The sequence below is a fragment of the Lactuca sativa genome, chromosome 4 (genome assembly GCF_002870075.4).
Source record: "Lactuca sativa cultivar Salinas chromosome 4, Lsat_Salinas_v11, whole genome shotgun sequence".
Lineage (NCBI taxonomy): Eukaryota > Viridiplantae > Streptophyta > Magnoliopsida > Asterales > Asteraceae > Lactuca > Lactuca sativa.
Genome location: NC_056626.2, coordinates 206303166 through 206375254, shown reverse-complemented (window position 1 = coordinate 206375254; position 72089 = coordinate 206303166).

The window sequence follows — 72089 nt, the reverse complement described above, 5'->3', positions numbered from 1 at the left end:
GTCAATTCATCACAAGAATCGTTCATAAATATGAAAAGGAATCATTTTCCTAGTCGGGTGTTGTTTGCTTATTTAGTTATATATTCATACATTATATTTATATTTTATGCTACATTATGTGTTAATTCTAGAAAAAAAAGACATGCTCAAGACAAAAAGGAAGCATACGAGGAGCTGGAAGCAGGAAAACAGGAGATAAAGCAAAAAGAAGACAAAGAAGGATGTTGTTGGGCAACTTGACCCCTCGTCTGTGTTTTGCCCATATCTCATGACTCGTAACTTCGATTGACGAGATTCAAAATGTTCTCATAACTAGAAATAATTTTGTACGAATTTTCTGTTTTGAGAAATGTTGATTCTCAAAAACACGTAGTTGAGAATGGAATCTTCACAATTCTTGACGTTGACTTGGAGAATACAGTTTAATGAAGAACACGGCATGTTGGCTATCAAGCACGCCGTGTTGACGCTGAAACCTATAAAATAGAGCCGAAAAGTAGCCCTAATGTATAATCTTAAACCCTAGATCAACTCTTGCGATTATAAACCCACAAGAAGTCGTTTTGAGGGTCTAGAAGGTGGCCAGAAGGACATTAAGCTGATAGGAGCTAAAATCTAAAGGATTGGAGAGCATATTCGTGCCAATAATCATGTGGTTCGTTGTTCCGACCAAGAATTGCGTTTCAATATGATTCTATATGTATTTACCTTCTGATTTGGGTATTAAAACCTTTTACTTTGTGTTTATGATTGGATGAATCTTTGAATTTGTGGATTAATTTTTATTTGGATTGTTTATTCATGTTTAATTTATTTTGTCAAGTTTGATTGAAGATCCATATATGTTAAATATTGTTACTTTGTTCTATATTGCTGAATTAATAAGAGTTTAGATGACCATCTAGCTGTGTTAATTTGAATCATAGTTGTCCACTTACTATTTGTGATTATAATTGGAGTTTTGACCAAAATCTAAGGGTTAGGGAATAAAGTAATGAACTTTAATGTGTGTGCATGAGTAGAATGACCATTCTCTGCATGATTTAACTACTATGACCATTAGGGTTAAATAAGATCAAATCTTGCTTAATACAAACTAAATATTGATTTGGATGATTGTTTGTTTACCTGATCAATGAATTAAGAGTTGTATTGAAATCAAAGGATTAGTAGTCATGACCATGACACTAGTCATAATTGGAATCTATGAATAATGAATAAATATCCGTTGTATTAATAGTTAGCCATTAATTTGAGATGTAATTTATCTATACCAAAGTACGTAAAGAAAAATTTTCTTCCAATCAGTTTATCGATATTTGATGTTAAGTGGTATTTAAAGTATTTAATAAAACTCTTCTTATTACTTCTATGTTTTGTATAACCTATAGTCAAACATTCTAAATTAATTCACCACCGTTCCCCTTGTTTTCGACACATGTTCTAACAACAAGTATACTATTATACAATTAGGTTCACTGTCTACTGTGTGTGTTAGTTCGGTTGCGATAAATTCAGTTTTATAAATTTTAAAATTGAGAAATATATATATATATATATATATATATATATATATATATATATATATATATATATATATATATATATATATATATATAAATCACACATCAAGTTTTTGGCGTCGTTGCCGGGGAATGGTTTTCAATTAATTTGGTTTCCTTGATTATTTTTTTATTATTTTTAGTTATTTTATTTTATTTTCTTTCCGGGGAACGGTTTTCAATTAATTTAGTTTGTTTGATTATTCGTTATTTGTTTTTGAATTTTTATTTTATTTCATTTTAATTTTAATTTCGTTGATATCATGTCACTTGTTGGGAAAGTTTTTGTTGTTATTTGCATAAATTTGTGATTATACACATTGCTTGGTTTTACTTTTTGCATGGTTTTGAGATTGCAAAAGATTAAAGAATTGTTGACTTGTTTAGTCTACTACTTTGGTGATTTGTCCAACTCAATCCATGAGGTGTAGTATAGCAAGACATATTGTGGTGGTTAACTTGAAGACCAAACTCTTGCTATTCTTGACTAGTTGGGTCAACTCTTGTTCTAATTATTAGTTAATGGTGCAAAGAAAACAAAGGAAATAGCCTAGTGGGTCCCGAAAGTTTTTGTTTTCATAAACCACCTGTTGCATGCAAGGGATTTAATCAACAATTGTAGCTTGATTTCGACGAAGACGAGTGACCGTGATATCATTGTTTTAGTCATTTTGGTTTGATATTTTTATTTATTTATTTTAGTGAGTATTTATATTTATTTTTAGTTTGTTTAAATTTTGTTTTCCATGTTGATGCTCTTTATTTTTTAGATCTTTGCAGAATTTTTTGTCCTTCGGATCCTTTCAGAAATTTCAACAATTGGGGTCTAATGCTGATTTGTCACGAGAAGAAGCTGAGAGATTTTTGATGATTACAATTGAAGACTATGTTTTTGGATAAGTGTGGGTAGGAGATGGGAAGCATTTTATAGAAGATTTAGAAAGGTGTACTGCACTGGTACCCTTTTTATTCAACGAATCGATGGTTGGGCAGAAACACCTCAGTGACGAAATCACCGTCAAACACGTGGTAGTAATAAATAAACATGGTGTGGTGAGGTCAAAATACACGATCCTTCGTTTGGTCAATATAAATACACGGAGTGTTGTCATATAAACACGAAGTGGTGAAGGCTCATGCAACATTTTCAAGTCATTGCTTCATACCTACTCAAGGCAGACGTTTTTCTAGAATTCTTGAGTCCATTCCATGAACATTACAGAAGGACTATTTCCAGTTGTGTTACGAGATGTCAACCACACGAGACGAATGACAACCAAGGTGTGGATGAGCTGTTCCCACGTCATAGTCAGCTGAAGAGGGAAAAAAGAAGAAAGATCAACCTCGCCACTTTTATCTAACGGGAGTTTGTTCCTTTTTCTTCCTTTTTTACTTATTGTTAATTATTTTGCATAACATGCAATAGGGACATTGCATGAGTGCGGGGTACGGGGTTGGTTACATTATTATAATCGAAGTATAATTTTTTTTGAAAAATTGCATCATCGTGAAAAAAATTGCTACGTTAATTCATGAAATTAAGGTAAAACCAAAAGCAATTTTCATTATTAGGATTCAATGCTAGTATTGTGTGGGATAATTCAATGCGAACCTATACGTTTAGTTGAGCCAACTTATGTTATAATGTATTTGTGGCCTCCTTATCTTAGTAAAATCATGGAATAAAAACACAACCCTGCTTAGTTTGAGGGTCGTAATATATTTAGCATCGTGTACCAGAAATGGATCTAGGAGAGCTTATGTAGTCATTGCACATGAGACTATTGCATCTAGTCAATAAAGGTTGAAGGTAAATGCCCTTTCTTAAGCATATGTTCTTTTAGGATTTTATAGTTTTGAGTGAAAAAGTGATAAAAAAATTTGAAAAGAAAAAAACTTGCAAAGTTTGAAAGAATCTACAAAGCTATGAAGACGAAGAAAAGCTCTAAATCAGCAAAGATTCAAAGGTAAAAGTTGTTAAGTTATTTTTATTAATTTGTAATTTTATCTTCTAGGTTATTTTTTCATATATATGCTTGGGGGTTTAACCAAATATACCTTGAGGGTAAGAAAGATATCTAGAGATGGATTCGGAGGGATCAATAAAATTTAGAAAGGTGTACTGCACTGGTACCCTTTTTATTCAAAGAATCGGTGGTTGGGCAGAAACACCTCAGTGACGAAATCACCGTCAAACACGTGGTAGTAATAAATAAACATGGTGTGGTGAGGTCAAAATACACGATCCTTCATTTGGTCAATATAAATACACGGAGTGTTGTCATATAAACATGAAGTGGTGAAGGCTCATGCAACATTTTCAAGTCATTGCTTCATACCTACTCAAGGCAGACGTTTTTCTAGAATTCTTGAGTCCATTCCATGAACATTACAGAAGGACTATTTCCAGTTGTGTTACGAGATGTCAACCACACGAGACGAATGACAACCAAAGTGTGGATGAGCTGTTCCCACGTCATAGTCAGCTGAAGAGGGAAAAAAGAAGAAAGATCAACCTCGCCACTTTTATCTAAGGGGAGTTTGTTCCTTTTTCTTCCTTTTTTTACTTATTGTTAATTATTTTTCATAACATGCAATAGGGACATTGCATGAGTGCGGGGTACGGGGTTGGTTACATTATTATAATCGAAGTATAATTATTTTTGAAAAATTGCATCATCGTGAAAAAAATTGCTACGTTAATTCATGAAATTAAGGTAAAACCAAAAGCAATTTTCATTATTAGGATTCAATGCTAGTATTGTGTGGGATGATTCAATGCGAACCTATACGTTTAGTTGAGCCAACTTATGTTATAATGTATTTGTGGCCTCCTTATCTTAGTAAAATCATGGAATAAAAACACAACCCTGCTTAGTTTGAGGGTCGTAATATATTTAGCATCGTGTACCAGAAATGTATCTAGGAGAGCTTATGTAGTCATTGCACATGAGACTATTGCATCTAGTCAATAAAGGTTGAAGGTAAATCCCCTTTCTTAAGCATATGTTCTTTTAGGATTTTATAGTTTTGAGTGAAAAAGTGAGAAAAAAATTTGAAAAGAAAAAAAGTTGCAAAGTTTGAAAGAATCTACAAAGCTATGAAGACGTAGAAATGCTCTAAATTAGCAAAGATTCAAAGGCAAAAGTTGTTAAGTTATTTTTATTAATTTGTAATTTTATTTTCTAGGTTATTTTTTAATATATATGCTTGGGGGTTTAACCAAATATACCTTGAGGTTAAGAAAGATATCTAGAGATGGATTCGGAGGGATCAACAAAATTAGTGTTGTTCAAAAGAAGTGGGTAAGTGTTTATGAAGATTGTGAGTATTTACGATTAGGGAGGTTCTTAGGAAAATTTAGACACAAATACATGAATTGCTGTCTTGGCATAATGGTTGGGTGCAATTTGGATTGTTTTGTGCGGTATTGGTATGTTAAACTTCAGTTTTGCTTGGGGGAAAGCAATAGTCAAGTGTTGGGTATTTTGATGTGTGCTTATTTAGTTATATATTTCATACATTATCTTTATATTTTATGCTACATTATTAGTTAATTCTAGAAAAACGTACTTTTCATGTTTGAAATATTTCTTTTACAGCGAATACATACTCGGGACAAAAAGGAAGCATACGAGGAGCTGGAAGCAGGAAAACGGGAGATAAAGCAAAAAGAAGACAAAGAAGGATGTTGTTGGACAGCATGACCCCTTGTCAGTGTTTTGGTCATATCTCATGACTCATAAATCTAATTGAGGAGATTCAAAATGTTATGAAAACTAGAAATAATTTCAGACGAATTACGTGTTTTGAGAAAATGTTGATTCCCAACGAACACTACGTGGTGAGCACAAACACGCCATGGTGAATGGAATCTTCACGATTCTTGACGCTGAGTTGGAGAATATAGGATTTTAATGAAGAACACGATGTGTTGGCAATCAAACACACCGTGTTGACACTGAAACCTATAAATAGAGCCTAAAATTATCCCTAATGATATATCTTAAAGCCTAGATCGATTCCTGTGATTATATGTCACACCCCGAAACCGAAGGCGGAAACGTTCCGGGGCGGAGGACTTCATGAATATCACAACCAATGTACATAGTAAGCATAGTAAACACAAAACTTTACATTATATATATTCATTTACATTGTCTGAAAACAAGAGTTGCATGTTTTATACATATACATATCATGTGAACAAAATACAAACGTGTCTTCTACGTACTCCGTCTTCACCAAAAGGATTGTTGGGTACCTGTCTAATGTGGACCTGAGAATACAAGCAGTTTGAAAATCAACATAAAGCTGGTGAGTTAATAAGAGGTTTGTTTTCTGAAAATGTACAAGTTTCCTTTGGTTTTTCCGAAAAGTTTGTTATCCAAGAAAATCCCATATTTTCTTATAAGTATCGTTTAGTTATCTGATTATTATATGATCCGGTTATGTACAGTTTGTTATCCCAGGAAAAACCCTTATTTTCCTAAAAGTAAAGTTTAGTTAAATACCACACTGTATAGTTTAATACATAAAACTATATATTGAAAAACCACTGGGAATTACCATCCAATATAACAATAGATACTTTTAATACATAAAAATATTGATTGAAAACCATGGGAATACTATCCCGTACTAGATATAAATTCAAAACCATGGGATTAAGATCCCGCACTAGATATAGATTTCAAAACCATGGGATTAATATCCCGCACTAGATATAAATTCAAAACCATGGGATTAACATCCCGCACTAGATATAACATTGTTTTAATACACAAAAACTATAGATTAAAAGACATGGGACTACCATCCTGTACTAGATATAGATTGAAAACCATGGGATTAATATCCCGCACTAGATATAGATACTATAGTTTGAAAATAGATATAAAATCAAATCCGTGAATAAACTTATATTAATACGTATTGTGAGTCGGGTAACCATGCTGATGCGACACCGAGACCTCCTTGACGTTCGTCTAACATCGGACGATATCCATAATTTGTCACCCCAGGCGTGCCCGCCTAACTGTAGCTAGCAGTTTAGGCGTGGGATTGTCAGTCCCGAATAGATCTATTCACAAATTCCACGTTCTCCCTCCAGGAGACTCTGGTTACACTTCTGGGAAGGATTTACTGATAACCCAAAGGCTAATGACGAATCTCAAAAGCTAGTATTAAATTATTCACAGTGTTTTCTGACGTTATCAAACATGCTAATCGTTCGGAAAAGTTCACGGCCGTGAACTCATGGATGAAGGGTTTTATGGTGCCAAATGGTCAAATAACACTTCGGAAAAGTTGTTATGATTTAATCTAAAGCTTAGGAATGGATCTAATCATCAAGAACATTACCAAATGGAGTTTATGGCTGTAAACTAGGAGTTTACGGCTGTAAGCTCCTATCTGACCATTCCTTAGATGATTTTGTGGCTCTAGATTAATCATATGTGATTCAAACCAATTTCACAAGCCTTAGAATGAATTTAGGGCATCATTTGGCTAAGATATAGGAGTTTACGGCCCAGTAACCTATCCTTGGGGGGGGTTTACGGCCGTAAGCTCCTATAGGAGTGGTTTTAATCAATTTTATGGCCCCTAAATCGATTGTGGTTGGTTCTAGAATTTAATCCAAGGCTATTGGTGTGTTTAAGTGGCAATTTAACACTCAAATTTGAGTTTACTCCCCATAAGTATGAGTTTACGGCCCAAACATGTTCTTGGGTAGTAAACTCATGTTTACTCCTCAAAATTTGGATTCAAGGTGTTCTAAGTCCGTTCCCTTAAGTCATTTAGCCGTATCTAAGCTTCAAAGGTGGATTGGTAGGGTTGTAAGGCTCAAAAACCCCCTTTAAGTGTGTTCATGGCCCAAGAGTGTTCCAGGGCCGTAAACACAAGAATATGGTCTTTTTTCAAAGATTAAGCACGAATTTTAAGGCTAAGGATGCTAATCTATGAGTTAGGGGAGTTACCTTGATTAATTGGAGCCTTAATTTGATGATTTTGGACCTTAAGCTTGGATTGAGGAGAGACATTAGAGAGAGAGAGTACTGAGAGAGTGTAAAACTTCAAAAAGAAGTCTTTTGGGCATTAAATATGTTCTAAGTTTTGGACACGCTGGAATTCTACCCGATACTGACGCTATACAATGCTTTTGGTTGCACCCGATAAAGTTGTTGTAACTCGGCGGGATCGAACCTATTAATATTCAAATTAATAAATTGGGCCACTTTCATGAGTTCCTAAGGGTTTTGGACACTCATGAGATTATAATAAACATATAAATTTAAATAACTTAGCCCAAAAACGAGATTGGATCGATTCGCAAAAGACGGGTTTTACGGGCGGAACGGGTTACGGCGATAAAATAACTTCGGGTTGTCACATTATCCCCCCATTAGAGGGAATTTCGTCCCGAAATTCAAAAATTAGATATGAATCAAGGATTTGGAAAGAGATACGGATACTTTTGTTTCATCGTATCTTCACGCTCTCGAGTGAATTTAGATCCTTCACTTATCGGGATACGGCTTTGTTTCGTATGTTTGATCTCTCGATCCATGGTCTCAATTTGTTCATCCATGGGGGTTCAGACTTTCGTTGATTTTGGAATTACTAGGATTTCGTTGGGCAGACACTTCTAAAGATTCGAGACGAGGAAGACAAGATGGATTCTACTAAGTCCTTGAGATAGCCGAAGTTTGTAGTTCACGGTTCGGATTCTGGCGGGGATTTCGAATAGTCCGATGTATCACGGATGAAGTTTTCCACGCTTCCCAAAGCATATCATGCCTTTCCGGGATAAGACCTTCAATAGGTCATAAGCTCTAACAAGAGAGTACATCTTCATGTGACAGGATAGTTAAGAGTTTGATGATTCTGAAAGAAATTTCTGGGTGGTTCTGCGATAATAGCCGGTGGGAGCCAAGAATCGACGGGTTTCTATGGGTATCTTCGGTACCGACTAAGTCTCTATCGCTTTGATTTTTGGAAAGGTTCGCAGGTATGACTGCTTTGCTTACTACATGACTAGGGAAAGTGGTTTGACCGAAGGGCAACACTACTAAGTCGTAGTGACCATATCGAGTCTTGATCGCTGTCTTGGACACATCACCCTCACGAAGGTTTGGCTACGAGGTAGTTCCAGGGATTAGGTCGATACGAGACTTGACTAGACATTCGGAAGGAATTATCAGGATATCATCGAGAAGGACATCATGGAAAGAGTTGCAGACTTCCCGTTTCCTGATGATCACATGGACGAGGAATGCATGGCACTACTTTCGGGGAAACTTTTTAAGTATTGACGTACGAAGTGATGCGAAGGTTGGATTTAGGTTTGTTGTTGAAGATCATGAGAATTTGGTCAGAGGAAAGATTTAGACGGACGACCTTTTCGAAACCAAGAATAATAGCATGAATGAGACCCAGTCATTACATGCCAATGGTAGCATCAAAGCATTTCATGAAAAGTTTGCCATTTGATCGAATGGAAAAGAATAATCGTCCGGATTAAGGATACAACCTATGGGTATGTCGTTAGCGTTCTCTTTCTCACTGGTTAGCCAACTTGACGGTACATGTTTCGGTTACTAACGAAGGATTAAGTTTAGAACGGTGTCTGAATGGATAGTTAGCAAATTTTCTTTCAGTACAAGAATCGAAAAGGATTACAGGCATAAGATTTATCGAGGAGGAATATACCTGTGGCGACGGTGGGGTCGGTGGCTGCCTGATTTTGTCCTATAGCTAGGACTCGCCTGGTGTTGCCAGATGTTGCTTCCTTAGGGCAGTTTCGCTTGAAGTGTCCAAATTCACCACAATTATAGCAGGCCTGACCGACACCCGCTCCGGAAGATTGATTTGTTGATTGGGCTGGTTTTCTGCAGTTTCGAGCTAGGTGGCCCTTCTTGCCACAGGGTTTGCGCTAGACATTTAGCGCTGTCATAGGTGTTTGGCTTTGCAGCCAAGACATTTCTTTTGGTTGGCTGGGTCAACCCCCATATGAACCTCTCAATCTTTTTACTCTCCGGGGTAACCATTCTCGGACAGGTGGCGCCAAGTCAGCGAATCTAGAGGTATAGGCGACGATATCGGAACCCTGCATCTTTAGATTCCATAATTCATGTTCTAATTTATGCATCTCGCCCCGAGAGCAGTATTCTGCAAGCAGAAGTTCTTTCATGGCCTCCCAACCCATGGCATTGGCTACGTGTAGGGTTAGGGATTTGACTCGGCCGTTCCACCAAGTCAAGGCTTTATCGATGAAGGTACAAGTGGCGAACTTCACTTTATCAGATTCCGAATAGGCATAAATTTCAAAGATTGATTCGATTTTCTCGAACCATCGGGTGAGGGAAAGGACACCTCTAGTGCCATCAAAGGATGTGGGTTTCGCGTTCATAAAATCTTTATAGGTACACTCTTTTCGGTGTCCTTGTCTATCATCTTGGTTTTAGGGATGGGGACCACCTCCTGAACCACCGGGGTTCATTTGAGACATGGCGGTTGCCACTGCGGCAGTAACAACTGCCTGGAACATCACAGGATCAACTTGGGGAGGAGGTGGTGGCGGAGGGTTGTTGTTGTTCTTGGAGCTGGGTCTCTTTCTTGGAGGCATCTTGATCTAAAAAGATCAGGAAAGAGAGCATCATAAGTCCTCTGAATTGAATCAAGAGATATGGAACAAGGATATCTCATTAAGCCAGATATAGCATTCTATTAAGCGATAAAACAGGAAAGATTTATCAAAGCAGATAAACTATCGCTAAAGGAATGATTGAGGAGCAACGGTGGAATGAGGATTTCTATAACGGATTTTGCTCGAGAAATACTCCCATAGTATTTCATGATTTGCTGTAGCGACGGCTCGTTGTTTGGGTATTGGGTAAGTTTTAGGCATGCTGCATACCACAGTCACTCCCAAACACATGTTGGTCGTGTCTCGAATGAATATAGTTGGCAAGGCTATATTGATCCTAGACACGACTACATAACTGCCCAGGTTTAACCGCGGCGTAGAACACCCATTTACTTATGTTTTGATGTACTTGTAGCTATGGATTTCGACGGTTAGGTATACTTGTATACTTTTGAAAATACTTATATTTTAAAGTATACTTTTAGTTCAGAGCACTTAGGCCCCTTAGTGTTTATAGTCTTATACCATGTAAGGTTTGGTATACTAGTTCACTATAAACAAGGGCTCTGATACCAATCTGTCACACCCCGAAACCGAAGGCGGAAACGTTCCGGGGTGGAGGACTTCATGATATCACAACCAATGTACATAGTAAGCATAGTAAACACAAAACTTTACATTACATAGATTCATTTACATTGTCTGAAAACAAGAGTTACATGTTTTATACATATACATATCATGTGAACAAAATACAAACGTGTCTTCTACATACTCTGTCTTCGCCAAAAGGATCATTGGGTACCTGTCTAATGTGGACCTGAGAATACAAGCAGTTTGAAACTCAGCATAAAGTTAGTGAGTTCATAAGAGGTTTGTTTTCTGAAAATGTACAAGTTTCCTTTGGTTTTTCCGAAAAGTTTGTTATCCAAGAAAATCCCATATTTTCTTATAAGTATAGTTTAGTTATCTGATTATTGTACGATCCGGTTATGTACAGTTTGTTATCCCAGGAAAAACCCTTATTTTCCTAAAAGTAAAGTTTAGTTAAGTACCATACTATATAGTTTAGTACATAAAACTATATATTGAAAACCCACTGGGAATTACCATCCAGTATAACAGTAGATATTTTTAATACATAAAAATATTGATTGAAAACCATGGGAATACTATCCCGTACTAGATGTAAATTCAAAACCATGGGATTAAGATCCCGCACTAGATATAGATTTCAAAACCATGGGATTAATATCCCGCACTAGATATAGATTGAAAACCATGGGATTAATATCCCGCACTAGATATAAATTCAAAACCATGAGATTAACATCCCGCACTAGATATAACATAGTTTTAATACACAAAAACTATAGATTAAAAGACATGGGACTACCATCCCGTACTAGATATGAATTGAAAACCATGAGATTAACATCCCGCACTAGATATAGATACTATAGTTTGAAAATAGATAGAAAATCAAATCCGTGAATAAACTTATATTAATACGTATTGTGAGTCGGGTAACCATGCTGATGCGACACCGAGACCTCCTTGACGTTCGTCAGACGTCGGATGATAACCAAAATTTGTCACCCCAAGCGTGCCTGCCTAATTGTAGCTAGCAGTTTAGGCGTGGGATTGTTAGTCTCGAATAGATCTATTCACAAATTCCAAGTTCTCCCTCCAGGAGACTCTGGTTACACTTCCAGGGAGGATTTACTGATAACCCAAAGTGTAATGATGAATCTCAAAAGCTAGTATTAAATTATTCACGGTGTTTTCTGATGTTATCAAACATGCTAATCGTTTTGAAACATAATACAGTGAAAATAGTTAAATACAATGGAATTATCTCGCAATGTAGTCTAAATTAAACAAAGATAAGCTGAATCAGACATAGTTTATCTAATAGCTTTACATAAATCTGTACTCGTTAAACAAGAACTAAAGATCCCAAACTATTCCCATAATAATTTGATTGATTTGATTGTTTCCTTTACTGAAAACCATGTAATTATAATTGATAAAATATCCCTTATGCTCAGCATAATACATATGGGGTACATATATCTAAAGGTTAGCCAGATATTTATATAAATATATCAGTTTTAGGTCGTGAAAACATTTATAGTTTGCTTGTATTCCCCCCTGAAAACATTGAAAAACACGGAAAAAGGGTAGGGGTATGAACTCACCAGTCGAGGAACGTATCGTCTAGGATGCTAAGTGTCAACTCGGGGCTTGATAACGCACGAGGTTCCTATGTAATATGAAATGATATACAAATGTATCTAATTAGACTTTGAATCACTAATTAGATATGATTATACACTCCAAGACGCGAAAACACTTCAAATCAAGTGTTTGGATTGACCCGGGTGGCATCTACGGACGTATAGGGCTCGGATAATGTGTTTGCTCTTCAAGAGTAATCTCCTTAGGGATTTTACGGCCCTAAGACCAACTCCACATGAGTTCACGGCCATGAACTCATGGATGAAGGGTTTTATGGTGCCAAATGGTGAAATAACACTTGGGAAAAGTTGCTATGATTTAATCTAAAGCTTAGGAATGGATCTAATCATCAAGAACATTATCAAATGGAGTTTACGGCTGTAAACTAGGAGTTTACGGCTGCAAGCTCCTATCTAACCATTCCTTACATGATTTTGTGGCTCTAGATTAATCATATGTGATTCAAACCAATTTTACAAGCCTTAGAATGAATTTAGGGCATCATTTGGCTAAGATATAGGAGTTTACGGCCCAGGAACCTATCCATGGGGGAGTTTACGGCCATAAGCTCCTATAAGAGTGGTTTTTATCAAGTTTATGGCCCCTAAATTGATTGTGGTTTGTTCTAGAATTTAATCCAAGGCTATTGGTGTGTTTAAGTGGCAATTTAACACTCAAATTTGAGTTTACTCCCCATCAATATGAGTTTACGGCCCAAGCATGTTCTTGGGCAGTAAACTCATGTTTACTCCTCAAAAGATGGATTCAAGGTGTTCTAAGTCCGTTCCCTTAAGTCATTTAGTCATATCTAAGCTCCAAAGGTGGATTGGAAGGGTATTAAGGCTCAAAAACCCCCCTTTAAGTGTGTTCACGGACCAAGAGTGTTCTAGGGCCGTAAACACATGAATATGGTCCTTTTTCAATGATTAAGCACGAATTTGAAGGCTAAGGATGGTAATCTATGAGTTAGGGGAGTTACCTTGATGAATTGGAGCCTTAATTTGATGATTTTGGACCTTAAGTTTGGATTGAGGAGAGAGGTTAGAGAGAGAGAGAGTAGTGAGAGAGTGTAAAACTTCAAAATGAAGTCTTTTGGGCTTTAAATATGTTCTAAGTTTTGGACACGGTGGAATTCTACCCGATACTGACGCTATACGATTCTTTTGGTCGCACCCGATAAAGTTGTTGTAACTCGGCAGGATTAAACCTATTAATATTCAAATTAATAGATTGGGCCACTTTCATGAGTTCCTAAGGGGTTTGGACACTCATGAGATTATAATAAACATATAAATTTAAATAACTTAGCCCAAAAACGAGATTAGATCGATTCGCAAAAGACGGGTTTTACGGGCGGAACGGGTTACGGCGATGGAATAACTTCGGGTTGTCACATTATCCCCCCGTTAGAGGGAATTTCGTCCCGAAATTCAAACTTTAGATACGACTCAAGGATTTGGAAAGAGATACGGATACTTCTGTTTCATCGGATCTTCACGCTCTCGAGTGAATTTAGGTCTTTCACTTATCGAGATACAACTTTGTTTCGTATGTTTGATCTCTCGATCCATGGTCTCAATTTGTTCTTCCATGGGGGTTCAGACTTTCGTTGATTTTGGAATTACTAGGATATCGTTGGGCAGACACTTCTAAAGATTTGAGACGAGGAAGACAGGATGGATTCTACTAAGTCCTTGAGATAGCCGAAGTTTGTAGTTCACGGTTCCGATTCTGGCGGGGAATCCGAATAGTCCGATGTATCACGGGTGAAGTTTTCAAAGCATATCATGCCTTTCCGGGATAAGACCGTCAACAAGTCGTAAGCTCCAACAAGAGGGTACATCTTCATGTGGCGGGATAGTTAATGGTTTGATGATTCTGAAAGAAATTTCTGGGTGGGTCTGCGATAATAGCCGGCGGGACCCAAGAATTGACGGGTTTCTATGGGTATCTTCGGTGCCGACTAAGTCTCTATCGCTTTGATTTTTGGAAAGGTCCGCGGGTATGACTGCTTTGCTTACTACATGACTAGGGAAAGTGGTTTGACCGAAGGGCACCACTACTATGTCGTAGTGACCATATCGAGTCCGGACCGCTGTCTTGGACACATCACCCTCACGGAGGTTTGGCTACGTGGTAGTTCCAAGGATTAGGTCGATACGAGACTTGACTAGACGTTCGGAAGGAATTATCGGGATATCATTGGGAAGGACATCAGGGAAAGAGTTGCAGACTTACCGTTTCCTGATGATCACATGGACGAGGAATGGATGGCACTACTTTCGGGGAAACTTTTTAGGTATTGACGTACGAAGTGATGCGAAGGTTGGATTTAGGTTTGTTGCTGAAGATCATGAGAATTGGGTCAGAGGAATGATTTAGACGGACGACCTTTTCGAAACCAAGAATAATAGCATGAATGAGACCCAGTCATTACATGCCAATGATAGCATCAAAGCATTTCATGAAAAGTTTGCCATTTGATCGAATGGAAAAGAATAATCGTCCGAATTAAGGATACAACCTATGGGTATGTCGTTAGCGTTCTCTTTCTCACTGGTTAGCCAACTTGACGGTACACGTTTCAGTTACTAACGAAGGATTAAGTTTAGAACGGTGTCTGAATGGATAGTTAGCAAATTTTCTTTCAGTACAAGAATCGAAAAGGATTATAGGTATAAGATTTATCGAGGAGGAATATACCTGTGGCAACGGTGGGGTCGGTGGCTGCCTCATTTTGTCCTATAGCTAGGACTCGCCCGGTGTTGCCAGATGTTGCTTCCTTAGGGCAGTTTCGCTTGAAGTGTCCAGATTCACCACAATTATAGCAGGCCTGACCGACACCCGCTCCGGAAGATTGATTTGTTGATTGGGCTGCTTTTCTGCAGTTTCGAGCTAGGTGGCCCTTCTTGCCACAGTTGTTGTAGAGACGTTCACGACATGGCCCGGGAGTACGATGATGATAGCTGCACTTGTTGCACCAAGGAAGGGTACCGGTATATCCACTGGTAGGAGTCTGAGAAGTGGATCCAACAGTAGAGACAACAGTAGGGGCAGTAGCAGCGTGGACTGCTACCGTTTGCTGTTTCTTAGAGGATGCTTGTGTACTTTGGGCCTTCCGCTTTCTCCAGAATTCCTTTTTACTTCCACCAGTACTCTTAACCATCTCATGAGTGGTGGTCTCCTCATCAGGGTTATCTTCGTGATCGATCAGGGTTTGCGCTAGACATTTAGCGCTGTCATAGGTGTCCGACTTTGCAGCCAAGACATTTCCTTTGGTTGGCTGGGTCAACCCCCAGATGAACCTCTCAATCGTTTTACTCTCCGGGGTAACCATTCCCGGACAGGTAGCGCCAAGTCAGCGAATCTAGAGGTATAGGCGACGATATCGGAACCCTGCATCTTTAGATTCCATAATTCATGTTCTAATTTCTGCATCTCGCCCCGAGAGCAGTACTCTGCAAGCAGAAGTTCTTTCATGGCCTCCCAACCCATGGCATTGGCTACGGGTAGGGTTAGGGATTTGACTCGGCCGTTCCACCAAGTCAAGGATTTATCGATGAAGGTACAAGCGGCGAACTTCACTTTATCAGATTCCGAATAGGCATAAATTTCAAAGATTGATTCGATTTTCTCGAACCATCGGGTGAGGGAAATGACACCTCCAGTGCCATCAAAGGATGTGGGTTTCGCGTTCATAAAATCTTTATAGGTACACTCTTTTCGGTGTCCTTGTCTATCATCTTGGTTTTGGGGATGGGGACCACCTCCTGAACCACCGGGGTTCATTTGAGACATGGCAGCTGCCACTGCGGCAGTAACAACTGCTTGGAACATCACAGGATCAATTTGGGGAGGAGGTGGTGGCGGAGGGTTGTTGTTGTTCTTTGAGCTGGGTCTCTTTCTTGGAGGCATCTTGATCTAAAAAATCAGGAAAGAGAGCATCATAAGTCCTCTGAATTGAATCAAGAGATATGGAACAAGGATATCTCATTAAGCCAGATATAGCATTCTATTAAGCGATAAAACATGAAAGAGTTATCAAAGCAGATAAACTATCGCTAAAGGAATGATTGAGGAGCAATGTTGGAATGAGGATTTCTATAACAGATTTGGCTCGAGAAATACTCCCATAGTATTTCATGATTTGCTGCAGTGACGGCTCGTTGTTTGGCTATTGGGTAAGTTTTAGGCATGCTGCATACCACAGTCACTCCCAAGCACATGTTGGCCGTGTCAGGAATGAATATAGTTGGCTAGGCTATATTGATCCTAGACACGACTACATAACTGCCTAGGGTTAACCGCGGCGTAGAACACCCATTTACTTATGTTTTGTTCTACTTGTAGTTAGGGATTTCGACGGTTAGGTATACTTGTATACTTTTGAAAATACTTATATTTTAAAGTATACTTTTAGTTCAGAGCACTTAGGCCCCTTAGTGTTTGTAGTCTTATACCATGTAAGGTTTGGTATACTAGTTCACTATAAACAAGGGCTCTGATACCAATCTATCACACCCCGAAATCGAAGGCGGAAACGTTCCGGGGTGGAGGACTTCATGATATCACAACCAATGTACATAGTAAGCATAGTAAACACAAAACTTTACATTACATAGATTCATTTACATTGTCTGAAAACAAGAGTTACATGTTTTATACATATACATATCATGTGAACAAAATACAAACGTGTCTTCTACATACTCTGTCTTCGCCAAAAGGATCATTGGGTACCTGTCTAATGTGGACCTGAGAATACAAGCAGTTTGAAACTCAGCATAAAGTTAGTGAGTTCATAAGAGGTTTGTTTTCTGAAAATGTACAAGTTTCCTTTGGTTTTTCCGAAAAGTTTGTTATCCAAGAAAATCCCATATTTTCTTATAAGTATAGTTTAGTTATCTGATTATTGTACGATCTGGTTATGTACAGTTTGTTATCCCAAGAAAATCCCTTATTTTCCTAAAAGTAAAGTTTAGTTAAGTACCATACTATATAGTTTAGTACATAAAACTATATATTGAAAACCCACTGGGAATTACCATCCAGTATAACAGTAGATATTTTTAATACATGAAAATATTGATTGAAAACCATGGGAATACTATCCCGTACTAGATACAAATTCAAAACCATGGGATTAAGATCCCGCACTAGATATAGATTTCAAAACCATGGGATTAATATCCCGCACTAGATATAGATTCAAAACCATGGGATTAATATCCCGCACTAGATATAAATTCAAAACCATGGGATTTACATCCCGCACTAGATATAACATAGTTTTAATACACAAAAACTATAGATTAAAAGACATGGGACTACCATCCTGTACTAGATATAGATTGAAAACCATGGGATTAATATCCCGCACTAGATATAGATACTATAGTTTGAAAATAGATATAAAATCAAATCCGTGAATAAACTTATATTAATACGTATTGTGAGTCTGGTTACCATGCTGATGCGACACCGAGACCTCCTTGACGTTCGTCTAACATCGGACGATATCCATAATTAGTCACCCCAGGCGTGCCCGCCTAACTGTAGCTAGCAGTTTAGTTGTGGGATTGTCAGTCCCGAATAGATCTATTCACAAATTCCAAGCTCTCCCTCCAGGAGACTCTGGTTACACTTCCGGGGAGGATTTACTAATAACCCAAAGGGTAATGACGAATCTCAAAAGCTAGTATTAAATTATTCACAGTGTTTTCTGATGTTATCAACCATGCTAATCGTTTTGAAACATAACACAGTGAAAACAGTTAAATATAATGGAATTAACATTGCAATATACTCTAAATTAAACAGAGATAAACTGAATCAGACATAGTTTATCTAATAGCTTTACATAAATCTGTACTCGTTAAACAAGAACTAAAGATCCCAAATTATTCCCATAATAATTTGATTGATTTGATTGTTTCCTTTACTGAAAACCATGTAATTATAATTGTTAAAACATCCCTTCTGCTCAGCATAATACATATGCGGTAAAGATATCTAAAGGTTAGCCAGATATTTATAGAAATATATCAGTTTTAGGTTGTGAAAAGATTTATAGTTTGCTTGTATCCCCCCTTGAAAACATTGAAAAACACGGAAAAAGGGTAGGGGTATGAACTCACCGGTCGAGGAACGTGTCGTCTAGGATGCTAAGTGTCAGCTCGGGGCTTGATAAAGCACGAGGTTCCTATGTAATATGAAATGATATACAAATGTATCTAATTAGACTTTGAATCACTAAATAGATATGATTATACACTCCAAGACGCGAAAACACTTCAAATCAAGTGTTTGGAGTGACCCGGGTGGCATCTACGGACGTATAGGGCTCGGATAATGTATTTGCTCTTCAAGAGTAAACTCCTTAGGGAGTTTACGTCCCTAAGACCAACTCCACATGAGTTCACGGCCGTGAACTCATGGATGAAGGGTTTTATGGTGCCAAATGGTCAAATAACACATGGGAAAAGTTGCTATGATTTAATCTAAAGCTTAGGAATGGATCTAATCATCAAGAACATTACCAAATGGAGTTTACGGTTGTAAACTAGGAGTTTACGGCCGCAAGCTCCTATCTGACCATTCGTTACATGATTTTGTGGCTCTAGATTAATCATATGTGATTCAAACCAATTTTACAAGCCTTAGAATGAATTTAGGGCATCATTTGGCTAAGATATAGGAGTTTATGGCCGTAAGCTCCTATAGGAGTGGTTTTAATCATGTTTATGGCCCCTAAATCGATTGTGGTTGGTTCTAGAATTTAATCCAAGGCTATTGGTGTGTTTAAGTGGCAATTTAGCACTCAAATTTGAGTTTACTCCCCATGAGTATGAGTTTACGGCCCAAGCATGTACTTGATGGGTTTTAGCCATAAGAACATCCTATGTGCTCATACAAACCCTAATGCTTGGATCTAGGTTTCTCTATTGTACATGCAATTCATCTAAGACTTTAAACCTTAGATCTAGCATATGATAATCAATATTAATATGTGAAAGGGTTTTAGATCTTACCTTGATTGTTATGTAGCAATAACAATCACAAATCCTCCTTATAATGACTTTAGAAAGCTTAGAGTCACAAATGTCACTCCTCTAATGGCTCACAAACACCAAGATCAAGAGGATGAAGAAGAGAAGAGAAGGAGGCTGCCCAAAACGTGTGGAAACCCTAGAGAACAAGTTCACCACGTTTTTGGGGCTTAAGGGTCGTTTAGATAGTGAGGCTATTAGGGTTATCTAACAAGGAAACCCTAATTTGGATGCTTAGGCCCTAAGCAACCCATGGACTCCTTCCTTAAAGGCCTAGGACGATTTCTAATGGGTTTCCCCATAGAATTCGTCCACCCCTTTAATATGGAGTCCATTAGCTCAATATTCAACTATCATACAATTGACAGTTCTAGTCCCTTAAGTTTAATTAATGTCTTTTAGCCACAAACTTAATTCTTATTAATTCTTGACTGATATTAATTAAACAATATGATTTCTCCTTTAATATATTATTCTCATAATATATTAATAATTAATATATAATCCTTTCTCTCCATAATTCATCCTATCAAGTTGCTTTGGTGAAGGCAACCCAAAAGGACCTTGCACCATCGGGTCAAGTACATACCAAAATAGTTATGGACTTACACACTAATCCAACAGTCTCCCACTTGGATAAGTCTAACAACTATTCTGCATATGACTTCAGATCCTGATCTGAAATCATAGCTTTCTAAAGCCGCTGTCAACTCTGATCTTATCAGATACGCGTGTCCTTTAGATAAGGGATCATATATTCCTCCATTCTAGATATCGTATAGATATGAGACACGAACTTAGTCATTCTCTCTATACTGTTTCCCGATTCCCGATTTATGATGACTGGCAACAGACTATAACTGAACACATCAATTTAGTCCCGGCTTGGCCAAGCGCTTAGGTGCCATCACTAAATCATCGAGTGACCCAACGATATCGCTTTTATCCTACTTTGGATAAAAGGAACGGATAAACTTTGATTCAATTCTTGCTTGCACTCACTTACCGAATTACACACAACAATATGTTTTATAACATCAAGTTACTGGTGCGTTTACATATTATCGATGTGCAACCGATTCGCAAGATACAACTCACACATCTCGGTTTCAAGAATATAAGATGTCATCATCTCACCAATCATTCGTGATACAATTCATGAAGTGATCCAAGTGAGCGTGGGTTTAATCCAATGCTCAAATCATATTCATAAGCACTTATGAACATTGCAACAAACATTTGCTTATGTCCAACACTCTTTAGACAATCCACACACCAATTCATGACAGTCTTTATTTATATCTACTTTCGACACATGTACGACTGTGGTCCGTTCGAATAATTTGACTGTTCTAAACCAATTAAATTATTCAGGAAGTCAAAACATGGAAAGTAAAACACAAGAATAATACTAATCCCATATGGCCTCAAACCTTTAAGTATAAATAAAACACCTTTTATTTATCACCATATCGATTACTCATTATTTGTTGTTTTGGGCAATCAACTTCTTACTTGAATTATTACAATACTCGTCCCATGCTCTTAGCATGCACACAATGTTTACCTATGGTTCTTACTTTGTGAAATAGATCAAATGAACACATTTCCAATCATACGCATTTCACAACTCCTAATCCTTTTCACAAGTGAAAGAATATCAATTTCTTGCCACTTACAGAATATGCTAGAATTTAACATTTTATGCAATGATGCTTTCGTAACGTCATAGCACAAAAGTCACAATGACTTTTGTCAATGAAATTACAAAGTCCTTTATCGGAGATTGTTACAAGACAATTGCATAGTTTTGATGTCTCTCACTCAAAGTACATTCCTTTGAACATCCTTTTGCATAAAAGTTTCTAATATAGACATAGATTCTCAATATCCAACTCCTAATATGGAAACATTTCCATATTTTCCATATGACAACTCATTCCTAATAGAATCTTATCTATTCATAATAATGTCGATATGCTCCATCCAATATGCTCCATCCAATATCATGCGTCCAACTACTCATAAGCAACCAATCCTTAGCAAGCTTTGGATCGTCCTTTGATAGTTGTTTAATTATCTTAGTCAAAACCGATTCTATTCCTTTTTCCCTCTAAATGTGCTAGACATTTGGAAAATTTTAGAATGGTCAAATATTATAGCATTTGCAATCAATCCTATACCCGAAGCGTATGAGACACGATGCATAATGTCTTACATAAAGATTTGATACTTTATCAATCTTCTGCCATAATATCTTATGTGTCGCGTTCTTATGATTCGAATTATGAAGAGGAATGCCGTAATCATAATCGAAATTTAAGAACTCACTATGTATCCTTGACTAATTTTATTAACATTCCATAACCTAAGCCTTTAGTTTTGAAATGAAGCATAATATTCTCTCCCTTAATTATAGCAAAACAACTATTCGATCCTTACGACTTTGAAAGTATAAATCTTGTTTTCTATAATTAATATTGCTAACTTGCAATATGTAACAACCCGAAGTTGTTCATCGCCGAAAACCCATTCTACTAGTAATAACTCGTCATAAATCGAAATGTCCCAATATCGTTTTTGGGTTTAGTTAACTAAAATTATATGTTTATTATCATTCAATGAGGGTCCAAGTCATTTAGGAACTCATGAATTTAGCCCAAAACATTTATTTCATAAGTTTTAGAAATATCCTCGTCGGGTGACGGAAACTCAATCGGGTGCGACATAAAGCTTCGTTTAAGGCCGGTATCGGGTAGAATTCCACCGTGTCCAAGTTTTAGGAACTATATAAACGCGTTTAACCTATCATTTGAAGCTTTTTCCTTCTCTCTCTACTCTCTCTCTAACCACTCTCATAAATCCAAAGTTTAAGGGTCCAAAACTAAATTTTAAGGCCTCAAATCCTTAAGGTACCTTCCTAGCCTTAATCTATAGCATGTTTGGCTTCCAAATTCGACATTTAATCATGAAATGGGACAACATATATGAGTTTACGGCCCAGGAGGCTGCCTAGGCCGTAAACACAAATTTGAAGAGTTTTTAGCCCTTAAACTCCTTCCTAAGCTCATTTGGACTTTAGATATGGCTAAGGGACTTCAAGATATGGACTTAGAACATTTAAAACATGAATTTTGAAGGCTTTGAAGGAGTTTATGGCTAAGGCACAAGCTTGGGCCGTAAACTCATATTTAAGGGGTTTCATGACCTTAAACTCTTCCAAATCACTAGTATGGCTTAGATATGAATTATAGAACATTGGTTTTAGCATTTGGACACTTGAAACATGATTTTTGGGGGACTTATGTGAGTTTACGGCCAAAGCATGTGATTGGGCCGTAAACTCCTCAAAACATGGCATAAATTCAATTCTAAGGTGTTAGAAAGCTATCCAACACCACCACAAGCCTTGGAATAAATCATAGGACCAACCAACAATAGTTTAAGGACCTTAAACACATTATTTGAGGGATTTCTAAGAGTTTACGGCCAAGGCTTGTGCTTGGGCCATAAACTCCTTGATTCATGGTGTTAGAATGCAAATTAAACACCCCTAAGTAACTAAGATTGGGAATTTTGTAAAAACATTTAGTTACTTTTGTACTTCATTATACTTATAATGAAAGGTTTCTGTCCTATCCTACCTGTTCAGCTAACGACCCTTCACTAGTCAAGTGTGCGGTGGGTAAGAGTGGATACCCATTCAATCACCATTTTATAGGCAATTTCCTTAAACACCCCTTATAGACCAGCTTCGTGAATGAGGCTTACTAACGGTAAGACTGACTTTTACTCATACATATATAATATTAGACTTTTAATGATATATATAGTATAGGGTGTATTTGACACTTTTAATTCAATTGTAAACCAAAAACTATATGGATTTATTAAATCTCATTTAATTATCCAACTTAATTAATTAAATAAACCATAAGGGTGTGATTTGAACTTTTCAAAACAATACTAGAGTTTTAGAATTTAACATTCCTAAATTAAACTTTAATCAACTTTTAAATTCCAAAACTTGAGGGCAAGTTTTTAAACATTTCAAAACATTAGGGTTTAGAATTTAAATATTTCAAAATCAAACCTTTTAATCAAAATTTAAATTCCAAAACTTGAGGGCAAGTTTTGAAACTATTCAAAACACAAGGATCAAATAGCAAATAACTTAAATTAAACAATTAATCTAATTATTATCTAATTTGACCTAAAATTAATTTCTTGCAAGATAAGTTACCCAATTAATACAAATAATCAAACTTTAATCAAATAAGAAAGTTATTATCTAATCAATTGGTAATTATCTTTTGTTTAATCAAGGATACACTCAAAATATGATTAAAATTCGAATCTTAATGACCCATAACAGTTAAGGCAAGTATCTTTGAGTAAAACAACATGAAATCCCGAAACTGCCTCCTTCTAACGCTCGAACTCGCCGAGTTCCTCTATGGACTCGCCGAGTAGGAGCCAACTCACCGAGTTTAGCAGTCAGAAAGCCAAAATTTCGATTTTGCAACAAGAATGAACATGCAAGGCATCAATACAATAGAAACCAATCAAATCTCTGATACCACTGATGGGTTTTAGCCATAAGAACATCCTATGTGCTCATACAAACCCTAATGCTTGGATCTAGGTTTCTCTATTGTACATGAAATTCATCCAATACTTTAAACCCTAGATCTAGCATATGATAATCAATATTAATATGTGAAAGGGGTTTAGATCTTACCTTGATTGTTATGTAGCAATAACAATCACAAATCCTCCTCGTAATGAATTTAGAAAGCTTAGAGTCACAAATGTCACTCCTCTAATGGCTCACAAACACCAAGAGCAAGAGGATGAAGAAGAGAAGAGAAGGAGGCTGCCCAAAACGTGTGGAAACCCTAGAGAATAAGTTCACCACGTTTTTGGGGCTTAAGGGTCCTTTAAATAGTGAGGCTATTAGGGTTATCTAACAAGGAAACCCTAATTTGGATGCTTAGGCCCTAAGCAACCCATGGACTCCTTCCTTAAAGGACTAGGACGATTTATAATGGGTTTCCCCATAGAATTCGTCCACCCCTTTAATATGGAGTCCATTAGCTCAATATTCAACTATCATACAATTGATAGTTCTAGTCCCTTAAATTTAGTTAATGTCTTTTAGCCACAAACTTAATTCTTATTAATTCTTGACTAATATTAATTAAACAATATGATTTCTCCTTTAATATATTATTCTCATAATATATTAATAAATCATAATTAATATTTTCTCTCCATAATTCATCCTATCAAGTTGCTTTGGTGAAGGCAACCCAAAAGGACCTTGCACCATCGGGTCAAGTACATACCAAAATAGTTATGGACTTAGACACTAATCCAACAGTTCTTGGGCTGTAAACTCATGTTTACTCCTCAAAAGCTGGATTCAAGGTGTTCTAAGTCCGTTCCCTTAAGTCATTTAGCCATATCTAAGCTCCAAAGGTGGATTGGAAGGGTTTTAAGGCTCAAACCCCCCCCCCCCTTAAGTGTGTTCCAGGGCCGTAAACACATGAATATGGTCCTTTTTCAAAGATTAAGCACAAATTTGAAGGCTAAGGATGCTAATCTATGAGTTAGGGGAGTTACCTTGATGAATTGGAGCCTTAATTTGATGATTTTGGACCTTAAGTTTGGATTGAGGAGAGAGGTTAGAGAGAGAGTAGTGAGAGAGTGTAAAAATTCAAAATGAAGTCTTTTGGGCTTTAAATATGTTGTAAGTTTTGGACACGGTGAAATTCTACCCGATACTGACGCTATACGATACTTTTGGTCGCACCCGATAAAGTTGTTGTAACTAGGCGGGATCGAACCTATTAATATTTAAATTAATAAATTCGGTCACTTTCATGAGTTCCTAAGGGGTTTGGACACTCATGAGATTATAATAAACCTATAAATTTAAATAACTTAGCCCAAAAACGAGATTGGATCGATTCGCAAAAGACGGGTTTTACGGGCGGAACGGGTTACGGCGATGGAATAACTTCGGGTTGTCACATTATAAACCCCCAAGAAGCCATTTTTAGGGTCTAGAAGGCGACTGAAAGACTGTTAAGCTGACCGAAGCGAAGATCTGAAGGATTGGAGAGCAGATTCATGTCGGTAATCATGTGGTACATTGTTCTGACCAAGAATTTCATTTCAATATGATTCTATATGTATTTAGTTTCTGAGATGGGTATTAAAACCTTTTACTTTGTGTTTATAATTGGATGAATCCTTGAATTTGTTGATTAATTGCTTTTCAGAATTTTTATTCATGTTTAATTTATTTTGTCAAGTTTGATTGAATATCCATATGTGTTAAAGATTGTTACTTTGTTCTCTATTGCTAAATTAATAAGTTTAGATGACCATCTAACTTTGTTAATTTGAAGCATAGTTATCCAGTGACCATTGGTGATTATGGCTGGAGTTTTGACCAAAACCTATGGTTAGGGAATAAAGTAATGAACTTTAATGTGTGTGCATGAGTAGAATGACCATTCTCTACATGATTTAACTCTTATGACCATTAGGGTTAAATAAGATCAAATCTTGCTTAATACAAAATGAATACTGATTTGCATGATTGTTTGTTCACCTGACCAATGAATTAATAGTTGTGTTGAAATCAAAAGATTAGTAGTCTTGACCATGACACTAGTCATATTTGGAATTGGTGAAAATGAATAAATATCCATTGTATCAGCAGTTAGCCATTAGTTTTAGATGTAATTTATCCAGAGAAAAGTACCAAAAGAAAATTTTCTTCCAATCAGTTTATTGATATTTGATGTTAAGTGGTATTTAAAGTATTTAATAAAACTCTTCTTATTACTTACGTGTTCTGTGTAACCTATAATCAAACATTCAAAATTAATCCACCACCGTTCCCCTTGTGTTTGACTCCTATCCTTACCATAACTATACTATTACACTATTAGGTTCACTTCCTAGTGTATTTGTTAGTCCGGTTGCGAGAAATTCAGTTTTATAAATTTAAAACTTGAACAATTTATATATATATATATATATATATATATATATATATATATATATATATATATATATATATATATATATATATAAATCACACATCATTGGGATACATTAGAGACAACAAACGTTGTGGCTCCTGATTCGCCTGAAACCATCAGCTAGCACTTAACCTACCTATATCCCAAGAAGCAGACCTTTGGTCTCATCACGAGGCATCCATACCACAACAATGCTCCTCTGCATTCCCATGCTGTCATATTGTCGCCAAACACCGCAACCAACTAGCCCCATGTTGGGTTAACATCCCAACTCTGAAAGTCACATGCCAGCTCACTCCTTCTTCGAACTCAGATATCTGGAAGGTCATAACCCTTTCCGTAAATAGTGACATTCCAATCCATCTGCTAATCACTTATCCTCTAACCGAAATTCTCAATCCGCTCACCATAACCGCTTCCTTCTTGTGTCCCGCGGCACAACTGTCACTACATGAGCACGACTCCCGAGACCTCAAAATCAACTAACTCACCTAGGTCTGCACAATTCAAACAAAAACTAACATGGCCACTAAAGCCCTAACAATTAGCAGATTCATCCCCAGCCTGAACAGCCATAACAAAAAGATTGATAGCTACAAAAACATTACCACGAGTCATGGTTATCCAACCATGCTATCTACCCTCAACCAACTCTTTAGAATCCTCGTGACGTACTTGATTAGTGTTTTGATAATGTGCTTCCAGTAGTACGGACACAATACTACCTTCCATACATATCCCTACTTTCCTTAAGAATCATCATAAGTCCTCTAAGTTACCTACTAATAATAGTACTTCCAACACCCGATAAACAACGTAACAACCACAATAAAGCAATTCCTAGGCTCTCCTCGGATTCCCACTTCCCCTGCTATCAGTTGTTGAAGAACCCCTATTAATGTCAGCTAACCACTTCATGAATACAATTACATGCAACAAAACTTAAATAATCTTTACACTAAAATACTCAACCCTAAAACTGTTAGACTCAGACAAGAGCTGCGCAAGAGGACCAAATCCCTCACTTTAAGATTATTTAACCTTCGTAGCATTTATTTAATGTATTTATTTGATAGTTAACCCACATCAATATGAGTCCTATAAAGCACAAAGCAAGAATCATTTGAGAAGTGAAGTCGACTGGCACTAAGACACAATAAAAATCAGGAAGATCCTTATATGAAATTCCTAACCTTTAGGTCCAAGCATCTAGGATACATATTTATCCTTTCCTCACTCTCTCAAGAGTTGCTAATCATTACTCATGCTAACCTGCTATGAACTACACCCACTCATGAAACTTCCACCAACCTTATAGCCACTCGTGCATACTAATCATACATAATGTTGGATCCCATACACAATCGAATACTTGACCCTTTTCTAAGCCCTTAATAAGAGAAAAACATGACATAAAGCTAAATGAAACACTCTCAGCCTATAGAATCTTTGTTATGTACAACTACGTTGCACACACTAAGCAACTATAGTAATGATTTCAATTTCATCTAGCATACAAGAAATTCTCCTAGGCTACCGGGCATCATACATCAGGTAATTCTAGCATGCAATTCCTGAAGATCCCAATCCTACTAGTAGCATGCAGTTCTATCACAATCATCATAAGCAAATAACAGTGTGGGTATTTTGGGGAACACTTTCTTGCTTCGGCTGATGGTACACATCTCATCCTTCTTTGGTTACCTTTGAAAACACTTTGGAAAAGAATTCTAAAAACAAACTGGAACAATTTTGAAAACTTTTATAGATCCTTAGCTTTTGATTGGATTCACACGAGTGCTCATCCAATTCACTCAAACCAAGACTCTAATACCAAATTGTAACATCCCAAAAATCAGATTAAAATTTTCATTTTTCCAAAACAACACCAAGACAATAATTGTTTACAAAAACGTTGTTTCAAAAGTAAAATTCATAAATCAAAGTATCCCGAAATCCAATAACATAAAATTTAAAGGAAATGCACGATCATGCCTTCGCCGTGCCACAATCATCTAAAGTACCTAAAACAATAAACTAAAACTGTAAGCACGAAGCTTAATGAGTTCCCCCAAAATACCACCACACAAACATATACCAGCATGCATACAGGGTCCACAGCTAATAAACTGGATTACCCCTAAGCCCACAACATGGCTCTGGCTTTCCTTCTAGCTCACAACCCATGTCTAGCTTGCTCATGAGCCCACAACATAAGTCTCGGTTTCCTTACTGGCGCATAACTTATGTTTGGCTTTCTCCCGAGCCCACAACATAAGTTGGGCTTGCCTTACATGCCCACAACTTATGTCTAGCTTGCTCCCAGGTTTGTTGATATCCATACAGAGCAGGATTTCCTAAACCTAACCATACCATGTCAACATATACATAATAGATAACATGTATCTAAAAAACTAATAATCATATAACCACTCAGACAAACATGCATATATACATATCACTACTGTATAGCAACATCCTAGACACTAGGACACAAATCTAACTTATCACTATAACAAATAAACATCTTGTATACTAGGATACATAAACTAGTGGGATGGCATTGGTGCTTTCGATCCACGAGTAGTGTGAGGATAACTCACCTCTCAGTCTGAACAGATAGCTGGATAGGACATTGCTCTGAATATCAACTCCACCAGTCACCTAAACAACAATAATGAAAAATCTCAACTGTAACTCAAAATACCCAAAATACACTTAGGTCTAACTTGGTCAAATCCTGGTCAAAGTCAAAAGTCAACCCAACTAGTGACCACTTCGTGGCCATCCTTGGCCACGCCATGCTCAATATATGACAAAACAAGCATGCCCAGCACAACCGCGACGCCGTGGCAACCATATGCCATGCCGTGGAGATCTGTTAGAATGACTTAATTCCTTAAGTTGATTTCCCATCCATTCTAGCTCCGAAGCTCAAACTAGGTCCAAACTATAACCTAGATGGACAAATATTCCAACTTTATCCTTTAGGACTTGCTAAAAGTAAAGATCTAAAGCCCTTAGTCCTTAATAGAAGCTTAAAGCACATACTATTCACTAAGCACTTAATACTTAGATTTACTTCTCCAAAGTTTCCACAAGAGTACCCTACACCTTCTGGACCATAAAAATCATAACATTAGGGACATGACTTTCCAATGGATTTCATTTCCATTTTTAGGAAAAAACAAGGGAAAAAAGGCCAGGATTTCATGCATGGCCTCAAAACTTAATTCTACTTCAGATCTATGGAGTAAAATGATCCAAATGGCTCAGAGATTCATAAAGTTCCAACCTTTATGGGATCTCAACCTCCAAAACCCACAAACCATGGAAAGGGGGGAAAAATCCAAGATCTAGAAGAGAAGTTAGAAGATGAATAAGCTGCTTACAAGACGGTATTCCTCACCAAATACTTCCTTCTCCTTCAAGAATACCAACAGAGTGTGAAGAATGAAAATTTAAGAGTAATGAAGGCTAGGGTTAGGGTTTTATTGTTTGAGAGGGTGATGGAGGCTGAATGATCTTGAAACCGTCGCCATGTCATTTATATAGGGACCAAAGCCCAAGGGATTAGGGTTTCCTTAAAAACAGTTGCCATGCCATGAGACCTTATCGCCGCATCGTGGCGACTCACTTAAATCAACAGTCATACGAATTCTGCCACGTCGTGGTCAACCATAGTAGAACTTAACATTTAAAATGACTCATTCTTGGAACGGGTATTACATCAAGATGGAAGGTTTTTACTCACAATGGTTCAAAAATGAAGTCATTTTTCTAGATCTACACTTGAGCTCTTTACCAAAACACTTTTCAAGAAACTTAGTTATCAAGCTTTACACCAAAATATGAGAAATAAGCCTTCCAATGGCCAAGAACACCAAGAACAATCAAAGGGGATAGTTTTTTTCAAAACGGAGAGGTTGGAGGCTGAAAAGGATGTCGTAAGTTGAAGTTAACATGCGTAAATATGGAAAAAAACACTAAAAAATAATGGTCTTCTGTTGCAGCGGCAGCAACATCGTGGCTATCCTTGTGCGACATCGTGGAGCCCGCCAAAGATACATGTTCTTCATTTTGCATTCCACATCTTGAAAATGCATCCGTGACGTCGTAGCATATGATTATTGTCACACCCCGAAACCGATGGCGGAAACGTTCTGGGGCAGAGGACGTCATGTAGTATCGCAACCAATGTACATAGTAAGCGTAGTAAACACAACCATTTCATTTCATAGAAATATTTACATTGTCTGAAAACAAAGTGTTACAAGTGCTATACATATATATCATATGAAAAAAAGCTAAGACAAGTCTTCTATATGCTCCGTCTTCTCCAAAAGATCGCAGGGTACCTGTCTAATGCGGACCTGAGAATACAAGTAGTTTGAAAATCAACATAAAGCTAGTGAGTTCATAAGCGGTTTATTTTATGAAAATGAACAAGTTTCCTTTGGATTTTCTGAAAAAGTCGTTATCCAAGAAAATCCCATATTTTCTTATAAGTAAAGTTTCGTTATCCATTCGTTACACAGTTTGGTTAAGAGCAGTTATATTATCCCAGGAAAAACCCTTATTTTCCTAAATGTCGTCGTTAGTTCTTGGCTCGGAATGCAATGTACTAGTATCTACCATACTTGTAGTATTAGATAAGTATTTTGAAAACCTGGTTATCCTATACACAAAGGTCTAATATCTACTATACTTATCCGTAATTTCGAATCTTTGGAGAGACTCAGAGACGTACACTAGCTGTATTTTCGAAATTCTGATGACATCCAAAGGCGTACTTTAGATGTATTTCCGAAGCTCTGTCGATATCCAAAGGAGTATATTTTCGAAACTCTGTCGATATCCAAAGGCGTACTTTCGAATTACTTCTGAAACCCTGGTGCACACAAGGCATACACTAACTGTATTTTCGAAGTTTTGGTGCCATCCAAAAGCGTGCACTAGCCGTATTTTCGAAGTTCCAGTACTATCCGAAGGCGTATTTTATTAGTAATAATCCTAATTCAGGATTAGCATGAATCCTTCATAAATTATAAAATGTAACATAGATTATAACATTTTATAAAGGGATCTACAATTAATCTAAAAGCTAACTTTGCAAGTTAAACGATTGGTCAATACGGTTTCAGTGTTAAAAGCATACGGAATATGAAACATTTCTAAAGAAATATGAAGTTTGAGTACAATATTTCCTTGTACTTTTGCTTGTATTCCCCCTGAAAACATTGAAAAGCACGGAAAAAGGTGGAAGGGTATGAACTCACCGGTCGAGAAATGTGTCGGCTGGATGCTAAGTGTCAGATCGGGGCATGAACACGTGCAAGGTTTCTATGTAATATGAAGAGATACATAATTATATCTAATTAGACTTTGAACTACTATTTAGAATAGAATATACACTCCGAGGCTCAAAAACACTTCATTTCAGGTGTTAGGAGTGATCCGGGTTGCATCTAAGGGTGTGTAGGACCTAGATAAGGAGTTTACTCTTCAAGAGTAAGCCCTTAGGGGAGTTTACGGTCCAATGACCATATCCCCATGATCTTACGGGTGTAGACTCATGGGTGGTGTGTTCTTGGATGCTAAATGGTCTTATAATGCACAAGGGAAGGTTCTAGGGTTGATTCCCTGGCTTAGGAAGTGATCGGGACTTGAATTGACCTTGGAAAGGAGTTTACAGTTTATGAAGACGTTCTTGGTGAGTTTACTACCTTAAACACATGAGTTTAAGGCAGTAAACTCATGTTTTTCCATGAATCATCTGTTTTTGGTGTTCAAATCTCGTACATGCTAGTCCTTAAGCCATATCTAAGCACTAGAAGGGACTTGGAAGGGTTTTGGGGCTTCAAAACCCCTTTAAGGGAGTTTACGGTTTTGGGAGATGTTCCCAAACCGTAAAAACAAGTTTTGATGGTTTTGGTAGTTGAAACATAGATTTGCATGCTAAAAAAGCTTAGAAACATGCTAGGATAGATTACTTACCAATTTGAAGCTTGAAAGTGGTGTTTTTGGCTCAAAATCGAGTTTTAGAGAGAGAATAGAGAGAGAAAGTTGTTAGGTGGTGGTAAAAAGCTAAATTGAAGTTCACTCATCCTTTATATAAAGCTTGAGTTTGTGGCCCGGTGGAATTCTACTCGATACTGACGTTAAACGAGGCTTTTGGTCGTACCCGATTTAATTGTTTGTAACCCGACAGAACATAACTAAAATTTTTCCAAATAATAATTTGGGGCATTTTCACGTTTTTCTAACGGGTTTGGATACTCACGAGGTCATAATAAAAGTCTTAAATTAATTGACCTAATCCAAAATGTTAACGGAAAAATTGCAAAACAAACGGTTTTACTGATGAGAACGGGATACCATGACGGAAAATTTTTTGGATTTTCACAGTATCCACCCGTTAGAGGGAATTTCGTCCTGAAATTCAAACTTTAGACACAAATCATGGATTTGGAAAGAGATAGGGATATTTTTTCTTCATCGAATCTTCTTGCTCCCAAGTGAACTTGGGTCCTCGCATGGCATTCCAGCGAACCTTCACTTATCGGGATACGGCTTTGTTTCGTACGTTTAATCTCTCGATTTATGATCTCGATTGGTTCTTCCTTGAGGTTCAGACTTTCGTTGATTTTGATCTCACCAAGAGTGATTACTAGGGTTTCATCGGATAGGCACTTCTTAAGAATAGAGACGTGGAAGACAGGATGGATGTTGCTAAGTTCTGAAGGTAGTCGGAGTTTGTAGGCTACTGGATCGATCCTAACGAGGATTTCGGAAGTTCCTATGTAACTCGGGTTAAGTTTTACGTGCTTTCCAAAGTGTATCATGCCTTCCTCGCTTACCACGTGACCAAGGAAAGTGGTTAGACTGAAGGGCATCACTACGAACTCGTAGTGACCATATCGAGTCCTGAATGCTATCTTGGAAACATCATTCTCGTGAACTCGAAGCTGATTGGGTAACTCCTGCATTTCTGCTGGAGCCTATTGATACAAAGATTTGGCTACAGGATTTGCTCCGGGAATTGGGTCGATGCAAAACTCTACTTGGCGTTCGGGAATAATTCCCGGGAGCTCTTCGGAAAAGACATCAGGAAAATTGCAGACTTCGGGGATGCTCTCGAAGTCTTCAACTTCCTGTTTCTCGTTGGTCACATAGGCTAGGAATTTATGGCACTCCTTTAGGGGAAGCCTTTTGAGCTTTGATGCACGAACTGATGCGAAGGCTGAAACTAAGTTTATCGTCGTAGATTATGAGGGTTTGACCAGAGGGAAGGTTGAGATGAATAAATTTCTCGTAACAAAGGGTATCAGCATGATTGAGGCTCAACGAATCCATGCCTATGATAATATCAAAGCTCTTATGGAAACTGGCATTAGGTCGATGGGAAAGGAATGATCGCTGAGAGTAAGGGTACAACGTATGAATATATCGCTAATGTTCTCTTTCTCACCGTTAGCTATCTCGACGTTAAATGCTTTGGTTACTAATTGAGGACTATGATTAAAAGTTGTTTGAATGAATGGCTACAGATTTTCTTTCAGCACTAGAATCGAAAAGGATTGCAAGCATAAGAACTGTCAAGGAGGAATATACCTGTGGCAATGGTGGGATCGGCGGCTGCGTCATCTTGTCACATAGCTAGCACTCTTCCAGAATTGCCAGCTGTTGCTATATTGGGGTAGTTTCGCTTAAAATGCCTAATTTCGCCGCAACTGTAGCAGGCATGGCTGATACCCGCCTCGGAAGCTTGATTGGTTGGTGTTCTGCAGCTTCGCGCAAGGTGACCCTCCTAGCCATAGTTTTTGCAAAACATCTCAGGACATGGGCCAGGGATACGATGGTGGTAACTACACCTGTTGCACCACGGGAGAATACCAGCATATCTAGCGGTAGGTGCTTGAGTTGAGGAACCGACGACAGAAAAAGCAGTAGGGATAGTAGCAGCGTGGACTGCCACTGTTTGCTGTTTCTTTGAGGACTCCTGTGAAGACTGACTCTTCTTCTTCTTCCAAAATTTTCTTTTCTCACCACTGCTCTCTGACGGCTCAGGAGTGGTGGCTGCTTCCTCTAGGTCATCACTATGGTCGATCAGGGTTTGCGCTAGGCATTTTGCGTTGTCGTAGGTGTCTGGCTTTGCAGCCAAGACATTACCCTTGGTTGGCTGGGTCAACCCCCAGATGAACCTCTCAATCTTTTTGCTTTCCGGGGTAACCATACCCGAACAAAGTAGTGCCAAATCATCGAATATGGAAGTGTAAGCGGCGATATCGGAACCTTTCATCTTTAGGTTCCAGAGTTCATGCTCTAGCTTCTGCATTTCGCCCCGAGGGAAGTACTCCGCAAGCAGGAGTTCCTTCATGATCTCCCAACCCATAACATTGGCTATAGGTAGGGTTAAAGATTTGACTCGGCTGTTCCACCAAGTCAGAGCTTTATCGCTGAATGTGCAGGCGGTGAATTTCACCTTATCAAATTCTGAACATGCACAGATTTCGAAAATAGATTTGATTTTCTATAACCACCGAGTTAGGGTTATGACACCTCCAGTGCCGTCAAAAGATGTGGGTTTCGCGTTGATAAAGTCTTTATAGGAACACTCCTTCCGGTGTCCCTGGCTACCTTCCTGGTTTTGGGGCTGAGTACCACCTCCTTGCCCGCCTGAACCACCGGGGTTCATTTGCGACATGATAGCTGCCATAGTTGCAGCAACAGCTGCTTGGAACATGGCGGGATCAAATTGAGGAGGAGGTGGTGGTGGAGGAGGATTGTTATTCTTTGAGCTGGGTCTTTTCCTCGGAGGCATCTTGATCTAAAATAGTCAGGAAAGAGAGGATCGTAAGTCCTCTGAATTGAATCAAGAGATATGGAACATGGGATATCTCATTATGACAGATATAGGGTTCTATAAGCGATAAGCGGGAAAGAGTTATCAAAGCAGATAAACTATCACTAAAGAAGGAACGAGTAGCAATACTCGGAATGAAGTTCTACAACGTATTCGACTTTGGCTAAAATACTCCCATAGTATTTTATGTTTCGCTGCGACGACGACTCATTGTTTGGGTATTGGGTAAGTTTTAGGCATGCTGCACACCACAGTCACTCCCAAGAACATGTTGGCCGTGTCTCGAATGAATATAGTTGATCAGGCTATATTGAACCTAGACACGACTACATAACTGCCTAGATTTAACCGCAGCGCACAACACCCAATTACTTATGTTTTGTTCTACTCGTAGTTACGGATTCCGATGGTTAGGTATACTTGTATACTTCTGAAAATACGTATATTTTAAAGTATACTTTTAGACCAGAGCATTTCGGCCCCTTAGTGTTTATAGTGTTATACCATGTAAGGTTCGGTATACTAGTTCACTATAAACAAGGGCTCTGATACCAATTTGTCACACCCCGAAACCGATGGCGGAAACGTTCCGGGGCGGAGGACGTCATGTAGTATCGCAACCAATGTACAAAGTAAGCATGGTAAACCCAACCACTACATTTCATAGAAATATTTACATTGTCTGAAAACAAAGTGTTACAAGTGTTATACATATATATCATATGAACAAAAGCTAAGACGAGTCTTCTATACGCTCCGTCTTCTCCAAAAGATCGCAGGGTACCTGTCTAATGCGGACCTGAGAATATAAGCAGTTTGAAAATCAGCATAAAGCTGGTGAGTTCATAAGCGGTTTATTTTCTGAAAATGAACAAGTTTCCTTTGGTTTTTCTGAAAAAGTCGTTATCCAAGAAAATCCCATATTTTCTTATAAGGAAAGTTTAGTTATCCATTCGTTACACAGTTTGGTTAAGAGCAGTTATATTATCCAAGGAAATACCCTTATTTTCCTAAATGTCGTGGTTAGTTCTTCCCTCGGAATGCAATGTACTAGTATCTACCATACTTGTAGTATTAGATAAGTATTCTGAAAACCTGGTTATCCTATACACAAAGGTCGAATATATACTATACTTATCCGTAATGTCGAATCTTTGGAGACGCTCAGAGACGTACAGTAGCTGTATTTTCGAAATTCTGGTGACATCCAAAGGCATACTTTAGACATATTTCCGAAGCTCTGTCGATATCCAAAGGAGTATATTTTCGAAACTCTGTCGATATCCAAAGGCGTACTTTCGAATTACTTCTGAAACCCTGGTGACACTCAAGGCGTACGCTAACCGTATTTTCGAAGTTTTGGTGCCATCCAAACGCGTGCACGAGCCGTATTTTCGAAGTTCCAGTACTATCCGAAGGCGTATTTTATTAGTAATAATCCTAATTTATGATTAGCATGAATCCTTCATAAATTATAAAATGTAACATAGATTATAACATTTTATAAAGGAATCTACAATTAATCTGAAAGCTAACTCTGCAAGTTAAACGATTGGTCAATACGGTTTAAGTGTTAAAAGCATACAGAATATGAAACATTTCTAAAGAAATAATAAGTTTGAGTACAATATTTCCTTGTACTTTTGCGTGTATTCCCCCCTGAAAACATTGAAAAGCATGGAAAAAGGTGTAAGGGTATCAACTCACCGGTCGAGAAATGTGTCGGTTGGATGCTAAGTGTCAGTTCGGGGCTTGAACACGTGCGAGGTTCCTATGTAATATGAAGAGATACATAATTGTATCTAATTAGACTTTGAACTACTATTTATAATAGAATATACACTCTGAGGCTCGAAAACACTTCATTTCAAGTGTTAGGAGTGATCTGGGTTGCATCTAAGGGTGTGTAGGACCTAGATAAGGAGTTTACTCTTCAAGAGTAAGCCCTTAGGGGAGTTTACGGTCCAATGACCATATCCCCATGAGTTTACGGGCGTAAACTCATGGGTGGTGTGTTCTTGGATGCTAAATGGTCTTAGAATGCACAAGGGAAGGTTCTAGGGTTGATTCCAAGGCTTAGGAAGTGATCGGGACTTGAATTTACCTTGGAAAGGAGTTTACCGTTTATGAAGATGTTCTTCGTGAGTTTACTACCTTAAACACATGAGTTTATGGCAGTAAACTCATGTTTGTCCATGAATCATGTGTTTTGGTGTTCAAATCTCGTACATGCAAGTCCTTAAGCCATTTCTTTGCACTAGAAGGGACTTGGAAGGGTTTTGGGGCTTCAAAACCCCTTTAAGGGAGTTTACGGTTTTGGGTGATGTTCCCAAACCGTAAACACAAGTTTTTGATTGTTTTGGGTAGTTTAAACATAGATTTGCATTCTAAACAAGCTTAGAAACATGCTAGGATAGATTACTTACCAATTTGAAGCTTGAAAGGGGTGTTTTTGGCTCAAACACGAGTTTTAGAGAGAGAAAGTTATGAGGTGGTGGTAAAAAGCTAAATTGAAGTTCACTCATCCTTTATATAAGGCTTCAGTTTATGGCCCGGTGGAATTCTACTAGATACTGACGTTAAACGAGGCTTTTTGTCGTACCCGATTTAATTGTTTGTAACCCGACGGAATAAAAATAAAATTTTTCCAAATAATAATTTGGGGCATTTTCACGTTTTTCTAATGGGTTTGGATACTCACGAGGTCATAATAAAAGTCTTAAATTAATTGACCAATTCCAAAATGTTAACGGAAAAATTGCAAGACAAACGGTTTTACTGACGAGAACGGGATACCGTGACGGAAAATTTTTCGGATTGTCACTATTATTCTCAAAATCATGCCTTTGACTCCTTTATATTATCCACTGATACATTCCGGGAAACAGGTGTTACAACTCTCCCCCACTTAAATTAGACTTCATCCTTGAAATCTATCCTTAAATATTACTCTAAAAACACCCTTTAAACCCCTTGTGGTTTTTTCAAAGTCCACCCTCTTCAACGTGAATTGAAACCACTTCAAATGCTAAAAACTACCACCACAAACAAAAGTATTTCCAGAACCAAGTAAATAAGTCAAACCCGAGCATAACAACAATGGGACAATGCTAGAATAGACATTACGTTTGAATCACAAAGGGCAATTCATTCCTTAGCTAGAAATGCACATCTTGACAAAAAAGCGAATACTAATACACCACAACTAACGGACAATGAAAAGGACTAACTTCCATGCCATAATCTGAAGACTCTACGCCCCGCCCAAATACCAGGAAGACATGGTCGCCTGAACCTTAGAGATGTTGACTGAAAACTTATGGATATGATCCATCCAAGGCCTCTTTGACCTCGTTCCCACTTACTTGATAACTTGAGAATAGACTCCATGATCAATCGTTGATGCTAATAACCTTACCTTCCAACGCACACGCGAGAGCCCAAGCAAAGCCCAGCAAACAGAGGCTAAACTAGTATATACATCAACCAGACTCTAGAATCCCTAATCCCTAAACAGATGAATGACAAACCAAACAACCGAAGACAAGTCTGTTTTAAGCTAGGTGGATGTTATGCTCTTCCTGCAGTCTTACACTCACCCCAGTTACTATAACCTAGTTGCAGTCTTTCTGTCCATGATCCAACCATGGTCTTCAATATATAACTACTATGATCCAACCATAGCCTTACAATCACTTCCGTTGCTACAGCTCAGCTGGAGTCTTTCTTTCCATGATCCAACCATGGTTTTCCATGTGTGACTGCTATAATCCAACCATAGTCTTACAATCACTTCCATTGCTATAGCCCAACTACAGTCTTTCCTACCATGATCCAATCATGATCTTCTATATATGACTACTATGATCCAACCATATTCTTACAATCACTTCCGTTGCTACATCCCAGCTGTAGGCTTTCCTACCATGATCCAATCGTGATCTTTCAAACAAAACAACAAAGATAACAAACAAAACCAAGATAAGATGGACACCTAGTCTAGTAGACCCTATCAAGTGTTTGGATCGTGCTTCCAACACCAAAGCCTTAATTAGACAAGAGCAGGTAGAGAGGCCCTCACACAACCCTCGACCTAAGCCTAATCACCAACTCTATACTATGCCGTTATCGAAGCTTCAAACCTTCCAAACGAGATAACCCTGAATTCTCAAAATCTTCTTCTTCGTTCATAACTGACTGAGGACAACACTTCTTGCATAAACTTCATTCCTACTGACCATCTGAACTTGCCACCCACGATCATAAATACGAGCTTCAAGATGCCATGCAACCTTAAATCCTTCCATCTAATGAAGTAGTCCTTCCCCACATGGAATTGACTAGAATCTAATAATTTCAAAAGCCTTTAAAATTACTAGAAAAACCAATTGCTTCACCACTTGATCCCTGCAACCATACCAATATAAAAGCAAAGGGACCTGAATCCTCCAATCAAACCAAGAGCTCTAAAATGCATCTATAACCTCTTAACAACAACAAAATCAATCCAACCATAAACAAATATTCAAAATAGAACCAGGGTTGAATAAATAAATACCATTCAATAGAACATCCATGAATTACAATTGAAACAACGAAAGGATAAATAACAAGATACATATTACATCAAACGATGTTGCATCGGACTGTACTGATGAAAGCTGATAATTCAAACTCCAACCCTTGGGACTCCAGCTATCCGGTGTCGTCAATCTGGTAGCTACCAAGCCAAAATGGTTGGATCCAAAACAAGCCACATCCGCTATTAGGATAATCAGCCTTAACATGGTCTGGCTGACTATAGAAAAAGCATACTCTCGATTCCTTCTGACTATAGTCTCGACTGTAGTGTCCCTGCTGCTCGCATTTGAAACATCTAGAAACTAGCATACAATAACTATCCAAATGATTCTGTCCACACCTACTGTAAGATCCATGAGTCTCTTGATCGCCTAACCAAAAATCATTCGCCTTGGTCGTCTTTCCTGTTGCTGATGACATGTGAACCTGATCTTTCCTCCACTTCCATTATTGGATCTCCAACTTCATCCCTTTCTGCCTGGCCGCCTCCATTAAACTATGAAGAGTCCTATGACTTAAGATACTCTCATGCTCCTGGATATCCATCCTCAACATGTCTTGGTAGTGAGTCCTCATTATCTCCTCTTTCACCGCATACTGAGGGAAAAACAATGCTCTCTCCCTGACCTTGGCAGTGATCTCAACCATTGAGTATGTAGTATGCTCAAGCGCCAAAAATTCGCATGCCAATTGTTGAACCTCAATTGTTGGAACAAACTCCCTTTTGAATCAGGTGACAAAAACCTCCCATGATATGAACTCGACTGCGTCTGGATTTAGGTCATGGACAACCTCGCACCACGAATCCCTAGCTCTTTTGTTCAGAACATACATAAAGAATATGACCTTGGCCTCTTTTAGATAGAAGCTAGAGCGAAAGACATTCTCCACATCATCAATCCAACGCATATTGATGATTGGCTCCCTGCTCCTGAAGAAAAGAGGAACTCCATAGACATCAAACTTCTTGAAGTTGATTCTGCAACCCTATGGTCAACCACCCTCTAAATCGACTCACAAACACCTAAGGAATTCGTCCCCCACTACAATGAAATCCTCCCTGACGATGCTGGTCAATCTAGGAAGATCCTCTCACATTAACGTCGAATTCTCTGAAGCAATGATGTCAAGAACATCCTCATCACTCATATATGAATTAACAACATGGAAGGTCGCCATCCTGAATCTAAAAGATAACATAAACACATCAAACAATGCACAGTATGAAGCCACGCTATTCATACCCACCTATAGCTTCCTGGTAATCTTTAGACACTTCCTTGACCCGAATATGGATCCTATGCTTTCAGTAGTATGGGCCCAATAGTACCTTCTACACTTATCCGTACCTGTGGATGATCCAAGAATCCCATGTCGCTTTGCATTACTTCTCTAAACTCCTCACATGCATACATACATACATCTAGCCATATGCATACAACCACACTTCCTAGATTCTCTCTCTTGGATTCACACTTCCCGCAAACCGAACAAGCATCTATAAGCACTCCAGAAATATCTTACAAATATGCAGTCGTACATAATCCATAATAAAATGGAGATTCAAATAAGTGTCTCTACACAAAAACCACAACCAGAAAAGGAACATGTAATAAAATAGAAACATAAATTCTAAGTCCATTAAAATATAGTTATGTACAACCCCTATGGCATTCATAAATAACTCAACAATACCAGGCAAAGATTCCAGAGCACATACTGCAATAAGCACATACTAAGCATACAAGTCATTTTATACAAATTAGGAAATTCTAGCATGAAATTATTGGTCAGAATAAAAGTATACATTCTAGTATGCATAACAAATCATAACACAAATACATAATCATATATAGGTATATCGAGAATCTCTTACTTCCTGAGCTCCGACTAACAGTATACACCAGATCCTCTACTAATTGTAAAACCTTTTTATAGAATCATTTTCTTTAAATAAAAGCATTTTCTTCAAAAAAAATTGTTTATAAAATCTTTTAGTCATCAGTTTGAGTTTAGACACACCATAAGGCATGAACGAATCCCTCAAAGCAAGGCTCTAATACGAACTTGTAACATCCCAAAAAGTACAAAGAGATTTTTTATTTTTTAAAAATAGAACAACAGTTAAGCCTTTGCTTCAAAAATAATTTAGTAACATTTTCTTGATTGAAACCATATATTATCAAAGTTCAATTTACAACACTATGGAGAAAAATATCTTCGATGTGTGTGTATAGTCCCGTTGAGCTCTTCTCACAAATAACCTGCAAAACGTTTATCCATAACTGTAAACATTAAGATTAGTGAGTTCCCAATTATACCACATATTCCAACATTCATACAATGCATCTAAGAAAGCCTCAACTCTATAGTCGAACAATCAAATCTCTTATCCACATACATATATCTTAAATAACGAGCCCAACCCTAGGGAGCATACTGCACCAATCGCGACTCCATTCCTTGGGGCCACATCCTAGTCTTCTATACCGTTTCTATGGGCTACCCCATGGAGTTTCCTTGTAATGTAGAGGACTAAATCCCGGTCTTACATACAAGCGCCATGGGAAACCTTAATTTTCTTTAATATAGTTTCCATGGGCTATCCCATGGTCTTTCATACATATGAAAAGGGCCAGATCCTGTTCATACATGCCATACATAAAGTCACATGTAGTCATGGATCAGATAGACAGTTGAACAGATGACCACCCGAGAGCGAACAATTAAGCAAGAACATCACAATCAGGCATTAGACGAAGAGTTTTCAAGCTATCCAACATAAACTACACCGAACCCAAAGATGTCATTAGCACCTAACCACGTAACATAAACACCTAAGATGTCACACCCCCAAACCCGAACGGCGGAATCGTTCGGGGGGGGGGGGGGGATGACTTCATGTAGTATCATAACAGTTGACTACATAGTAAAGAAAGTAAAACAACCATCATATATATAATTTAAAAGTTACATTGTTGAATGATACTTGTTCAAAACAAATTACAATATGATGACAAAATGAGTTTTAATCTAATGCCTTAGTGTCGCTTCTCCAAAAGCTGGGGTTTACCTATATTACTGAATCCCTGAGAAATACAAGTAGTTTTGAAAGAGTGTCAACTATGAAGTTGGTGAGTTCATAAGCGTTTATGTATAAAATTTGTAAGTTTGGTATAAAATCACCGAGTTTGTTTCTGAAAAATCCAATATTTTTCCATGAGTGTGTGGTAGTTTAAAAGTTCCAAACTGTAATGCATTAGTAGTTTTCATGCCTAGAATAACAGATTTATATATGTATAAAATCACTAAAACATTTGATAACCCCATAAATCATCGTGTTTTTAATACTGCATGTGAGTTTTATAACCATGTTATTGACCTAGACTGCCTGTAACAATGTTCTTCAGGCGTTGGAATGTTATGACGTTTGTCACCCCAGACCTGTCAGTTTAACTGTAGCTAACAGTTTAGGTGCGGGATTTTCAATCTTGTATAGATCTATACAAAAGTATCATGCTCTCCCTACAAGAGATTATGGTATATAATACATAACTTTAATTGTATACTTGAAAGTACGTGAAGTTGAATGTCTCACAAAACTTAGTATCAAATAGATTTACATATGAAAAGCCCATTTGTTCTTGTATATGAAAGATTTCCTTGATATAGTACTTATAGTATATAAAATCTCATGAATATGTAGTAAACTATACCTATTATAGTTTTTTCAAAAGTGTGTTTCGTTTGTATGGTAAACCCTAGAGTAGTGTCGACTTTGTATGTAAAGTATAACATTATTGAACATTTATACTCAAAATATAAATGTAGTGTTTGATATTTATATAACAACATGTTTCATTCCAAAAAGACAATGTGTTATCATGATATGTTGTATGAGAATGTTTTCGTATGATAGTTATAAATCACATATATTTGATTATAACAAAAAGTATAGTAAAAGATTTATGTGATTCACATGAGGATAATTGTGCGTTTACTTGTATTCCACACACCCCCCCCCTTAAAAGTGTATAAAATCATTTAAAATCATTTGAAAACGTAGTTATAGGGGTATGAACTCACCTGATAGATTGAAGAAAGTGAGACGAAAACCGAACAGAACTTTGGAAGGAGAAAGCGGATTTCTTGGGATTTTTGGGAATCTCGGGAGCGTAAAAGTTCCTTCGGGACTTGGGTATGAAAACCGGGTCTTTGGGATATTTCTTCCATGCAAAACGGAGTAAAAACGCAAGAGAAGGAGAGAAAATGACCAATTATGCCCGGAACCCTCGCATCCCATTTATAGGGAGGCTGAACCGCCTCGGTACGCTGGGCGTACGAGGTTACGTGGGGCGTAGTCGACGTCAATGCTTACGTACTTCGGATGGGAGGGCTTCTATCTGATGTGAGAGCTTGTTGGCCGATTGGACGAGGCTCCTATCCTCTGGTACGTGGGGCGTACTCCTCTACGCGGGGCGTAAATGGATTTTTCCAACTTCTAAATTGCATAACTTTTGCGTGCGAGCTCTGTTTTTCGCGTTCTTTATATCCAAGCGTAGGTGAGAATGTACTCTACAACTTTTATTTAGACTCTGTCGGCTAATTTTGACTTTATTTTAATTATATTATATTTAACAAGCCAGGAAACGAAAGGTCCGTTAAAATTCCGTAACTTCTTCATCCGATGTCTGTTTTCGACAAACTTTTTACCGTTTAACTACCATTGTTGAGGTCTTCGATTCTCATTTAGGTTGTTTCGGCTAGAAATCGCTCGATCTCTATTTCGAGTTTTTAGTTGTCTACCGCTATACCGAAACTTCGAAAAATCTTAACTTCCTCATACGAACTCAGATTTGGACGTTCTTTTTATGTATGTTCAATGTTTAATAATATCTTCGACTTTTATTTAGATACCTAAGGCTAGTAAGTATTTTATTGAAATTTCTCATTTTACGTTTAACCTTATTGACGGTTTTTGTTGTGAATCTTAGGTTGGGCATAACTTCTTCGTTATAACTCGGTTTTTAGTGTTCTTTATATTTCTAAAACCCTTGACACGATATCTATCATATATGAAATCCAGTAGATGACTTTTGAACATTTTATTTTTTACAGTAATTTCATTATATCAAAAGAGGTTACAATTCTTGACTTTTTAGGTCATCACATTGATTCGAAATATCAGATTGTCACATAAGAGAGGCTAGCATATGCATACCTTTAGCAACTATCCTTCCTAGTTACCTTTCCATTGACAACTTCTCAATTAAGTACATCGCTGGCCAGACATACATAATCTTGTTAACTCACCTACCCTATTTACCCTAACTGATCATAACTCCTAACAGTACCATACGATCAAGAGACAAGACCCTACAAATCTAGCATACCATGACATTGTGTTTCCTAAGCGAAATATACATACAAAGGAGTTATCATAGCCACTAACATATTTGTAGTCTAACATTACCTCTATTCTAACATGCAAAGGATATATATATAATGGGATACATGGCATAGTGAGAAAATCATATGAATTCAAGAACCGAAGAAGCACAACAACACTCCCGCACCTTGAACTGCTCAATCTCACGAACTAGGTAATACCAAAAGAGATACTTCCACAATCACAACCCAAATCCTCCAAGTTTGACCCCAAATTCAAATTGCTCAAAAGTCAATGTTCAACAAAATATGAAGTCAACACCATGTCGTGGTCCCTCCTTGGCCATGTCATGAGATTGCCAAGATAAAATGGTCGCAGATCCAGAGTTCGCCACGTCGTGGTAACTGACAGTTTCCTTCAAATCTTCATTAAGAGCTTAATCCTTGCAGATCAAGGCTCAAAACTTGAGATCTAATTTTTCATAATGGATTATTGGATAAAGTTTCCAAATTTATCCATTAAGACCTTATTACAAGACAAGATCCTAAACACTAAGTCCTTAATAGCATAAAACCTTCTTAAAAGATGCATGACTTTAAGAATAAGATCAAGATGCAAACTTTCGCAGTCTAACATGATTGTGAGGTGATAGGTCATAATATAGTGGTTTGGGCTAGGCATCCATCATGTATAGGTCTTGGTAGGGTCTTGGGGTTTGTTATGGTGGTTGTAACCTTTGTGTGGCTGTGTACGGTTGGACATGTGTGTACGGTAGTACACCCTGTGTATGGCTATACACGCGTGTAATGCTGGGAGCACTATAAATAGTAGGTGTCTGTGTCAGTCTTAAGGTGACGCAAGTGTGTGTTTTCCAAGGTGTATTTGATGTTTATGTGATATAAATGTGTGCATGCTTGGCTTAATTCATCTTCTACTCCTTTTACACTCTGATTGATTGTAATATCATTTGATCACTGATTTGGATCTTAGAATTCGGGACCTTACATGAGGTGATAAAATAAGCTCAAGCGGTGGTGGAGTTCACTCAAGTCCAAAGCACAAACTTACAAGGACCAAAAGGGACATATATGATTAAACTACTAGATCTAGCAAAATAAGGGTCAGGATGGAAGCTTTTTACTCTTAATGGTCCAGAAATGAAGTACTTTTGCTAGATCTACACTTAATCTCTTTACCAAAACACTTTACAAGAAACTTGGTCTTCAAGCTCCATATTAAAATATAAAAAATTAGCCTTCTAATGGCCAAGAACACCAATAACACTCAAAGGGGCTAGGGTATTCAAAATGAAGAGGTTGGAGGATGAAAAGGATTCCCTAACTTGAAGTTAAGGTGCTTAAATATGGAGAAAACCCTAAAAATATCGTGGGATTGGGCTGTAGTGGCCCCCACATCCTGGTCATCCTAATGTCACATTGTGGAGCCTGCCTGAGGTACACATTCGTCATCTTGCATTGCATGTCGTGACACTCCATGCGTCACGTTGTGGTATGTTGTTTTTCTTAAAAAATATTCCTTCGAATTTGTTATTTTATCCACTGGTCCTTGATTGGAAACGGGTGTTACATATATATGTTTCTAGATAGTGTGTATATGTGTGTGCTAAACTGTTTTTCGATGTGTGTGTATGGAAGTATGACTTCTTTTGTTGGTTATTTTTTTTAGAATGGATCTGGAAGCTATTCCATCATTCTTGGTTTAGAAATCCTCTCTTCAACCTTTTTTCATCAATAACTGATTCCACCTGTCGAAGGATGAATTGAACTTTTGCAGAATTTCGATTGAGTGGCTGAGTCAAAGATATTTTTTCTTGGTTTTCTATAAGTTGTATGTGCTGTTATTATGATTATGATTTTGATATTGCCATAATTAACTATATATTCTGGCCAATTTTCTTAATAAATTAATCTAAAATATTGTATTTGAAGATAAATGATATATACTAATCTTTGAATTGGATAAGTATTTTTAAAATCATATTTGATGATAAAAAAAGAGAAGAGCAAATGTTGCCTTATACTATGGAAGCATGACACAACAATTTCTTGTTAGTGTGGAGACTTAACTTTATAGTTTGAGAAGGATCGGTACAAATTACAAACCGTGATGCTGAAACTTTATTACCATGATAGGACATCTCTGATTTGAATAAATACGTTATTTTTCCATCCAAATCAATAAGCTGGAGATCCGTACTCTTAATTATGAAAGTTATTTGTCCAGAACCCTTTTTAGTCGAAGTCAATGATGAAGAACAGATTTGGTGCATCATTTTGAAGATCAAAGCTTGGAAACATTATTAAATCGTTAGGTTTTCTTTAGACATCATGTTTAGCACTTCTCTTTTGACTGTTTTCTATTTTTAGTAATGATTATGGGCTAATAACTTTTTGCATCCGCTTGGATGTAGATGAATCCTAGATACTATGATTTAGTTTATTAGTTGGATTTATAAAGTTTGGTTATATATTATCTTTGATTGACTGATTTAGCTTATGTATTGAAGTTTTTATTTTATTGCCTACATGTGAGACTAATATAGTTTAAAGCACCAATATGATTATATTGAATTGTATCTTAATAAGTTTGTAACAATAAACTGTTAGGATTAGTAATGGAGCAAATCCTAGGTTTAGGTGATATAATTGTGAACTTAAATATGTAATAGCCTTGCTATGCTTCGATCAACTATCTTGACCATTGATAAAAATCATCAGATCAAGTCTTTCATAATTCGAATATTTAGTTAGCTAATCACATGATCACTGTATTGTGTGTTGTTGTTCTATAATTACTAGTATTAGTTAGTTAGATCAAGATAACTTATCGTTATACAAATCGATAATTAACTTTTTAATGAATTGAAATTCAAATATATCAACTATATGAAAATAGAAAGACTCATAATCTAATTGGAAATACTCGAAAACTACTCTTTAAATCACGTTCTTTGCTTTTTTTTTTTTGCTTTTTATAAGTGGATAATAAAGTTTAATTTAGTTTAAACACCCCCCCCCCCCCCCAAGTTACTTTTTGTTTATAGTTTAATTATATATCTTTATTATCTCAATCAAATCAAACACGTTTCCTTAGAGTTTGACACTATTTCTTACCTTAAACTATATTACTTCACAATTAGGTACACTGCTTAGATGAGATTTATAAATCTAAAACTAGTGTAGAAAATTCACATCTGGTTTTTTAACGCCATTTTCAGGGAGAGGTTTAATTTGTTTAGATTATTTAGCCTTAAGTTATTCGATCTACTTTGTTGGATTTATTCCACTGAAAGTTATTTTCTACTTAGTATTTATTTCTTTGAAATCCGAATCTTCGAGATGCGACCATCTCTAGGCCGCGACGCGACCTCGTTGTATTCCACTTTAGCTTATTTTCATTCTTTTTCGTTTTTACTTGTTTGTTTAGTTTTGATTCTGTTAGTTTTAGTAGTTTATAACTAGAGCATCTACATCTGAATTAGTACTTGCTTTCGAAGAACCCGAACGAGAATTTTACAAGAGAAGCAAAGAAGCCAAAACTGACTCTGATTTCGATTCTGAGTCTGATTGTTGGGTATTATCTGAAATTTCGTTTAAAAAACACAAAGATGGAAACAAAAGCATTTAAGATTTTAACAACAAAAAACTCGTTTATACCCATCAAAGATCTTTTTCATGAACATGAAAGATTAAGTAACCATAGAAGGAAGAAAGTAACAACATTTGAAAACTTTGATTTCTCTTAGGAGATTGGAAGTTGATGAAGTGTGCGAACACAAAGAGAGTTGCTCTAGATCTATCCTCTAATAATTACGTAGTTGACATGAAGGCTAGTTTTTCTTTGCAATTAAGCTCGTAAGATTTTAAGAACAAAAGCCAATCGTTTGGCTTAAAGGAGAGCATAAGTAAGTAACTCTTTCTAAAGTATCTTAACTCATTAATAATGAATAGATAGAGAGGATGCGATATCACGACATTTTAATCAAAGAGAAGGAAGACCATGAAAGTCTTTAATCACTTTCTAATAAGTCTTTATCCTTTGATTCTTAGCACTTTAATACCACACTTTTATCATTATATCACTCCATGCTTTTAAAGAATGGCTTCTCAATTTAAATAACCAAAAGAGACAAAACTTGTCTCTTACTAGCTATTTCCGGCTTTTATAAAAGGATACAAAGATTTTATAAAAAACATCCGTCTTTATATTTTATATAATCGATGATCAGTTATCTTAAAGGCAAAAAAATTGAAGTGCAAAAAGATATGCATAACTTTATATATCACACATTTAGATATACATGTTAATACTTACATTAGAATAATATTATTTTCTTAAAATAAATAATTTCAATTAATTGAAATAGATATAAATATTTATTAAAAACTAAATCCTTATAAACAATCTATTTGTGTCAAATTGTTATTGGTGTGAACCTATAAGATACTATGTTATTAGCAAATACCATTCTAACATGATTATTTAGAATATAGATCCAATACTCTCAAGTACTTATATTATGAACATAAGAGTCATATTCATTTTAATAAAACCACACCTTGTGATTCTATCATGAAAACAAATATTCCTACTTAGAGATGTTTGCTTTAAATCCATAAATAGATCTCTAAATCTCACACTTTATTAGGATGCTTCAGATAGACAAACATTCTACATTAAACTGTATAAACATCTTCAAGTAAGTATCCATTAAGGAAAGCGGTTTCGAAATCCATCTTTCATATCTCATAGTCATACTATGTAGGTATTCAAAATAGTCTCCTAATTGATCTAATCATTGTAAGTGGAGAAAAATATTTCCTCATAGTTAATACCATGAGTTTGAGTGAAATCTTCGGCAACAAGTCTTGCTTTAAATGTGTATAGGTTTCTGGCCATGTCTATTTCCTCTTAAAAATTCACTTACTCCTTACAGTTTTACTGTAAATAGGAAGATCAATGAATCCCATACTTCATTATCATACATGTATTGCATCTTAGTGTTCATGACAACAAGCTATTTGCTCGATTTAAAATTTGAAATAAGTTTTTTGTAATTGATGGGTTCATCAAAATCCACTAGAAAACATTTGTCAACGAGAAATCCATATTCCTTAGGTACCTGAATAATCTACTAGATTTGCAAATAATTTGTGTTTAGTTAGATTTCTAAATGACTATGTGTTCAAGTTCAACAATTTCTTTTTGAAAGTTAGTGCCAACCTTTGCAACCCAAGACCGTGGTTCCTAATAGTTGAAACAATCATTAGGAGATCTGACAAATATACAATTAGTAGATCTTGGGTCAATGTTACTTTTTGTACATAAGATCTACATCCCAAACGCCTTTAAGTAAGATAGGGATGGAACCTTTCCATGCCAAATCTCATAAGTTGTTTTATCTATTTTCTTGGTTGGTGATATATTCAAAATACAAGTGACAGTGAGTAAGATGTACATAAATCTAAAATATGATATAACAAAGACTACTTCTACTTATCACATGGTAAACCATATCTAGTAAGGCTATGTTCACCCCTTAATAACTTCTAAGGCCTTAGTTCATATTGAGTAATTTCTCAACTTCATAGAAATAACTTGAACATCGTAAATGTTGTGTATTTATATTTTGTCCTATAAAATATAATTACAATAACTATAGTTGTTAGTGAAGTTATTGAGGTATCTTGCACTTTTTCCACACATCAATTTGAAAGTATGTCATACATCATTATTTATGATTCATATTAAAAATTCTTTTCTTTACAATTTAGAGAAAATACCATCGGTCATCTTTTATGTAAATAAAATTCATATATGTCAAACAAACCCTATATAGTTACCTTAAAATACACTCTTTAAAGTTGTAATATGTGTCTTTTGTTTTTATTGTCATAGTGACAATGTCATAAGCAAGTTTATTCAAATCATATTTGAGTCTAAAGGTATTTGCATTAAATACAGAATTGTTGTCACACCCCCAAACCAGACGGCGGAAAAGTCCGTGGGTGGAGGACTTCATTTGTAGTATCACAACACATGTATCATAGTAATCAAATCACAAACAACCATTGTATTTAAAAGTATAATATTTACATGTGTTCAATCATTGTATATTGAAACCAAAATAGTTATACAAAAAGAAGAAGATAAGACTCCTAATGGCTCCATCTTCTCAAAAAGCTCGGGGAGTACCTGTTATTATTTCCCTGATAATACAAGTAATTTGAAAAGAGAGTATCAACAATAAGTTGAGTGACTACATAAGTCTTTATGTTTGAATGGGTGTATTTGTATTTTGAATATGAAAACACTTTTAGAAAATCCCATATTTTCTTTGGTATGTCAAAAGTAGTTTTATTCCCATAAAACCGTCTTATTTGTAAACCATTGTATTTGTAAAACTTGTATTTGAGAGTGTGCCTGGCTTCGCCAGCTGTTATTGAAAACTATAGTATAGCATTGTACTTTACTTTTTGTAAACTGGTACTTTGAAGATATACTTACGTTTAGTTATTTATACACTAACGTGTTGTTAATATCTTTTTAATGAGTTATTATAACCATACTAAGACATGAACGCCTGAAACAAATGCCTGATGAGCGCTTAAACTGTTGATAACAATTGCCACTCATTGGCATGTATGCCTAACTGTAGCTAGCAGCCTGAGTGCGGAGTTGTCAATCCCAATATAGATCTACACACAACTTGTTTCGATCCCCGGACTGGAGATTCTGGTTATAATGTCAGGGCTTTACTTTGGTTGTCTAAACTGAATTAAACAACCTGAATTGAATGTCTCATAAAAAGCATATAAACGTTACCTGTATATTAGTTATGAAAACCCAATCATTTTGAAATAAATGATTGACAGTATGTTCTTGACTTAGTATCCCGAATATGTATTTGATAAGTGTAAACCCTTGATTTGTTTTGAATTAAAACTCTTGTAGCATGTAAAACAGTGTATTTATATGAATTATAGCTCTATTTATCATAAATTATACCTATTATAATTTATATGTACTTTAGGAACTGGTAAATAACTATTTTTGCATGTAATCCTTTGCTCAACGTATTACAAAGGTTAATTAAACTGATGAAATAACTTTTATATTTATATATACAATTTTATATATAGGTAAAAGTTAAACGACCTTCGGACAAATAATCGGTACTATAAGTCCACATCCAAACGAGGAAAAGGACCTAGAATGAATTATTAGTCGTAAGCCTTTTAAATCTTATTTATATTAAATTATATATACAAGTATGTATATTTGGGAAAAATATAAGTTTATAAAAGAGTTCAAAATTTGAAGTATTTTTTATGCTTTAAAATCATTTTATCGTGATTTGAAATCATTTATTTATAACACAAAGTTGTTGTGTTATACTTGTATTTCCCCCCTTAAAACAGTAGAAATTATGAAAATACGGGGGTATGAACTCACATGATAAGTGGTAATTCGGACAGGGTTTCGTTTCACGAAAAGGAGTTTATTTGTCGAGAAACCAGCTCAAATCGGGCAGAGTTTTGACAGGAGAGAGGATGAATTCGTGAGAATTTCGGGGCTTCACGGCTTACTTCGGGCTCGAGTCTTGATACCGGGGCTTTAGGGGTTGTGTATGAGCTTAAGGGAGTGGAAAATGTGAAAGAGTGTGAAATTTAGGGTGAAAAAGTGTAATTTCTTCGGAACCCTCGCATGCCTTATATAGGCCGAAGCCTCGGATCCGAAGTTTATGCGAGGCTATGCGAGGCTGACACTCTGCGAAGGGAAGCAGCTTCGGTTCGGAGGTGGTAGGCTCGGATTGGTCTAGCCCTCGGTCCAATGAAAAGAAGCCACGTGCAAAGGGGGTGTCCGAGGATGGTGCGAGGGGCATGCAAGGAGTGTCTCCGGTGTGTCTCATGCGAGGCTGTCTGGTTCTAAGTGGACCTCGGACCTGGACGAATCAGAAGGTTACACGCGAGGCTGCGGTCCAATCAGAAGATGCCACATGGAGGCTCGCATGCGAGGGTGACGTGGCAATCACTGTTCATGCGAATTTTCCCGGTTTTTCTATTTTTCTTTATTTTTTTTTTGCCAAAACTTGTAAAATTTATAACTTTTGCATACGAACTCCATTTTTGATGTTTTTTATATGCACGCGTAGCTAAAATTATACTCTACGACTTTCTTTTAGACTTCGTCGGCTAATATTGACTTTGTTTTTAATAGTATTATTTAAAACAGACCGGGACGTGAATCCGTTATAAATTCATAACTTCTTCATACGACGTCCGTTTTTGTCTGTCTTTTTACCATTGTACTACTAATGACGAGACCTTCAATTCTCGTTTAGGTTGTGTCGGCTAAAAACCACTCGATCTTTATTTCGAGTTTTTAGCTGTACACTACTATACTAAAACTTAGAAAAATCATAACTTCCTCATACGAAGTCAGATTTTGGCATTCTTTTTATGAAAGTTCTCGGTTTAACATAAACTATAACTCTCATTTAGATTGTTAAGGCTAGAAATCCTTTTATCAAAAATTCAGTTTTTACACTGAACAGTGTTTTGCCGGTTTTGTCGCGGATTTTCGATTGGTCATAACTTCTTCGTTATAACTTGGATTTTAGTGTTCTTTATATTTTTGGAAACCTTGTTACAATCTCTATCACTTGGTTCAACCCAATTGAGATTATTTAATAATTTATTTTTGAAGGTCAATTATGTAAATATACATAGTATGCCAAAATTTCTCTTTATTTAATTAAAAAGAAGAACAATTTGACCTACCCTATTACATAAGTTTGAAATAACGGTTTGTTACATTATCCCCCCGTTAGAGAGAATTTTGTCCTGAAATTTACTATACAGATAGACTTGGGAAAAAGATGTGGGTATTTTTGTTGCATTTGATCCTCCCACTCCCAAGTGAATTCAAGTCCCCGTCTTGCATTCCAGTGAACCTTCACTATCGGGATGCGGCTTTGTTTGGTTTTCTTAACTTCCCTGTCTAGTATCTCTACGGGTTCTTCCACAAAATTGAGGCTCTTGTTTAACTCGATTTCCTCGAGTGGTATCACAAGAGTCTTGTCAGAAAGACACTTTTTCAAGTTCGAAACGTGGAAGGTAGAATGAATGTTACTTAGTTCTTCAGGTAATCGAAGTTTGTAAGCTACAGGGCCGATTCGGGCAAGAATCTCGAATGGTGCTATATACCTTGGGTTCAGTTTGTCTCGCTTTCCAAAGCGTATCATGCCTTTCCAGGGTGATACCTTTAGCAAAACTCGGTCGCCAACCTGGAATTCCAAGGGTTTTCTCCTTTTGTCTGCGTAGTTTTTCTGTCTATCTCTGGAAGCTTTAAGTCATTCCCGAATTTGTACGATCTTTTGGGTAGTTTCTCGAATAATTTCTGGACCAGTGGGAGCACTGTCAGGAGTTTGACCTCTAGCTAGCTGCGTGTCACCCACTTCAGCCCAGCACAGAGGGGATCTGCACTTGCGGCCATAGAGGGCTTCGAATGGAGCAGCTTTTATGCTAGTGTGATAGCTATTGTTATAAGAGAACTCAACAAGGGGTAAGTGAATATCCCATGCCTTTCCAAAGTCTATCATGCAAGCTCGTAACATATCTTCTAACGTTTGAATCCTCCTCTCACTTTGTCCATCGGTTTGCGGATGGTAGGTTGTACTCATGTCTAGCTTAGTTCCCAGAGAGTGTTGTAAAGGCTGCCAAAAATGAGAAGTGAATCTACTATCTCGGTCTGAAATAATAGATATTGGTACACCGTGTAGTCTAACAATCTCCTTGAGGTATGTTCTGGTTAGCTTTTCCATCTTGTCAGTCTCCTTGATTGGTAAGAAGTGTGCGGATTTGGTTAATCTATCAACGATTACCCAAATAGTATCATAACCACTTGAAGTCTTGGGTAACTTGGTTATGAAATCCATTGTAATCTGCTCCCACTTCCATTCAGGGATTTCAGGTTGTTGTAATAAGCCTGAAGGTTTCTGGTATTCTACCTTAATTTTGGCGCAAGTAAGGCACTTGCCCACAAAGGTAGCGATTTCGGCCTTTATGTTAGGCCACCAATATAGCTTCTTAAGGTCCAGATACATCTTGTCTGAAACTGGGTGGATGGAGTATCGGGTTTTGTGTGCTTCATTCATAACCACATCTTTGTAACCACCGAACTTTGGTGTCCAGATCCAGTTCATGAAATAATAGACTCCATCATCCCGGACTTCGAAGTTCTTATCCATTCCTCTTAGAGTTTCACCTGCTACGTTTTCGGGTTTCAAGGCTTCAAGTTGAGCTTCCTTGATCTGCATGGATAGATGCGAATGGATTGTCATGGTCAACGACTTTACCCAGCGTCCCGAGTATTCTTTTCTACTAAGGGCGTCAACTACTACATTTGCTTTACCAGGGTGATAAAGAATTTCACACTTGTAATCGTTCAGTAGCTCCACCCATCGTCGTTGTCTCATATTTAGCTCTTTATGATAGAAGATGTGTTGGAGACTTTTATGGTCCGTGAATATTGTGCATTTTGTGCCATATAAGTAATGTCTCCAGATCTTCAGAGCAAACACCACTGCTCCTAGTTCAAGGTCATGTGTTGTATAATTGACTTCATGTGTCTTTAGCTGTCTTGAGGCATAGGATATAACCTCTCCTCTTTGCATAAGAACACATCCAAGCCCTTGATTAGAAGCATCACAGTACACTACGAAATCCTCTGTCCCTTCAGGGAGAGACAGGATCGGTGCACTACACAAGGCTCGCTTCAGCATTTGAAATGTTGTTTCTTGCTTTTCTCCCCAGCTAAAAGTTACACCCTTTTGGGTTAGAGTAGTAAGAGGCTTAGCTATTTGAGAGAAATTTTGAATGAATCTACGATAATAGCCAGCAAGACCTAAGAATTGACGGATTTCTGTAGGTGTTTTAGGTGTTGACCAGTTTTCAATTGCCTTTATTTTGGAAGGGTCGACGTGTATTCCTTCTGAACTGACCACGTGACCTAGGAAATCTACCTTCCTGATCCAAAATTCACACTTTGAAAACTTCGCATAGAGCTTCTCTAATCTAAGAGTTTGAAATATTTGACGAAGATGTTGGCCATGTTCTTCTTTGCTCTTTGAGTAGATAAGGATATCGTCAATGAAGACTATAACGAATTTGTCCAAGAATGGACGAAACACTATGTTCATTAGGTCCATGAACACTGCAGGTGCATTCGTCAATCCGAATGGTATCACTATAAACTCGTAATGACCATAACGAGTTCTGAATGCGGTTTTGGGAATGTCTTCCTCCAAAATTCGTAACTAGTGATACCCAGATCTTAAGTCTATCTTCGAGAAGTAGTTCGCCCCTTGAAGTTGGTCGAACAGATCGTCAATGCGAGGCAGAGGGTATCGATTCTTAATGGTAAGTTTATTCAGCTCGCGGTATTCTATACACATGCGGATGATCCATCCTTCTTCTTTACGAACAAAATCGGTGCTCCCCAAGGTGAGAAGCTCAGTCTTATGAAACCTTTGCTTAGGAGTTCGTTAAGTTGGCTGGATAATTCCTGCATTTCAGAAGGTGCAAGACGATAGGGGATTTGGCTACAGGGGTAGCTCCAGGGATTAAGTCGATTCGGAATTCGACTTGTCGTTCGGGAGGCACTCCTGGAAGATCATTGAGAAATACATCGGGAAAGTTGCAGACTTCAGGAATGTTTGCGATGTCTTTTACTTCTTGCTTTTTATCTACCACATGAGCTAGGAACAGTGTTGTAAAACTTTCCGAGTTCTCCGATTACTCCTCCGAGTACTCGCTACTCCCCCCCTTGCCGAGGCAAGTTACATAATCCCGAGTACTCCTCGATCGGCCCCTTACGAACTGAGTAGTGTTGTGAAATTCGGTCAACTCGGTGATTAATATGTAAAATATACTTAATGATTTATTATTTAACACACACACATGTGATTATTACTACATATATATATATATATATATATATATATATATATATATATATATCTTAAGTTTTCAGTAATTATTCACGAAGTGAGACCATTATGTGTTTTTCATTTTTTGTGTATTCATATGTATCTGGTTTTGTTATATATTTCAATGAACTTATGATTTTATATTATGATTTTGACATATATAATTTCCCTAAAAATATTTCTACACAAATTTCCAAATCCGAGTACTCCCCGAGTACTCCCGAGTACTCGCTACTCGGTGGTCGGCCGAACAGGTACAGAGCAACGAGTTCCTAGTTTCACAATACTCCTTGCAAAGGTATTTCTGTGCCTTGATGCATGAAATGATCTGAAGGTTCGTTCCGGGTTTGTCGCCATAGATAATAAGAGTTTCGTTAGTTGGTAAGTTCAAACGAATAGCTCTTTCATAGCATAGGATGTCGGCATGGGTGGGGCACAACCAATCCATACCTATTATGATGTTAAAACTTTTGATAGAGACCGGCATAAGGTCTATTGGGAAAGACAATTCATTTAACGTAAGGGTACATCCTATGTATATATCATCGGTGGATTCGGATTTCCCGTTAGCCATTTCTACTGTGAAGGTTTTATTTAGTGGTTGGGAGTTCTGATTTAGTAGATGTTTAAAGTTATGGCTCACGAAGCTCCTCTCGGCACCACAATCAAAAAGAATGCATGCATAAGTATTGTTGAGAAGGAACGTACCCGTGACCATAGCAGGGTCTGCCACCGCTTCTTCATGACCTAGTGCTAGAATTCTCACAACCCCACCGGCATTTCCAGCTTTTGGACAATCTTTCTTGAAATGCCTCACATCACCGCATTGGTAGCATGCTCGACTTACTCCAGCAGCAGGTACTTGGTTAAGGGGTTGAGGTGGTGTTCTACAGAATCGGGCAGTATGCCCTTTCCTGTTGCAGTTACGACACTGCATTTCAGGGCAATTTCCGGTGTGGTGAAAATTGCACTTGTTGCATTTAGGGAGGCTACCGGCATAGGGCTTAGTTGGTGCTGAGTAGTTAAGGGTAACAACAGGTGTAGTAGTAGGTATGGTAGTAGGCACAGTAGTAGCATGGACTGCCACTATTTTTTGCTTCTTTGAAGGTTCTAGAGGAGATTTTCCCTTCCTTTTGTTCCAACCCTTCTTCTTGTTGTTGTTTTTGTTCTCCCTAGGTTGTTCTGGGGCAGTAACCACAGAGTTTTGACGTTTTTCGTGGTCAATAAGTGACTGTGCCATTTCCTTGGCCCTGTCAAAAGTGGCAGGTTTAGATGCAATGACACTTGCTTGTATCTAGGGCGACAATCCCCAAATATACCTTTCAATCTTTTTGCTCTCTGGAGCAATCATCTCCGGACACAGAATCGCCAAGTCACAGAACCGATTCGTGTAAGTTGTTATGTCGGCATCGGCCGTAGTAATATTCCAGAGTTCTTGTTCCAATTTCTCAATTTCACCTCGTGGGCAGTATTCCCGCATCAACATGGTTTTTAGGTTCTCCCAACTTATAGCATTAGCCACTACCAAAGTTAGTGACTTAACATGGCCATTCCACCATGTTAGGGCCCTATCTAAGAAAGTAAAGGCAGCAACTTTAACTTTGCTACCCTCTGGACAGGAGCAGATTTCAAAGACTGCTTCTATCTTCTCAATCCACTGCCTTAAAACCATTACTCCTCCAGTTCCATTAAAGGTCATTGGTTTGGCATTCGAGAAGTCTTTATAAGTGCACTCTCTCAAGTGCTCATGACCCTCGGCAAGGTTAGAAGGAAGTGGACTAGCTCCCAACCCACTAGCACCAGGAGTATTGATATGAGATAAGGCAGTTGCTACAGCTGCCGTGACTGCCGCTTGGAACATGGCAGCATCGAATTGAGGGGGTGGAGGTGGAGGTGGTGTCGGTGCTTTCGTTTCATTGTTACGTCTTGGAATCCTACGAGGAGGCATCTTTTTCTATAAAAGTCAATAGATAAAAAGATAGTGAGATATCAAGAATGAATATGAATTTGATATCTCTGAACTTAAACACTTAACTCAACAAGAATATTGTAAAGAATTGAAAATGGATGTCCATTGCAAGTACAACTTGCAACTGGATAGATTAAAATGAAGTGGTTATTTTTCAAAGAGTATGAAAGTACATGTCGATTGTTTTGGTATATTAAGTATATGTAATTTGGATACTTAACCCTAAGTAGGTCTTTAATAAACCACAATATTGTAAAAGTATTGACATCAAATCGGCCTACCGAAAAATAAAAATTTTCGCGGTCGTATTTGAAAAGTATGAAAAATAACACTGAAACATATCCAATATCCCAAAACTTTGGAAATGGAATGTTTATGTAACTTGAAATAACTCTTGTTGAAGTAAAGTGCTTATTATTTTATTGATACTTGATTTATACATCTCTTGAAAGTAGTCTATACATTCAGTATATTAAACTAGAAAGTAGTGTAACACTACTTGCGGCGGTTGCTACGACGGTTACTGGGTTCCGCTTCGTCTTGCGATTTCCAGCGCCTTTCTTGGGCAGCTTGATGCTCCCTCAGTCCTCTGATCTCTGATTTGGCAGCACTAAGTTGCCTTTGAAGGGCTTCAGTATGGTGTTGGGTATCATCTTGCATCTCGTCAAGACGAAGGATATCGGCAGCGTTAGCCTGTGCAGCCGCATTCACTTCTAGGATACGATTGATTGACATCCTTGATTGATCGAATTGTCGGGCAATTCGGTTCACTATAATTGGAAGAGCTCTGTCGGCTGTTCCTCCTTCTAAGACGTTATAGAAACCCCGTGCCATTCCGTAGGGAGGGCGTTGGCCGTTTTGTCGACTCCAATGGTTTATGTATTGGCCCCACTCGGGTATGGGTATTGCTTCCTCTTGTCTCGGGGGACGTATCCCCGGGTTACAAACTTGTGGCTCTGTATCTGTACCGCTTGATTCGTTGTCCTCAAATGGTTCTTCATCTAAGTCTTCTTCTGGATCCTCCTCCGGATCTTCCTCCAGATCTTCCACTATCCATCCTTGATTGCCATGATTTGGAAAATAAGGGTCCCCTGGTAGATGATGTCCTGCCATTGTGTCTGTACGAGAATAAGGTTATGAGAAATGCCTGAAAAGAAAACTAAAGCATATCGATGTTTATTAATGTTCTTATAGTATTTTATGTTATGTTCTTAGTGTTTCTTCAGTAGTTGGTAAGTTTTAGACATGTTAAAACACTACTATTACCCCCAAACACATGTTGGTCATATCTGAAATCAATATAGTTGATCAGGCTATATTAATTCTAGATATGATTACATAACTGCCCGGGTTTAACTGTAATGTTCAGCATCCAAATACTTTTAAGTTCTTATGACTATGTACTTGTAGGTATTAGGGTTAGTATACTTCTTTTAAAAATACTTAGAACTCTTAAAAGTATACTTCTAGTCAGAGATCTCAGCCCCAATGTAATTATAGTTTGTATATCTTTTATGGATTGATATACTGAGTTACTATAAACAATGCTCTGATAGCAATCTGTCACACCCCCAAACCAGACGGCGGAAACGTCCGGGGGTGGAGAACTTTATTTGTAGTATCACAACACATGTATCATAGTAATCAAAGCACAAATAAACATTGTATTTAAAAGTATAATATTTACATGTGTTCAATCATTGTATATTGAAACCAAAATAGTTATACAAAAAGAAGAAGATAAGACTCCTAATGGCTCCATCTTCTCAAAAAGCTCGGGGAGTACCTGTTATTATTTCCCTGATAATAAAAGTAATTTGGAAAGAGAGTATCAACAATAAGTTGAGTGAGTACATAAGTCTTTATGTTTGAATGGGTGTATTTGTATTTTGAATATGAAAACACTTTTAGAAAATCCCATATTTTCTGTGGTATGTGAAAAGTAGTTTTATTCCCATAAAACCGTCTTATTTGTAAACCATTGTATTTGTAAAACTTGTATTTGAGAGTGTGCCTGGCTTCGCCAGCTGTTATTGAAAACTATAGTATAGCATTGTACTTTGCTTTTTGTAAACTGGTACTTTGAAGATATACTTACGTTTAGTTTTTTATACACTAACGTGTTGTTAATATCTTTTTAATGCGTTATTATAACCATACTAAGACATGAACGCCTGAAACAAACGCCTGCTGAGCGCTTAAACTGTTGATAACAATTGCCACTCATTTGCGTGTATGCATGACTGTAGCTAGGAGCCTGAGTGCGGGGTTGTCAATCCCAATATAGATCTACACACAACTTGTTTCGATCCCCGGACTGGAGATTCTGGTTATAATGTCAGGGCTTTACTTTGGTTGTCTAAACTGAATTAAACAACCTAAATTGAATGTCTCATAAAAAGCATATAAACGTTACATGTATATTAGTTATGAAAACCCAATCATTTTGAAATAAATGATTGACAATATGTTCTTGACTTAGTATCCCGAACATGTATTTGATAAGTCTAAACCCTTGATTTGTTTTGAATTAAAACTCTTGTACCATGTAAAACAATGTATTTATATGAATTATAGCTATATGTATCATAAATTATACCTATTATAATTTATATGTACTTTAGGAACTGGTAAATAACTATTTTTGCATGTAATCCTTTGCTCAACGTATTACAAAGGTTAATTAAACTGATGAAATAACTTTTATATTTATATATACAATTTTATATATAGGTAAAATTTAAACGATCTTCGGACAAATAATCGGTACTATAAGTCCACATCCAAACGAGGAAAAGGACCTAGAATGAATTATTAGTCCTAAGCCTTTTAAATCTTATTTATATTAAATTATATATACAAGTATGTATATTTGGGAAAAATATAAGTTTATAAAAGAGTTCAAAATTTGAAGTATTTTTTTATGCTTTAAAATCATTTTATCATGATTTGAAATCATTTATTTATAACACAAAGTTGTTGTGTTATACTTGTATTTCCCCCCTTAAAACAGTAGAAATTATGAAAATACAGGGGTATGAACTCACTTGATAGGTGGTAATTCGGACAGGGTTTCGTTTCACGAAAAGGAGTTTATTTGTCGAGAAACCGGCTCAAATCGGGCAGAGTTTTGACAGGAGAGAGGATGAATTCTCGAGAATTTCGGGGCTTCACGGCTTACTTTGGGCTCGAGTCTTGATACCGGGGCTTTAGGGGTTGTGTATGAGCTTAAGGGAGTGGAAAATGTGAAAGAGTGTGAAATTTAGGGTGAAAAAGTGTAATTTCTTCGGAACCCTCGCATGCCTTATATAGGCCGAAGCCTCGGATCCGAAGCTTATGCGAGGCTATATGAGGCTGACACTCTACGAAGGGAAGAAGCTTCGGTTCGGAGGTGGTAGGCTCGGATTGGTCTATCCCTCGGTCCAATTAAAAGAAGCCACGTGCGAAGGGGGTGTCCGAGGATGGTGCGAGGGGCGTGCGAGGAGTGTCTCCGATGTGTCTCATGCGAGGCTGTCCGGTTCTAAGTGGACCTCGGACCTGGACGAATCAGAAGGTGACATGCGAGGCTGCGGTCCAATCAGAAGATGCCACGTGGAAGCTCGCATGCGAGGGTGACGTGGCAATCACTGTTCATGCGAATTTTCCCGGTTTTTCTATTTTTCTTTATTTTTTTTGCCAAAACTTGTAAAATTCATAACTTTTGCATACGAACTCCGTTTTTAACGTTCTTTATATGCACGCGTAGCTAAAGTTATACTCTACGACTTTCATTTAGAATTCGTCGGCTAATTTTGAATTTATTTTTAATATTATTATTTTAAACAGACCGGGACGTGAATCCGTTATAAATTCATAACTTCTTCATACGACGTCCGTTTTTGTCTGTCTTTTTACCGTTGTACTACTAATGACGAGACCTTCAATTCTCGTTTAGGTTGTGTCGGCTAAAAACCACTCGATCTTTATTTCGAGTTTTTAGTTGTACACTGCTATACTGAAACTTAGAAAAATCATAACTTCCTCATACGAAGTCAGATTTTGGCGTTCTTTTTATGATAGTTCTCGGTTTAACATAAACTATAACTCTCATTTAGATTGTTAAGTGTAGAAATCCTTTTATCAAAAATTCAGTTTTTACACTGAACAGTGTTTGGCCGGTTTTGTCGCGGATTTTCGATTGGTCATAACTTCTGCGTTATAACTCGGATTTTAGTGTTCTTTATATTTTTGGAAACCTTGTTACAATCTCTATCACTTGGTTCAACCCAATTGAGATTACTTAATAATTTATTTTTGAGGGTCAATTATGTAAATATACATAGTATGCCAAAATTTCTCTTTATTTAATTAAAAAGAAGAACAATTTGACCTACACTATTACATAAGTTTGAAATAACGGTTTGTTACAACTGTTGTTTCGAAAACCAAGGATATTTACTTTATAATTCTATTAAGATACCTAATACTCGAAATAAAAATAATAATTCAAGAATATAAATGTGATCGTTTTGAAATACAATTAAGTAAAATATCATTCATCTAAAGATTTAACTAAAACATATATTTAGTTAAACTAAATTGTAACATACATTCTTCAAAATAAACATTGTTTTACAATACAAGTCTTGATGTTCAAAACCGAAATCATAATCTCCAAAAGCTTTAATCTGCAACTCTTGCTTCTTTGCTCATATGGACATCCAACTTTCTTGGTCTTCTCATGAAAAATATCCTGAAGAGAACATCCCTTCCAATGATGAAATGAATTGCAGAACTGGAAAGTAAAGTAGCCATTGTAAAAAACAATCTAGCTCTTTAATTGATCGAAAAACACACACATGTATGCACACACGCACCCCCACCCCATACACACACATTAAAGAAATTACCTAGTGAAATGAGCAAAACTAAAGTAGAATATGGAGGCTAAATCAGTACTGAATATTATAGAAAATATTCAAATAGAAAGTTGATTAATTAGGAGGAAATTAGGGGAGTGGAGAAAATATGCCAAAATGTGTGTTGTTGTTTTAATCAACAGGGTAATAGTATATACTTTTTTAATTTTCTTTTCCTTGTACCATTCCCCTATTGTTGGAATCTCGCACTATACATATTAACGAGGAAGTTATGATATTTATCTTACACAAAATATCAATATTTGAATGTGTTTAAGGATTGTTTGGGATTTGCTTATTTAGCACAATTAGCATTTTTTTTATAAAAGTGCTTATTAAATTATATGGTCACAAAAATAAGATTTTAAAAAAATTGTTTGAATTAGCTTATGTGGTGTTTATAATCCAATTTTAAAAAGTATTTGGATTGGATTATAATCATTTTATAGTTATTTTAGTTGAAAGTCCATAAGAACTTTAGAAAAGTCATGAATTTGTGGCCTTTTAGAAACAACTTTTGAGGGTTTTGAAAAGCCATTTCTAAAAGCGTTTTTCAATTTTCCAAACACTTTTTTAGAATTGTTGACTTTTTGTAAAGCCATTAAGTCAATAAGATCTTCTCATAATCAATCCCAAATACGCTTTAGAAGTCCAGATATGGTACTAGTTAACTAAACACATATTCAATAATATATGGAAGCAGAAGGATAGAGTGTTAAGGATGACATTAAGAGTTAAAAGAAACACATATTTAGACCTTTCTTGGTACAAAAAAATCGGATTTGCCTTTAACTGGGGAAAAACATACAAAATGATCTGTCATCAAAGTAGTTTATGCCCTTGAAACGATTCATATTCACCTTGTGGTTGATGGTGGCTATAAAAATAGTGGAGCAATGTCAGATCCGAGCTCGTGGTTAGAGATGGCTGAAAATGGTGATAGTGAATGGCTAGAGCAGGTCCATAAGGGTAATAATTGTAACACGTATTCTTTTTGACATAATGAAATACTATGTTTTTTTTAACAAAATTATAATTTATAATATAGTTGCCAAAATTTGGTTTCACAAAAGCCTAATATACTCAACATAAATCACAAAGACATAATGTAGAATATCACAATACACGGACAAGCACATAATACATCTCAGGCACACAAAGATACCACTCATTGTAAGTATAGTGAGAAGACTCACCTCGCAAGAAATCGGTTAATCTCGAACTCAAATCACCGGTATAGCCTCCGCCTAACCCATAAGACAATTATCCATAATTAACCACGGCTCTCAATAAGCTAAACTAACCCTTCTACAAATTCATAGAAGGGTAAAAGACCATTTGACCCCTCAATGGCCTTAATAATCCACAAATTGACCAAACCCTAAAAGTCAACCAAAAGTCAACGGCAGAGAGTACGTTGTGCGTACCAGCTCTCTAAGCTGGGCGTACTCTGCTGTCATGCATGCATCGGGGATGCTCGATCCCTATACTTTGTGTATTGGGATTACGCCCAACGTACGTCCCCGTTTCACTCTTCTCACTCATTTGGTCTTAATCAGTTAAGACCTTGGCTTATATCACATATCTGGACTCCCTAATAGCTCTTACTCCATAAAGTCAGCGACTTTAAGCATTTGCATGGCTGATGTGGTCACAAACACCCAAAGCACTCACTTTCTTATCTCAAAAAGCTCATAACTCATGCATGGCTTGATTCCAACGTCCAAGATTGGATTTTTATGACATTACTCCACTAAACACACTCAAAGGGGTTGATCATAGTCTCTGGAGCTCAATATCTCATTAAGTCTCCAACTTTTGGGACAAAAATCATAAACTACTCTACTATGATGCACAAAAAAAGAGAGAGAAATCTTAAAGCTTTATACCTCTATATGAAGCTCCCAACCCATATATGATCTGATCCAAGGTCCTGGAATCTCACTTCTTCTTCTCCAAAACTTCTTCACTATAAGAACACACAAAGACTCTCAAAGACTCTCAAATGCACTCACAACCTCTAAGAACGAAGGTTAGGGCACAAGAGGGTTTGTTGTCTGAGAATGGTGCCCACGAATGAGGCCATCATAACCTTTATATAGGGGACTCACCCTAAATTAGGGTTTTCATTCCGGGCCTAGTACGCCCATCATACCCTCTGGTACGCCCAACATACTAGGTGGCTACCATGTCAAATGCACACATATGAGTACGCTGAGCGTACACTCACAAACGCCCCATGTACTCATTCACCACCTTTTCTCATAAAGGGATTAAAATTAACAAGTACTCAAAAGACCAAGGGTTACAAGGTATACCTAGATTGGGATGTTACAATTCTCCCCTACTAGAATCCGACTTCACCCTCGAAGTCAATGTCCAAAAATTGTTGGATTAATGTCTAAGTCCATAACTATAGTTGGTAAAACATAACCCGACCCGACATGGTCCATTTGGGTTGCATGGCATCATGCATTTGGATAGACTAAAATGAGAGAAATAACACTTAAGGTTGGTTAATATATTATAAGTTCTAATATATTAATAAGATTATTTAATTAGTACTGATCAAGAATTAATCTAGAATTAATTAAATGATCAAAAAAAGACTAATTAAATATATGGGTTGATTTTGTAAATCATCCATACTTGTATAGGGGCTAATGCTTCATGGATTGTCAAGTTGGGCTTAAAACCCATAAGATGATCCATGGATTCTCCATGGTATATTTGAACCCATGGATCCAAGGAAATGGAAATCCATGACAATTAGGGTTCATCCTAATTGTCACTAACTATATAAGCATCTTATTGTTGACAAAATCGGACACTATGTGTGAGAGAAAGGGCTAGCCAATTTTCATGAAGTGTGTATATTCTCTCAAGTCTCTCCAAGTGCATATGATGTTGTGTGAACCATTTGATGTGTCACACATGGGGCACTAGGCACTCAAGCTTCATGAAGTCATTCTACATCAAAGAGGTATGTAATTCTAACTTGATATATTCATATGAATCAACGTTATTATGCTAGTTAGGATGAATACCTTGGAATGTTCATATTTGCATGTATAATAGAGAAAAAGTAGATCCAAGGTATTTAGGGTTGCATGTACACTTAGGAGTGTTAGAATGGTCAAAACCCAACAGTAGTATTAGAGCCTAGGCTTGTTTTCTTGTTATACTTCCTTAAACTGCTTAAAAATTGAATCTTGGTGCTGTCTGCACAGTAGACTTGCCGAGTCCACTGATGGACTCCCCGAGTCCAAGGCAAAAAGCAACCAACTCGTCACGTTTTTTCATGCACTCGACGAGTTGGACCCCCAGACAGCATATATTCGACTATTTTGGCTGGAATTGGACTAGGAACATTAACCTAAGCTGTTTTTGGACTTACAAACTTATTTTTTGATGTGGTAATGTTCATACTAATCCAATTTCAAAGATAATTGTCAATAGATTCATGTTTTGTATTAGTTTAAGTGTTATGCTAATTACATGAAAAAGTTTGATTCCAATTATCTTGTTCATATGAGTTGCTTAGATTAATAGAAAAGGTTGATTGTTTATGTGTCTTTGATCCATTTTAATCTAAGAATTGATTCTAAAATGTGTTTGTGTTACTTGTCCTCAAGTTACATGAAAAGTCACATGAAAGTTTCTTAAAACTCATAAAAGTTGGCAATGGTTACAAAACTGAAGAGTCTTGTACTCATTAAATGGTTTTATGACTCCATAACTTGTCCTCAAGTTATGGAGGCTCAAGAGTCACTTCCTTAAATCATTAAAATGTGTAACCTTAATTAGTTCCATAAGTTACAAAGAAGAAGAGTTACCTACGCGTGGATATAAAGAACGTTGAAAACGAAGTTCGTATGAAGAAGATATGAATTTTTGAAGTTTACTAAATAATAAAAATATAAATTTAAATCAAATTTCGGTATTATCCGAAGGGGAGTCACCGGGCCAATCCGAGTTACGCCCAGCGTAACAGCGTACGCCCAGTGTACTCGAGGACTAAGCCTCGGATCGTCCACGTCGCGCCCTATGCGAGGCTATGCCCGGTCCCATCCGAGCTCCGAGGCAGTCGAGGATGCGGTCATGCATGATGTACGCATACACCCAGCGTACCGAGGCGGTTCCCAGCACCTATAAAAGGAATGCGAGGGTTCCGGGGAAAATGATCATTTCCACTCATCTTTCATGCATTTTTGCCTTGTTTTCCGTGCACGTGATATCCCGAAACCCCGGTTTCCATACTCAAGCCCCGAAGGTCGTCTGTGCTCTCGAGATTCCTGAGATTCCCGAGAAAATCCGCTTTCTCGAGTCAAAGTTCTGCTCGGTTTTCATCTCGCCTTCTTCGATCTTTCAAGTGAGTTCATACCCCTATAAACTACACTTTTAAATGTTTGATAAATGCTTTTTATACAATATTAGTTGGGGATGCAAGTAAAACACATGGTTATTATCGTGCATAACTTAACAAGTCACTATATAAACTTTTTATCTAAGTAATAATATGTGATTCATAAACTACTACAAGAGTATTCTCGTATGAAATATATATTTTCAATAACACCTTGTCTTGTGGAAATAAAACGTGTTTATATATATATATATATATATATATATATATATATATATATATATATATATATATATATATATATATATATATATATATATATATATGCAAATCAAATGCTCCATTTTTACATTAGGTATATGTGATCAGTCAAGTCACTTTACGTGTTATACTTTACATAATGAGTGAGCATTACACTAGGGTTTACTATACGAACGAAACACATTTTGAAAAACTATAATAGGTATAGTTTACGAGGAAATCATGAACATTTACATACTAAGAACACTACATCAAAGAGATATTCTCATATACAAGAACAAATGGACATTTTCATACGTAATTCTATTTTATACTAAATTTTGTGAGACATTTCACGTACTTTCGAGTATGCATTTTAAGTCCTATATTATATACCATAATCCCTTGTAGGGGAGCGTGATACTTGTGTATAGATCTATACGGGATTGACAATCCTGCACCTAAGTTGTTAGGTACAACTAGGCCGACAGGCCTGGGGTGACAAACGTCATAACTTTCCAACGCTTGAAGAACGTTGTTATAGTCATCCTGGTCAAATAGCATGGTTATAAAACTCACATGGAGTATTAAAAACACATTGATTTACGGGGTTTGTCAAATTCCTTAATGATTTACACATAAAACTACTAGTTTAGGCATGAATAGCACTATTGCAATTACAGTTTTGGAACAATCAACATGAACAAACCATTTTCATTCTTTTTCATATAAACATTGTCACTAAATACTTATGAACTCACCAGCTTAAATGCTGATCTACTCTTTCAAAACTACTTTTATTTCTCAAGGATTCAGTAATACAGATAAAACTACAGCTTTTGAAGAAGGGACACTAAGGCGTTTGTTTAATTTCATTTTAAACATCATATTGTAATTTTCTTTTGAAACAAGTACCTTTAAACAATGTAAACTTTTAAATTATATATGTGATGGTTATATTGCTTTCTTTACTATGTATTCAATTGTTACGATACTACATGAAGTCATCCGCCCTCGAACGATTCCGTCGTTCTGGTTTGGGGGTGTGACAGATTGGTATTAGAGCATTGTTTATAGTGAACTAATTATATCGAACCACATAAGACATACAAACTATAAATGCATAAGGAACTAAAACTCTCTATCAAAACATTTTTTTTACACCTAAAACCTCGTTTCATTTAATTTAGATTATTTTGGGTCGTAAAAGTACAAATACATGCTTACAACAATATATTTTCATGGTTAGAACTATACAAGAGTCAAGAAGTATTAAGACGAGTTGGACACCGCAATTAGGCCTCGACATATGTAATCAGATTTGGGGAGAATATAGCCCGATCAACTATATTTATCTGAGATTGGACTAACGTGTGTCGAGGAATGTTCGTCGTGAGCAACAAGTCAAAATGTTCCAAAACAAACACTAGTATCAAACATACATATTTAAAATACTATAGGAGTATTTGGTGCATACAATAGTTTAATCGACATGTTTAGTTTTACATGTTTCATAATTTTATTCAATCCCCATAACCCTATTCACGTATAGACTTAATGGCTGGATTTCATCACCCCGACGACCCTTACTACCCCAACCAAGGTAACGGGGGATGGATCGAAGAAGATCCCAAAGAGGATGAAGAACCTATTGAGTTGGGGGGAGGGGATGACTCTGGGACGGACTCAGAACCAGAAGTAGTCGACCCTCCAGCCGCTCAACCTCCCGCTATTAGGAGGAACTTCCAGGGACCGACTCCTGTTTGGGGAAGTCACCTCCACCATTGGATCCAGCAACAATGGATACGTCCTCCCTACGGCATGTGTCGAGACTTCTTCGATGTTTGCGGCGGAGGTTCAGCCGATCAAGCACTCCCAGTCATGGTGGGCAAGCTAGCCAACCAGTCCTATCAATCTGGGGTTCAAGCTAACCGGATTCGTGAAGTCAACGTGGAAGTACAGGTTCACACTTCCAACATCCATAGGCTGGACAGAGCACATGATAACGCCCAACTCCAAACCGATGCATTCCAATCACAAATGATTGCAGCCCTCTACGAGATGAGGGAACAACAAGCCGCCTTCACTAGGCGTCTTATGGAAGCAAAGCAATCGGATGCAGAGTCAAGCTCCAAGCGCAACCTACGTCGCAAGTAGTGCTTGCCAAAATCCCAAAATTTTGATATAGAATAGGACCATCGGCTAAAAGTCTTACCCTCTTTAACTTCCTGTAATCGGAGACCTTTAGAAAGGTGACAATTTTCTAACTTCGGATGTAACACAACCATTTGTTTAATATATATAGGACATATCTCTTTTGTGTGTTAATTCTATGCATTTCATTCGAGTTCATGAGTTTCTTTATTGTTATTTAAACTCCATTTGTGTATCAAACTCAAAACCCTGTGTTGGTCAAACCAAATTCTCGAACTATTAAAGATAGTTAACTCATTATCATTCAACTCTCAACCACCAAAACTTATAATCATTTATTTTTATTTCTTGGTTGCGCGATGCCTCCTCGTCCAAACCTAAGACCCAGGTCGGGCACGATACCTCCACCACCACCGCCTCCAACAACGGAAAATGCCGCACTAATAGCTGCTGTAACAGCTACAGTAACAGCAACAATGGCCCAAATGAGTAACAATGGTTCTAGTGGGGGAGTGAATAGTTCTACAAATGGCCAACGCCTAGGTCGTTCATGGGATTGTACGTACAAGGATTCCATGAATAGCAAACCCATTACTTTTAATGGGACTGGAAGGATAATGGCTCTATCACAGTGGATAGAGAAAACTGAAGCAGTTTTCGAGATTTTTTGTTGTCCGGAAGGGAACAAAGTGAAGTTCGCTGCCTGTACTTTCTCTGAGTGTGCTCTGACATGGTGGAATGGCCATGTCAAGTCACTAACGCTAGTAGTGGCTAACTCTATGGACTGGGAGAATCTAAAACAAATATTACTGCAAGATTATTGTCGAGGGGAAAATTGCAAAAGCTTGAACAACAACTTTGGGGCCTTACCATGGTAGGCTCAGATATCACGACCTATACCAACAGGTTAAGTGATTTGGCAATCCTTTGCCTAGGAATAGTTGCTCTAGAGAGCAAGAAGATCGAAAGGTACATCTGGGGACTGTCACCCCAGATTCGAGGAAGTGTTCTAGCTTCCAAACCAATCACCTATGATAGCGCCAAACAGTTGGC